Source organism: Molossus molossus, unplaced genomic scaffold (genome assembly GCF_014108415.1).
Source record: "Molossus molossus isolate mMolMol1 unplaced genomic scaffold, mMolMol1.p scaffold_m16_p_2, whole genome shotgun sequence".
NCBI lineage: Eukaryota > Metazoa > Chordata > Mammalia > Chiroptera > Molossidae > Molossus > Molossus molossus.
Genome location: NW_023425355.1, coordinates 97,133,565 through 97,205,653, shown reverse-complemented (window position 1 = coordinate 97,205,653; position 72,089 = coordinate 97,133,565). Strand labels below are relative to the sequence as shown.

Below are 72,089 nucleotides of genomic sequence, written 5' to 3'. Positions count from 1 at the left end.
CCTGGGTTTTGGGCTTGATCCCCAGTAGGGGGCGTGCAGGAGGCAGCCGACTGATGTTTCTCTCTCACATCGATGTTTCTATTTCTCTCTCAAAAATCAATAAAAACATTAAAAAAAAAAAAAGGCCCAGCCCCTTCTTCCTGTGCTCATAGTCTAGTGGGCAGCACTCAGACCAGTGCAGCCCTGATATATCAAAATGACTTCATCCTTTGTCTCTATTTCTCTTCCTTATTTTTTACTATCTCTTCCCTCCAGTTCACCATCACTGTTACCACCTCTCAGACATTCATTATTTCTGTCTGTATTTTGCTTTCTCTTGTCTTTCTGTTTACATCTCTCTGGTGGTTTCTCCCTCCTGTCTCTGATATTCTCTCTCAATCTCTCCCCTTGTTGCTCTTGCTCTCACTCTCTCTATGTTGCCTATGTTGCAGGGTCATCTTGGCTCCATCCAACTTACGGTTCTTATTTGGTCTGCATCTCCTTCCTCACTTATATTACACCACATTACCTCATTTGTTTCCAAATTTCTGCGTGTTCCAGAATTTCTGTCTTTTCTGTTTCTCTTTCAATTTCCCTTGGCTCCTTGGCCTCTTTTTGGTCTGCCTTTCTGTCTCCATCACTCTATCCCTATTTATTTTATTCTGGCTGTCTCCCAGTCCTCATCTATTGGTGTTGCTGCATTCACCTGCCTCTGTTTCTCACCTATGTCTCTCTATTCTCACCTTTCTGTTCTAATCCCTGTCTTCACCCCCCCCACACACACACATATTTACATTTTTTTGTCTCTTTCTGTCTCTCTCACATACACTTTTGGTTTTCTTGCTCCCCTTTCCCTATTTGATTCTCATTTCTCTATCACCCCTTTTCTATCTCTGTTACCATCTTGTTGAGTTGCTCTCCTCATGCGCCTCTTTCTTGTCTCCATCTCTCTGTCCCTCCATGTGTTTCATCTGTTTGCTATCTCGTCCCTAGCTCCCAGTCACTCTTTCTCTGTCTCTGTCACTGACTATGTAGAGTCCAGAGTATGATCACTTGTTTGGATTCCAGTTGTTGCACTGACTTGCTGTGTCTCAGTGTCCTCATCTATAAAACAAGGCTGATAACAGTATCTGCTTCACAGTATTACTATGAGCATGACATGAGCTAATACATGTACAGCTCATGGAACCAGGCCTCAGACATAACAAACACTCAAAAGTGTTAGTTTCTACATCATTCACCTCTTTCTCCTTATCTTCATCAACTTCTCTTTTCTGTCTTTGTCTATCGCTTCCCAGTCACTCCCTCCCTATCTACCTGGCTGTTGTCATCTTTGTCTCCTCTCTCATCTTTTATTTAGCTGCCTTTCTCTCCCCAATCTTTCTGTCTCTGGTCCCCTCTTCTCTCTCTCGCTCCCTCCCTCCCAAATTTTTTTGTCTTATTTCTCCCAGTCCCTCTTTCTCCACACTGTCCGCTCTGTCTTTCTGTATATCTCTCTGTACCACCCTTCTTTGTTTCTTTATCCCCATTTCTGACTGTCTGCTCCCACCTTTAGGCCCTATTTCTTGGTCTCTATCTCTTTGTTCTCATTTCTCTATCTATTCCTCAGTCCCCATATCTATCTTTATTTATCTATTTCCTTTAAAAATTCTTATTCTGTTTCTTTGTCCTCATCTCCCTGTGTCTTCCTCTGGCCTCTCTGGACAATTTAAATAGGAATTGGTCTGGTAGATAATGTGGAGCTATAAAAAGGTTTAGGAGGAAGAAGTGGGCCTGGCAAGAAGCGAGTGGCAGGGTGTGGAATTTCATGGCTCTGCCAATTCCTCCTGAAAGACGTGGCCTCTGAGGTCAAGGTTAGCATAAACCCCCTCAATTCAAACTCCTGAAGAAAGACAAAGAATGCTGCAGTTATTGGGAGGACCAGGAAGGGGTATTTTTCTGAGTGAAATTCCATCCGGAAGCTGGAATCCAGAGCATTTCCTGTTGTAATGCTTCTTCCAGACTTGGAAAGTCTGAACTTGCCACGTAGCATGTGCAGTCTATGCATATATTTCTACAGTGAAACACAGAGATGCATACAGAATCCTCTGCCCTTTAGAGATGCAGACATGTGCAGAGACCTAAGGATACACAGAGAATCATGAACCCTCACAGTTGCAGATACTCAAAGACATGAAAAAGCACATAGAATGAATCACCCACTAGTGATGCAGACGTACACAGGGGCATTGAAAGACCCATGGAATTACCCCCTCACAGCTCAGGGACCCAGGCAAACAGATACAGAAAAATAGCCACACACAAAAATCATCCAGCTAATTTCCCTTTGAGAAACTGTTCTTTTTCAGTCTGATATCTTTGTATAAACAGAAACATACCAGAACATCATGTATAAACACATATTTATAGAAGTGTGCACATTCATATACAATCACAAATATCCAAAGCAACAGAGAATCACACATAGCCATTGCTTTGCTGGAAGTTCAAAGGTAGCTAATCTCCCTCTGGCCCGCAAAGGACAGACATGCCATTGTCCCCCAGCACCCCCTCTCTGTGAAGGCACCACCAGGTACTCAAGCTAGAAACTTGACCATTAAGAACTAGACCAACATAATTGGAAAATCTAGGTAAATTTTTTTCCCTAGAAAAACATAAAATGACAAAATGGTATAGGAAGAAGTAGAAAACTTGAATAGAATACTAAGTATTAATGAACTTGAAATGGTAGGCAAGGACATCACTTTCCCCCAAATCTGTGCCCAGACAGGTTTATAGGTATATTTTGTCAGACTCTCAAGGAACAGTTACTTTTCTTCTTACATAAATTATTGTAGAAAGTAAAAAAGGAGGGAAAACTGTCCAGCTCATTCTGTTAGTCTAGTATAATCTTTTTTTTTTTTTTTTTTTTTATCCTCACCCGAGGATATTTTTCCATTTTTTGTTCAGGTAGAGTAGGAGGGGTAGAGAGGAACAGAGAGAGAGAGAAACATCGATGTGAAGGGACACATCGAGTGGCTGCCACCCGCACGACTGACCAGAGCCGGGGACAAACTGCAACCGAGGTACATGCCCTTAGCGGGAACCGAACCCGGGTCTCTCGGGACCGCAGGCCGACGCTCTAACCGCTGAGCCAAACCGGCCAGGGCGAGTCTAGTATAATCTTGAAATCTTGATTCTAAAACCAGATAAGGACAATGAAAGAAAAGAAAATTATAGGCTTATTTCACTTACTAATATAGATGTACAAATCTTAAATAAAATATTAGCTAATTGAATCCAAAAGTGTATTAAAAATATACCACAATCAAATGGAGTTTATTCCAATAATCCAAAGATAATTTGTTCAACCTCAGAAAATCTATCAATATAATTTACCACATTAATAAACTAAAGGAGAATAAGCCTATGATTATCTCAATTAAAAATTATGTTATATGCCTACTTATGATGAAAACTCTTAGCAAACTAGGAATAGAAGGCAAATTTCTTAACTTGGTGAAGTTTACATACTCAAACTTTATAGCATATCTTATACTAAATGGAGAAACTTAAGATACATTTCCTTATTTCGGACATGATACGGAGCAGAATTTTCACTGATACATCACCTAAGGCAACAGAAACAAAGGAAAAAATGAACACATGGGACTACATCAAACTAAAAAGCTTCTGCACAGCAAAAGAAACAATCATCAAAATGGAAAGGCAACCCACTGTATGGGAGAACATCATTGCCAATGATGTATCAGATAAGGGGTTAATTTCCAATATATATAGAGTGCTCATACAACTCCACAAAAGGAAGACAAAGAACCTAATTAAAAAATGGGCAGAGGAGCTGAATAGACACCTCTCCAAACAGGACATACAAATGGCCAAGAGACATATGAAGAAATGCTCAACATCATTAATCATCAGAGAGATGCAAATTAAAACAACAATGAGGTATCACCTCACACCTGTCAGAATGGCCGCCATCAACAAATCATCAAACAACAAGTGTTGGCGAGGGTGTGGAGAAAAGGGGACTCTAGTACACTGCTGGTGGGAATGCAGACTGGTGCAGCCACTATGGAAAACAATATGGTGTTACCTCAAAAAATTAAAAATTGAACTTCCATTTGACCCAGTGATCCCACTTCTAGGAATATACCCTAAGAAGCCTGAAACACCAATCAGGAAGAATATATGTACCCCTATGTTTGTAGCAGCACTATTTACAATAGCTAAGATCTGGAAACAGCCCAAGTGTCCATCAGTAGATGAATGTATAAAAAAGCAGTGGTACATATACACAATGGAGTACTATGCAGCGGTAAGAAAGAAAAATCTCTTATCCTTTGAGACGATATGGAGGGACCTGGAAAGTTTTATTCTAAGTGAAATAAGCCAAGCAGAAAAAGACAAATACCACATGATCTCACTTATATACTGAATATAATGAACATAACAGTCTGAGGAATACGGTAGACCCAGAGACATGGAAGTGGGGCACAGACTGACATTCCTCAGAAGAGGGGGTGGGGAGGGTGGGAGGAGATAAACCACAGAACTTATATGCATGTATGCATGACCAATGGACATGAACAACTAAGCCGGGGATGGGGTGGGGGGTGGGGAGGGGGGTGCCAATGGGGTAAAAAAGGTGAAATATCTGTAACAAAAAAATAAAAAAATAAACAAATAATTGCCAAGAAAAAAAAAAAGATACATTTCCTTGAGGAGTGAGAATGAAACTAGATATTTACTCTCACCAACTACTGTTTATCACACAACTAGAAGTCTTGGTCAATACTATAAAGGGAGAAATAGAAATGAGAGGTGTAAGGATTAGAAGAGAAGTGAGCCCTGGCCAGTTTGGCTCAGCGGTTAGAGCGTCGGCCTGCAGTCCGGAGAGATCCGGGTTCGGTTCCCGCTAAGGGCACGTACTTCGGTTGCAGTTTGCCCCCGGCCCTGGTTGGTCGTGCGGGTGGCAGCCACTCGATGTGTCCCTTCACATTGATGTTTCTCTCTCTCTCTCCCTTCCTCTCTCTCCCTCCCACTCTATCTGTACATAAAATGGAAAAATATCCTTGGGTGAGGATTAAAAAAATAAATAAATAGAAGAGAAGTGATAAAATAAACAGATTAAATAGACACTCTATTAGAATCACAGAATTCAGCAAGGTTGGCAGGTACAAAATCAACTTATAAGAATCAATAGTATTTCTTTCTTAAAAATTTTTTTTGATGTTTTTGGAGTGAGAAGAAGGGAACGAGAGATAAAAACATCGATGTAAGTGAGAAACATGCCCCCTCACCCCCACTGGGGATGGAGCCCAAAACCCAGGCATGTGCCCTGACCCGGAATGGAACTGGGACCTCTCAGTCCATGGGATGATGTTAAATCCACTAAGCCATACCAGCCAGGTCAACAGTATTTCTTTACATTAGCAATAAACAACTAGAAAAAAAAGTAATACAAATTAGGATACCTAATTAATCACTAGACCAAAACAAAAACTATTGTAAATGTCAGGATAACTAAAAACAAACAAAATACCAGACTACATAGTAAAATGCTTCTATTTATTTACTTTTTTTTTTTTTTTTTTATCCTCACCCGAGGACATTTTCCCATTTTTTTGTTCAGGTAGAGTGGGAGGGAGAGAGAGGAACAGAGAGAGAGAGAGAAACATCGATGTGAAAGGGACACATCGAGTGGCTGCCACCCGCACGACCGACCAGGGCTGGGGACAAACTGCAACCGAGGTACATGCCCTTAGCAGGAACCGAACCCGGGTCTCTCAGGACCGCAGGTCGACGCTCTAACCGCTGAGCCAAACCGGCCAGGGCTATTTGCTTTTTTTAATAGTCTTTTTTTTTTTTTTTTTATCCTCACCCGAGGACATTTTTGCATTTATCTTCAGATACAGTGGGAGAGAGAGAGGGAGAAAGAGAGAGAGAGAAACATTGACGTGAGAGAGACATATCGACTGGTTGCCACCTGCACGACCCCAACCAGGGCTGGGAACAAACTGCAACTGAGTTACAGTGCCCTTAGTGGAAACCGAACCCGGGACTCTCCCGTCCACGGGCTGATGCTCCAACCGCTGAGCCAAACTGGCCAGGGCTTATTTCCTTTTTTAATTAATTAATTTTTTATTAGAGAGAGAAGGGAGAGAGAAATAGAAACATCTATGTGTGAGAGAGAAACATCAATCGGCTGCCTCCTACACGCCCCCTACTGGGGATCAAGGCCACCACCTGGGCATGTGCCCTGACCAGGAATCAAATCAGGACTCTCAGTCCGTGGGGGACACTCAATCCACTGAGCCACACTGCTGGGGGTAAAATGCTTTTACTATATAGACATATAACTAAAAAAGAAAAAACAAACAAAATATGACTATATTAACACCAAAACATCTTTTGTATCATTAAATATAAATGATCTTACCTCACCTATTTAAAGAACAACATTTTCCATTGTATCACTGAGCAAAACCCAACTGCTGTATTCAAGAGTGTCAACTAAAACCAATTTATTCAGAAAGGTTAAAAATATAAGAAATGGCAAAGGTATACTAGTCAAATGCAAATGAATAAAGCAGAGGTTGCTATCTTAATTATCAGACAAGTTAAAACCTCTGAATGAAAGGCATTAACTGTCAAGGTCCTTAAAAACAAGGAAAGATGGAGTAACTGTCACAGATTGGAGGAGATATGATGACTAAATGCAATGTGGGATCCTGGGCTGGAGCCTTGAACAGGAGAAAAAAAAAGGTAAAATCGGAATCAAGTCTGCTGTTTAGTTAATAGCAATGTACCAAAGCTAACCTCTTAGTTTGACAAATAAATTTATATATTTACATGAGGGGCAACTAGGTGAAGGGTATATCTTTGCAACTGTTGTGTAAATCTATAATAATTCCAAAACAAATAGCTTATTATAAAAAAGCACTAATTGAGGCAAAAAGGCCATGATTCACAATGAGAATATAAGGTTATGACCATTTTTGTACCATATAACAGCAGCTTTCACTAAGCTGAAATGTTAAAAGATACAAGAAGCGATTCAGCAAGAAAGAAAAAAGAGAGAACTCATGGACATGAACATGGACAACAGAGTGATTGAAGGGGGGTGGCGGGTAGGTGGGGGTGGAAGAGGGCATAGAGAGAATAAATGGTGATGGAAAAATAAAATAAAATAAAATAATTTAAAAAATGGTACAAGGAGCCCTGGCTGGTTTTGCTCAATGGTTAGAGCACCAGCCCATGGACCAAAGAGTTGTGGGTTTGATTCTGGTCAAGGGCACGTACCTCGGTTGCCCTTTGATTCCCCAGCCCTGGCAAAGTTCGTGCGGGAGGCATCTAATCGATGTGTCTCTCTCACATCAATGTTTTTGTCTCTCTCTCCCTCCTTCCTACTCTATCTAAAAAATCAATGGAAAAATATCCTGGGGTGAGGATTAAAAAAAAATAGGTACAAGGAGAAATAGAGAATAGATTGAAATACACTACAAACAGAAGAAATGTAACTCACTTTTCTCATTCCAGGACAGGTCAAATCAACAACAAATCACTAAGAACATAGAAAACCTAAACAACAAAATCAATATTAGGCCAGAAGAAAATCTCAGTGAATTCCAAAAAGTGGAACTAATACAATGTTCTCTGATCATGATTGAATAAAACTATAAATCAGTGTAAAGTGAATCTTCCATCTGAATACGTTAAAAAGTCTCTATCAAACAACTCCTGGGTTAAAGGGGAAACTCAATCCAAAATTGCTGAATTTCTAGACAGCAATAATAATGACAACAGTACATATCAGAATCTATGGGTACAGGTAAAGCAGTGGTCAGAGAAAAGTTCACAGCCTTAAAATACTTACATTTAAAATGAGGGAAAAGCCCTGGTCAGTTTGGCTCATTGGTTAGAGTGTCAGCCCATGGACCAAAGAATCATGGGTTCGATTCCAGTCAAGGGCATGTACCTGGGTTGCAGGTTTGGTCCCTGGGCCTGGTCAGGGTTGTGCGGGAGGCAACCAGTTGATGTGTCTCTCACGTTTATGTTTCTCTCTCTCTTTCTCTTCCTCTCCTTCCCTCCCTTCCACTTTGTCTAAAAATCAATGGAAAAAAATATCCTCAGGTGAGGATTAACAAAAGAAAATGAGGGAAAAATTAAATAAATAAGCATCTGACTCAAAAAGTTAGAGAAAGAAAAACAAAATAAGGGGAATAGAAGGAAAGAATTAAAAAAGAGAAAGTTTCAAATAAAGGAATTAGAAAACAGATAACAGTAGAACTAATAAATAGATGAGACAATTCTGTGAAAAACAGACTGACAATCCTCAGAAGAGGGGGTAGGGGGAGAGATAAACCACAGAACTTACATGCATCTATGCATGAACAATGGACATGGACAACAAAGCTGGGGACAGGGCGGGGAGGGCGGGGAAGGGGGGTATCAGTGGGGGGAAAAGGAGAAACATCTGTAACAAAAATAAATAAATTAATTAAATAAAAAAAAAAGAAAAGAAGAAGAAGAAAAAAAGAATCATATAAGTCATTAAATAACATAATCAAGAAGAGGAGAAAGCACAAATATACAAATTTGGAAATGAAAAGTTGGACATAGCCATAGTAAAAGGACATTTTAAGCATCATAAAAGATTCCCTTGGCCTGGCTGGTGTGGCTCAGTGGTTGGTTGAGCGTAGACCCATGCACCAGGAGATCACTGGTTTGATTCCTGGTCAGGGCACATGCCCAGGTTGTGGGCCAAATCCCCAGTGGGGGGCATGCAGGACACGGCCAATTGATGTTCTCTCTCACTGATGCTTCTATCTCTCTCTTCCTTTCCCTTCTTCTCTCTGAAAAATAAAAGAGGAAAGTTCATATGGACCCATTTTCAAGGAAGAAATAGAGATAGTTATAAAGAGCTACTGTCCCCCAACTAAAAAGCAGATAATCTGAATGCTATTTTTATTTTCCTAAGCCTGGATAAAGAAGGAACACTATCAAGTTATTTTTATGAAATGAGTATAATAATGACACCAAGATCTGACAAAGATTCCACAAGAAAAAGAAAGTGATATAGACCAATCTTCACTTACGAATGTTAATACAAAATCCTACATAAAATACTAGCAAACAAAATCCATGACTGTGTGGAGTTTATTCCAAGAATGCAAGAATCATTCAATATTGAAACTAAGATGAAGTAATATTGAATGTAATAAAAAAATAAAAATTAAATTAAAAAATAAATTCCTGCCCTGGCCGGTTTGGCTCAGCGGTTAGAGTGTCAGCCTGCGGTCCAGAGAGACCCGGGTTTGGTTCCCGCTAAGGGCTCTTCAGTTGCAGTTTGTCCTGGTTGGTCGTGTGGGTGGCAGCCACTCGATGTGTCCCTTTCACTCGATGTTTCTCTCTCTCTCTCTTCCTCTCTCTCCCTCCCACTCTATCTGAACAAAAAATGGAAAAATGTCCTTGGGTGAGGATAAAAAAAAAATTCCCTCCACCCTGGCTGGTTTGGTTCAGTGGTTAGAACGTTGGCCCTCAGACCAAAGAGTTGCAGGTTCAATTCTGGTCAAGGGTACATACCTCGGTTGCGGTTTGGTTCCCGGCCCTGGTTGGGGTTGTGCAGGAGGCAAACAGTCAATGTGTCTCTCTCACATCAGTGTTTCTCTCTCTCTCTTCCCTCCTCCCACTCTATCTGAAGATAAATGGGAAAAATATCCTCGGGTGAGGATTGAAAACTGAATAAAGAAAAGAAAAGATAATCCCCCCAAAAGAATCGTTCAATATTAGAAAATCTATTAATAAAATCTAACATGTTATTTATTAAATCTGAAATATCTTATTTTCAGAGATGCGAAAGAATCACTTGACAAAATTCAACACTGAATCTTTATAAAAAAAGATGCAATAAAAGAGGAATATATAGTTTCTCCCTTGATATAATTATGTATGTGTTTGCATGTTTTTTATAAGTCTTCAAATCTAGCTATCCAGCACTTCATGTAACCAAGAAACACTAGCAGCGTTCATATGCTAAAATCAGACACCAGGTAAGGGTATATACTCTCTCCACTACAATTTAACATTTGTATTGGAGATAGGAAGCATTGTAAGTAGAAAGGACAAAGAAATTAGAAGTATATAATTGGAATGGAGAAAGTGAAGCTATAATTATTTATAGATAAGATTGTATAGCCAGAAAACCCAAACAAATTAATTGAAAAATTACTACAAACAAGATAATTCAGTAAGGTAGCAACATATAAAATTAATATATAGAAATTATGGAAGAGAAGGCTCCATTTATTAGAGCAACAAAAAGATAAAATACTGTCTTAGTCTACGGGGGCTGCTGTAACAGAATACCATAGACTGGGCGGCTTGTGAACAACAGGCATTTATTTCTGACAGTTCTAGAGGCTGGGAAGTCTAAGATCAAGGCTTGGGCAGATTCACTGTCTGTTGAGAGCCTGCTTCCTGGTTCATAGACCACCTTCTTTTAGCTGTGTCCTCACATGGTGGAAAGGGCAAGAGAACTCTCCGGGGCCTCTTCTATTAGGGTACGAATCCCATTCATGAGAGCTTTACCCTCATGAGCTAACCATCTCACAAAAGCCCCACCTCCAATTACCATCACATTTGGGATTAGATTTCAACATAGGAATTTTGGGGCCACACAAACATTCAGTCTATAGCATATACCTAGAAATAAACTTAACAAGAAATGTCCAAAATCCCTATGACAAAACATTTATAAAACTCTGGAGGAACAAATGGAAAGAATCCCACATTCTTAAATAGGAAGACTCAAAATTATGAAGGTGTCAAAATAGTTTATAAATTTAATATAAGCTCATTAAATATCTCATTTTTTTTCTTTTTCTGAAACTAGACAAGCTGAATTCAAGTTCAAATGGAAACATAACAAGCACAGCCAGGGTATCTTTGAAAAGGAAGAACAATGATACGGGACTATTGCCACAACGTGCTGTGTAAAATACCAAAATAAATATTTATGTAACAAAACTTACAGTCTGTGGGTCACTTGGGAGGTTCTACAACCCGGATCAGGCTCTGTTGATCTCAAGTGGACTGGATCATGAATTGGTGGCTTGGCTGGAGGTTGGGCTGCTATAGGATGCCTTGGCCGGGAGGACCAGGCTCATTTCTACATGTCTCACATCCCTCCGGCAGGCTAGCCTGGGTATGTTCTCATAGCACTGGCAGGGGTCCAAGAGAGGAAGCAGAACATCCAAGAACTTTTTCAAGTCTCTGTTTATATCAAGTTTGATACTATCTTGTTGGTTAAAGCAAGTTATATGGTCAAACTCAGTAAGTACAGGAGGGAATTACCAAAGGGTGTGGATATAGAAACACATAAAAAATTGGGATCATTGCCCTGGCCGGTTTGGCTCAGCGGTTAGAGCGTCGGCCTGCGGTCCGGAGAGACCCGGGTTCGGTTCCCGCTAAGGGCACGTACCTTGGTTGCAGTTTGTCCCCAGCCCTGGTTGGGTCGTGTGGGTGGCAACCACTCGATGTGTCACTTTCACGTCGATGTTTCTCTCTCTCTCTCTCCCTCTCACTCTATCTGAACAAAATATCGAAAAATGTCCTCGGGTGAGGATAAAAAAAAAAAAAAATTGGGATCATTAATGCAATCTATCACAAAACTATCCCTCAAAATCTAGAATTCATAAAAGAAAACATAGATGAATTTGTTTACATAAAAATAAAATTTGCTTGGAAAAAAAATCATTAGCAAATGCAAAATAAAGACAAACTGGGAAAAAATACAAGTGATATCATTCACAAAGGTCTAATATCTCTAATTATATAACAAGGCTTTAGAACTCAAGGAAAGAACAACAACCCAACAGAAAAATAGAGAAAGTCTTTAAAAATACACTTTGTTGGTGAGGCTATGTTGAAATAAATAACCTCATACATGGGTGGTAAGTGCAAAATGGGACAACGATGGAGGGAAATTTTGGCAATATGTGCCAAAGTTACAAATGTAATTGTTGGAATTTGTTCTACAGAAATATCTGCCTTGGATGAAATGTCTAATCATTATGGCACCCACAGATTCATCAATAGGGGATTGCAGCCATTAAATAAAATATTGTACATCTACATACTGTGACATTTTGAGGAAGTACCCTATCTGCTTCTATACAGTGGCTTTCTGTGTATTGGAAGGTCTCTAATGATCTGAAATGGAAAGACCTCCGGGAAGTATTATCATGATTATTATTTTTTTTTTCCTTTGTTGATTTTAGAGAGAGAGGAAGGGAAAGGGAGAGAGAGAGAGAGAAACATTGATTAGAGAGAACATTGATTGGCTGCCTCTTGCATGCCCCCCACTGGGGATGGGGCTCACAACCTGGGCATGTGCCCTGACTGGGAATCACCGATGACCTTTTGGTACATGGGTCAATGCTCAACCACTGAGCCACACTGTCCTGGACAGGAAGTATTATTAAGTGAAAAAAGCAGTATGTATAATATGTCACATTTATGTAAGAGAGAAACCCTGGAGGGATATGAAAAAAAACCTAACAAAACTAGTAACTGCGGTTGGGATGTGTGTGATGACAACTGGGCAGAATCGTCAAGAGTGGGTGACACTTCTCAAAGTATAATTTTTATATAGTTTTGATATTTAAAATGTATGTACATCTATTGAAAAACATTCATAATAGTAACAAAAACTATAAAGCAAGAAGGAATTAAATTAGTAAAAAAACAATTCCAAACAGAAACTTTAAACTCTTAATAAAGAACACAGATAGAAGGTGAACTGAACAAATGAAGAGCTGTTCCATGCTCTTGGATGGGATGAGTTAATATTCTGATGATGTCAAATCCCTCAGGTTAATCTATACATTCAGTGCATTCCTAACTAATAATCCAGTTGGATTTTTGAAGAGTTTGAAAAACTCTTTCTCAAATTTATATGGAGATGTCACTAAGATAACCCTAAAAAAAGAGTAAAGAGAAGGGACTTGCCCTATCAGATGTTAAGAAACATTACAAAGTAAAAACAAGGTGATGTTAGTGCAAGAACACAAACAGATATATGTGTGTTTCATAATATATGATAGAGGTGGCATAGCAAATCAATAGAAAAGGAAGGGCTGTTTAGTATTCGATCGTGGGGAATGTGGCTCCGTGTGTGGAAAAAATAAAACTGCATCCCTACCTATCTCCACATATGAGAGTGGATTCTAGATGGAGTAAAATTTAACGGTGAAAGGTAAACTCTAAAATTAAGAAAAAAATGTAGGCAAACATCTTTGTAACCCAGGAGGAGGGAACTATTTTTGAAATAACGACCCCAAACCAAAAACCATAAAGCAAATAATTTTATAAATTTGATTACAATAAAATCAACAGCCCTGGCCAGTTTAGCTCAGTGGTTAGAACGTCAGCCTGCGGACCAGAGAGACTCCAGTTCAGTTCCTGCTAAGGGCACGTACCTTGGTTGCAGTTTGTCCCTGGCCTGGGATGGGGTCATGTGGGAGGTGACCAGTCAATGTTCTCTCTCACAGATGTGTCTCTCTCACATCAATGTTTCTCTCTCTTCCTCCCTCTCTTCCTCCCACTCTATCTGAAGATACATGCAAAAATGTCCTCTGGTGAGGATTACAAAAAAAAAAAAAAAAAAAAAATCAACAATTTCTTTTCTTTTCTTCTCTCTCTCTCTCTCTTTCTTTCTTTGCTTTTCCTTAACAATTTATTTTCAAAAATGGCTATCATGGGCAAAGTTAAAAGAGGGAGAGAATATTCACAATGTCTGAAACTGACAGGGCAGTAATAGCTAGAATACATAAGGAATTCTAGCAAATCAACAGGAAAGAGGGACCCCAATAAAAAAAAAAAAAGGGCCAACTATACAAGCAGGTAATTTACACAAGAGACATTTAACACACATATGAAGAGATGTTCAAAAATTCATCAGTAATTAGAGAAATGCAAACTAAAACAAACTATTACTTGGTTAGCATGAGCATTTAGAAGCAATAGTTTAGATGTATACACAGCAATGTAGATTGGCTGAAAACACATGGCTGAATGAAAAAAGTAAGAAACATAATGAGATACCATTTACATAAAACAAAATTGCACACACACAAAGCATCTTTCATTGTGGTACAACCTATTACGTGCTTCCTGAGGTGATACAGTATGAAGTAAACAATACCACCTAGGTACTGTTATTGCTGAAAATATTTAACCTGAATCTAATCATGTGGAAAGAGCAGATAAATCCAGAATGTGGGACATTCTATAAGAAACTTGTCAAAAATATCAGTGTAATATAAAACACAAAAAATACAGGGTACTGTTATAAATTAAAAGAGGTTAAAGCAGTACAACAACCATTCATAATGCATAAACCATGATTAGATCCTGGGATTAAAAAATAAGAGCGGGTCTAAAAACATTTTGGGCATAATTGGAAAATTTGAGTGTAGGGCATTATTAATGGTATTTCTGAATTGTTAAATTTTCTTAGGTGTAATAATGGTACTGTGGTTATATAGGAGAATGTCCTTATTTATTATTTTTGTTAATCCTCACCTGAGGATATTTTTCCATTGATTTTGAGATAGAATCTTGGAAGGGAGGGAGAGAAGGAGAGAAACATTGATGTGAGAGAGACACATCGATTGGTTGCCTCCTGAATGCACCTGGACTGGGGTGGGGGATTGATGTCCTGCCCAAACCGGCAAGGACAAATGTTTTTATTTTAATAGATGTGTGCTGAAGAATTTAGGGTGAAGTGTTATACTGCCTGCAACTTTCAATTGGTTTATACATACACATATAAATAGAAGTAGAGTAAATTTGGCAAAGTATTAAGGGTAAATGGGCCTTCATTGTACTTTTCTTTCAACTGTTCTGAATTTTGAAAAATTGAAAAGTAAAAATTTTGGGGGAAAAACTTGCACATAAAACAACAGTGCAGCCCCAGCCGGTTTGGCTCAGTGGTTGGAGCATCAGCCTGCGGACCAGAGAGTCCCAGGTTTGGTTCCTGCTAGGGGCACATACCAAAAAACAAAACAAAAACAAAGACAACAGTGTATATTTTACAACAATACAAATAAACAAAAGACACATAATGTACTTTAGAATGGTTGTATACATGAGTAAAATAAGAGTGGGAAGTAGAGACGAGAGTGAATTTATTTATTTATTTTTTGAGATTTTAGGAAAATGTGTTTTTTTCATTAATTTTTGTTACAGATGTGTCTCCTTTTTTTGACAAGGTAATTAAAAAAATAGCAAAAACCTCCCTAAAGTAATAGATATTCATTGAATATGTGAAAACAGAAAAGTACAATAAGAAAAGAAAAACACCTAAATTCATTGATATTCTCATTTTCTCTGTCAGTAGTTGTCAAAATGTAGCACCTGGACTAGCAGTAGCAGCTTCATCACCATCTCCATCACCATCACCATCACCATCACCATCACCATCACCATCACCATCACCATCACCATCATCACCACTTGGGAACTTGTTAGAAATGCAAATTCCTGGGCCCTATACAAGATTTACTGAAACACAACTCTGGAGGTGGGACCCAGCAGTTGGTATTTTCACAAGCCCAGTGATTCTGCTGCTGGCCAAAGTTTGAGAACCAGTGATCTAGATCTAAATACCATTAATTTTGTTGTAGATCTTTGTAGTTTTCCTAAAACTATTATGAAATCTTTTAGGCATGCAAATAAGTATAGAGAATAAGACACACCCATGTATCTACTACCCAGATAAACTGTTAAACAAACAGTTGAAATCTCCTGTGTATCTCTCACTCATTTTGTTCCTTTGTTTTCTTCCCCAGAGGTAATCATCGTTCTGCACTTGGTATTTACTTCCCTTGTTTTAAAAATGTTGTTTACATATTTATGTAATCTATTAACAACATAGTGTATTGTTTCCTAGATTTAAAAAATATATATGAATAAATTGTCTCAGACTTCATGTATCCTTTTACAACTTGTATTTTATCTCAGCATTGTGTTTATGAAATTTATCTGGATTGACACATGTAACTTTGGTTCATTTTTCACTGCTGTATAGTAAGTAGTCTACTGTAGGTTGTACTACTATTTTTTCATTCTCTTGTTGGTGAACTTTTATATTGTTAATATATTTTCTCTATTACAAACAATTCTGCAGTGAATATTCTTGCACATGCCTCCTTGTTCATATGTATAAGAATTTCTCTAGGACTTAAAGTCTAGGGGTTGGACACACACACACACACACACACACACACACACACACACACATCTATGACAGTAGAATTGCTGGGTCCTAGGGCCATCTTCAACTGTTCGGGATACTTTCTGATTGTTTTCCAAAGTAGTAAAACCAATTTTCACTTCTATCAAATATTTCGTTATAATGTTTTTCCTTATAGTTTGTGCATTTGCGACTGTTTATAAAGTCCATACCTGGGCCCTGGCCAGGTCACTCAGTTGGTTAGAGCATCATTGGATACGCCAAGAATGGAGGTTTGACAATGTTTCTACCCTGCCTCCCCAATCAATAATTTTAAAAAAGTCTTTACCTGTCCTAGGTTACAAAAATATTCTCCACCCTCTTATGTGAAAATAAGTAGGCATCCAGTTTTATTTTTCCCCTTATGGTGAGCCAAATTTCCCAATGCTACTTACAAAATGTCCATTTCCATTGATTTATCCCTCAGGTGTAAAATTTCACCCATTTAACAAACATTTTCTGAAGCCTGCCTTGTACCAGTCTTGTGCTGGGGTTTATTTAGGGATCGAAGATACATGGCCCTTAATCCTACTGATTTCTCTCTCCTGTGGAGATACAGCCATGTAAATGATTATGGTATTAAGTGATAAGTTTGACAAAGTGCTCTGGGTTTCTGACTCAGCTGGGAAAGTTCTTAGAAGTGACAAGGGTTAGGTATTAAAGAACTGGCAAGGATTTGCTAATGCCGAGTAAAGGTGAGGGTGACCAGGGCTGGTTTGGGGTCCAGAGTGTGTCTAGGGTGAGCGATTAGAATCCTTCCATGATGTAGGGGCAATGAGTCCTGTGTATGTAAGGGGTAGGACTGGGCAGAGGGTGTCATTTTCTGCCTGGATTCGGTGGAGGTGGAGGAACATACCATAGGAGTACAGGGGCTCGGAAGTGGAGGGGCTGGAATTAAATGGTCAGGAAGAAGACATTTTCAGACTAATATTTATGGTTTTCAGGGGGAGACCTCATTCTCCAGTCAGGTCAGGAGCTCCTTGAGATAGTTCCTGAAAAATCTCTAACTTGCCCCCACTTCAGAGACATCAACCCATTCCCTTCTTCAGGCACTACTCTGGGCCTCGGGGAAGCGACGGAGGGGAAGAGGGCAACCGGCTGGGAGAGGCTTCCAGGTGTTTGACTCTTGGGCCTGGCCATGGATCTCAGCTTCTGCAGAAGGAGCTGGGAGTGGCTGCTTACGTTGTGTGGGGTCCAACAAGCCGGAAAGGTTGCTGGAAACAGCTAACCCAGCCACTTCAGGTGGGGAACACTCGACAGACATGTGACTCAGGCGGCCATTTTCTCACACCCTGCCCGTCGCCATCTTCCATTGGAGACAAAGGCACTGACTCCCACGTTCGTCGGACGCGGTAATGGTTATGGCCTGGTCACTGCGTTTCGGGAACACGCGTATTTAGGCCTGGGCAGAGGACCGCGGAGAAGATCTTGACTTACAAGTAGGTTATCTGATCACATCCGTCAACCCGTCGCTAACCCCTCCCGCTTTCCCCTCCCGCATCCCCACCCCCCTCCTCCCCCCTCCCCCCTCCTCCCCCCTCCTCTATTTCCCTACCTTACCCAGCAGCCGGGGGGCGGGGCCATCGCAGCCGCGGGGAAGCGACGGGCGGGCGCGAGCTGTCAATCCGAAGTCCCGCCCTTCGGAGCGCGAGGCGGGCGGAGCTGGAGCCCAGAGGCTGGGACACGGAAGTCGGAACTAAGCGGCGCGAGCGCAGTCACTGGGCCAAGTGTGCTGTCTCGCTACCCTCTCATCTCAGATCCCCGCCGGAAGTGGAGGTAAGAGACGACTCTCTTTTTCAGTGGTGAGCACTCACCCCGCCGGCCGCGCGGTAAGGGTCATCTACATGAGGTGAAACAAGAGGCGCCTTCCACCGAGGAATAGAGAGGTAAAGAGCCGACTCCATTTCAGGATAAAGGGCCCAGACGAAGGGCAAGGATCGCTCCGCACGTGGACATGCGCTCATATGCACTCTTGCGGGGTAGAGGGGCACGGCCTGACCCCATTTAGACAGCTGTAGACCCTGTACACACTGTGCAGAGTCCTAGACCTCGCTTGTGTGGAGAAGCGTTGCATGCCCTCCTCCCTTCATGATAGTGAGGCTCCATTCCGCACTCTTCGTGTGTAAGCAGGCGTCGACCCCCCCTGCCCGAAGGTGTGGCGACGATGGCCCTACTGGTGTAGAGACCTGTCCTCAGCCCCACGATGCTGACCAGCGGAGACCTCTACGGGCGCTAATGCACTGATTCGCCTTGACGCACCTCTTCTCTTAGGACAGAGGCTTTGATGTATACCCCCACTTTCCTGCCGACCACCAGTATTGTGGAACTTAGAAACTTAATATACAGGGGGAGGGAACATCCTTCCCTTCGCAGGACCTAGAGACCTCCTAGCCTCGCTCCAGTGTAACTAATTGACGGAAGCCCCGCCCCCGCTCCTGCAGAGATGGTAGATCACCCCTCCTTAAGTGATTGCAGGGACAATCCTCAGCCTATGGAGAACCTTGCAGATTTCCCCCTCCTCCTAGGCTACAGTGAGTACCTATTGTAGAAAATCAGTCCGCTCTTTTTTTTTTTTTTATATCCTCACCGGAGGATATTTTTCCTTTTTTTTTTTTTTTTGTTCAGATAGAGTGGGAGAGAGAGGGAGAAACATCGACGTGAAAGGGACACATCATGAAAGGGACACATTGAGTGGCTGCCACCCGCAAGACCCAACCAGGGCTGGGGGAAAAACTGCAACCGAGGTACATGCCCTTAGCAGGAACGGAACCCTGGTCTCTGGGGACTGCAGGTCAATGCTCTAACTGCTGAGCAAAACCGGCCAGGGCGAAAATCAGTCCACTCTTTAAGGAGGTTCTGGTTTACTGAATTTGTAGGGGTTTAACCCCAAAATGCCCCACAGCAGACTGCAGTACACCTTAATCTAGGAAGAGACTCAGATCTGCCTTTTGTGGGGCTCCCAGGGTAGCAGGGTTTAGATTTGTTTCCTCTTTTGAGGTGAACAGAGATCACCCCCAACCAAGGATTTAGAATCATCAAATGTAGCAAAGAAGAAACTCCAAGGGAACAGATAGCTCCCACTCTCTGCAGTGTTGAGAGGCAATGACATCACTGATCACCTGCAATTCATGCATATGGTAGTTTCTCCACTTACCCAAGGTAGAGGAGCTTAGATCTCTTTCCAACCAGGGTAAAAACACAGGACCTCCCCCACCCCCTAGTGTAAAACCCAGGACCCCCCTCCAAGTGTAAGGGCTAATCCATTGAATTTATAGCTGGGTTGCCACCCTCCCTCTGCAGAGAACCAGAGGTCCTATTTCCTTCAATGTTAGTACACTGATAATAGATCTTTCTTTCCCATCCCACTTCCCATGGAAGGGTCTAGAAAAGCCACAGCAGGTAAGGCGCAGACCGCACTCATGCAAAGCTGCCTAAACCCCCCTCTTTGTTAGTGTGGCACTAATGTTACCTTGTAGTAAAGACAGACATATCAGTCCCACCCCATAGACAACCCCAGGGTAGAGACCCAGGACTACCCTTTGTACAACTTGGAGATAGGGACAGACCCACCCTTCTCCCCCATGCAGCAGAGATGCACACAGCCACTGCACCAGTTTCCCCAGTTCCTCTGCACCCCAGAGTAGAGGGACAGAAGGCATTCTGTCTCCCCAAATCACCAAGGAACAAACCTCGACCACAAATGTAGGCACAGATTTTCTCTCCTCACCCAATGTTTTGCACTGACCTCAGGCAACATAGATATACAGATAAAAAACCCTGTTCTGAGGTCCCTTTTCCTGGGATTGTCTTTACTCCCTTTTGGGTGGATGTGACACAGAACTCCCTACTTGGGAAAAGAAGTACTATTAACACCTAATGTAGAAATAGATTGTCTTTGCATACTTCCTTACTCTCAGTGTAGAGAGTTTTAGTGCTATTCCCTTACCTGCAGGGTGGAGAATTGAGAACCAAGGACCCCATCTACTGCATTGTGGCATTGACTCCACCTAGGAAGAGAGGTTTAGACCCAGCCTCCCTTTGGATGGTGTGACACTGCCTTCCCTTTGTAGACTCAGCCATACCAGGCCCTAGCATCAGTATAGTCCCTTCTCCTAGTTCTTCCCATTGTTAGGGCTTCCTTATGTTCTTTAACATTTTGTTTTGCCTTTTGGGGGCTCAGAGGAGGCTTGTGGCATTGTGTTTCCCCAGTCCTCTCTTCAAATTGGTTCTTCTTCTATTCTGACAGGAAGAAAGCCTGCAGATTTGAACCTATCTCCTTTTAAGCTGTTCATCATGATGAAACTTAGACACAGTGAGTTTCTTTTACCCTTCTCCCAATTCTAAATGGTAATGAATATTCATAGTATTTCACGGCAACTTTAAAAATTTGCCCAGATCATTCTGTCTTTTTTTTTTTAAATCCTCACCCAATGATATTTTTTCACTTATCTTCAGATAGAGTGGGAGGGAGGGAGGGAAGGAAGGAGGGAGGAAGAGAGAAAAGAGAGAGAAAGAAACAAGCATCAGTGTGAGAGAGACACATCAACTGGTTGCCTCCCCACATGACCCCAACCAGGACTGGGGATGAACCACAACCGAAGTACATGCCCTTGGCTGGAATGGAACCCGAGACTCTCTGGACTACGGACTGATGCTCTACTGCTGAGCCAAACTGGCCAGAGCTGTCTGTCTTTTATATATGGTATCATTGTTGCCTTCCCAACTTCCTTGTGAGGTAATGCTCCCCTTATCTCCCATTCTCATTTTACAGATGAGAAACTGAGGCTCAGCAAGGATAAGTGACTTGACCTGAGGTGAATAGCAGTAAATACCATATCATACTACCTGGAACTTAACGTCCCCTAACCTTTTTCTTTTTAAGTTGTACCTTTAAGTTGGTACCATAAATTGTACCCGTGGCCAAGAGAATGGACTCTGGAGCCAGAATGACTTTGAATCTTATCTCTTTCACTTATTAGTTGTGTGGTCCTGGACAAGTTACTGAACTTCAGTCTCTTTATTTACAAAATGGGGTAATAATAGTACCTACCTAGCCCTGGCTGATGTGGCTAATTTGGTTAAAGTGTTGTCCTGTACACTGGTTTGATTCCCAGTCAGGGCACATACTCAGGTTGTGGGTTTGATTCCCAGTTGGGGTGTGTACGGGAAGCAAGTGATCAGTGTTTCTCTCTCACATTGAAGTTTCTCTCCCCCTTCCTCTCTCTCTCAAATCAATGAAAACATATCCTCGGATGAGGATTTAAAAAAATAGTATCTACCTAATAGTGTTGTGAGGATTTAATGAGTTACAGTAGGTAAGATACTTAGAACAGTGGGTAGACTAAATGAGAATTGTACAACCCCAGTAGCCCCGTATTCTGTGTGAGTGGTGGCCCTGCCTATGTAGGCTATGATGAAAAAAAATTTAGTACATTTACTTTATATAATAGTAAAAAATGTCATCATGAACCAGACTTTGGTGTGTTAATACCAAAAGCAAATAATCATTTTTTCAAGTAACACAAGAAAAATGAACAAAATCAACTATATTTAAGAACATCAAATACCAGATTATTGATAGTGATAAAGAAGACCGTAATTAACTGGTTAACTAGAGTATATGCATACCAAAGACCCCTGGCAGTTTAAGATAATGAGGAAGTATTACATGGGAATATTATGTGGGAAGACTGCTGTATGGAAAACCATTAGATGGAAAGATCTCCAGGACTTGTTAATTGAAAAAAGCAAGTTGCTGACAAGAGTACATAGTATGTTACCTTTTGTGGAAGAAAATAGGGGGGAATAAGAATATATATTTGTATTTGCATAAAGAAACTGATTGATGCCTGATAAACTAATGAAGTGGTTTCTTATTGCAGTGATGGGGCTACAGTTAGGGACAAGTGTGGGAAGAAGACTTCTCAAAGTACACCTTTTTATTTTGGAACTCTGACCTGTTAAGGAGTAATCATACATGTTTATGTTAATGGAGAAAATGGTGAATGTTAAATTGAATAGAAAAACTTTACATGTGCACAAAAAACTCAGGTTTTCACTGGTGAATTGCAACTAAAGTATGTAACGAGTAACTGGATGATTATAGTGGTAGACGGGGGCAGTGCTGGGGGGTGCAGCTAGAGATACCTTGGACCCAAATGGTAATGATAGTGATTAAATCTGGGAACGTGATTGAGGAGCCCTACAAAGAGTGTTCAGCCCTGACCAGTTTGGCTCAGTGGTTGAGCATCGGCCTTCGGACCAGAGAGTCCTGGGTTCAGTTCCATCTAGGGGCACATACCACAAAAAAAAAAAAAAAAAAAAAAAAAGAGTGTTCAAATACAGTGTCAGCTGTTGTGCATATTTTTTTTTTTTTGGTGTTTATGTTTTGTTTCTGTTGTACATTTTTGAATTGTTAATAAAAAGGAGGGTGTGTATTATCACTTAAAAGATTTACACCCATCAGTGATTGGTGGCACAGGTATATAATTCATTGTAATGACAGACTGTGAATGTAAGCTGCATAGGGAGGAATGGGGGTGGCTGATGAGTAAGGAACAGAATGGAGGCTTCAGTGTTTTGGAAGTCTCTAGGAGGTTGAACAGATGAGCTCGAGGATAGCTGAGAAGGGTGTCTGAGACTGCCTTCTGAAGTCCAAGCAGTTCGAGAGAATGAGCATAGATGTCACCATAGCAGTGGTTGGGTAGGTGACTGCATGGAGTGGGGGTTCTTAGAGGTGAAGATGTTGAGGAAGTGGGAAACTGGAGTGTTGGAAAGGGTCCAGAGATCACCAAAGTTACCCAGGTTGATGGTGGCAGGAGTTGAGTTCAAAGTAAAGCTGTGAACCATGTGCTTCCATAAGTGAGGAAAAGTGATTCATAGGTGACAGGCATAGCAGCTGTCTCAAAAAGAGCAGGATTTTTCTCCCTCTTTCTTTTTCTTTTAAAAATTTTTGTTTTCTTTTATTGATTTTAGAGAGAGAGGAAGTGAGAGGGAGAGGGATAGAAACATCGATGCGAGAGAACATCGATTGGCCGCCTCCTGCATTCTCCCCACTGGGGATCGAGCCTACAACCTGAGCACGTGCCCTGACCGGGAATCGAACCAGCGATCTCTTGGTGCATGGGTCGACACTCAACCACTGAGCCACACCAGCTGGACTATTTTTCTTTTTTAACAAGAGGGAGAAATAGTCTTAGTTTGGCAATGGTGAGTCCAGAGAATACCTACTCTACCTATTGGCCCCAAGGTATTCATGTGCCAGAGAAAACAACAGCCACCTTTCCAGAGGCCTGCAGGTAAAACAGTGTCCTCAGAGCTGGAGGCAAGCCATTAAAGCAAGAGGTTAGGGAATTGTTCCCACGGAGAGGTGGAAGAATTAGGGGAGTGCTGAATTCCCCAGTGAGAGTTTCAGAGGGCATAGTGGGATATTTGAAGCAGAGGCAGAGGGAGGATGTTGGTGGAGTCAGTGCCAGGCTGGGTGTACAGGGATGTAGCGGGAGGAGAGTATGGAAGATGATGGGTGAGTGGAGAGCTCTGCCTGTGATTGATGTCAGAGTTGATAAGTGGAGATATTGGGGCTCAGAGAGATTTGAGAAAATTCTTCAAGGTCATATAGCTAGGCAGTTACTGTGCCAGAATAGGAATTTATGTGTGGCTGGCTACAAAATGGTAGCTGTTTTCTCTTTGAGGCTGTTAAAAAAAACACAGATTAACAGTGACTCCTGGGTGCTGCAGTGCCATGAGTGATGGCTGCACCCGTCCCTCTTCTCTTCTCCTTCTTTCCTGCCTCTTTCTGAAGCAGATGTTTTTCCGCTCTCTACGTGATGTATTTTCTTTCACTGTGTGCCTGTGTTCAGTGCATGCTCTCAGTTTCCAGGGAAGTTAGGCAGATGGAAATTGTTGAGTAAAATAGCCAGACCTGGTTCTCAAACCTCACATTCTTTTCATTGCAACATGAGTACTTTAGAAGAAAAGGAGACTTGGGGGTCTGGGTTTTTTTTTTTTTGTTTTTGTTAGGGAAATCCGACCAATTCACATTCATTATGATAAGTAACATGTTTGGTCTAATTTTTACCATCTTATTATATATTTTTGTTTGTTTCTTATTCCCTTATTTATTTACTTTGAAAAAATTGATCAACTTTAAAAAAAAAATCCTCCACCAGTATTTAAAGTTATGTTGGCAATTGCATTTATATTAATAGCAAACATATTTAAACTTAAATTTCTCTATCAGTTTACCAAAGTTAAATAATGACTATTTTTATTTTACTCTTTCAAAGTGAGACTTTAGCATGTTTTCATGCTTTTACTTTTCCAAACTCTATTGCTTGGTTCCTCAATTTTGTTGAAATCATTTGGTATTTTAATTCTGAGCTATTTTCTTACGATATGCTTCCTGGAGTTTAAAAATCCTTTCTTGATATGTATCATAGGTCTTAGCTGCATTACTAGCATTTTTTAAAGATTTAATGATAAATTTTAATAGATTTCCTGCCCACCATTATTTGTTTCCTTTAGCTTGAGATCTTTATTCTGATTTAATTTTTATGTGTGCTGGTGTATTTCCTCAAGCAGTTTTACCAGAAAGGGAATAGAGGTAGTGCCGTGGCCGGGTAGCTCAGTTGGCTAGAGTGCCATCCCCATAACACACCAAGGTTGTGGATTCAATCCCCGGTCAGGGCACATACAAGAATCAACCAATGCATGTAGAAATAAGTGGGATAACAAATCAGTGTTTCTTTCTCTTTCTCTTTCTCTCTGTCTCTCTCTCTCTTCCCTCCCCCCTCTCTCTAAAATCAATAATAAAAAATTGTAAGAAAAAGAAAAAAAAGGGAATAGAGGTGGTAATCTTCACACATCTGTCTTTCTTTTAAACTTCACCTAAGAGTGATCTATTGGTCAGGTATAGGAATTTAAGTTGGAATACAGTCTCTTGTCTCAGGACTTGTCATGGTTATTCTTTTGTCATAAGTGTTCAGAGTTGTAGATTTGAGAAGGCTGTCTACTGCCCTTGCCTTTGTTGGAAACTTTTTCTGTTTGGAAGTTTATACGATTTTCTCTTTGTCCTTGGAGTTCAGAAATTTCACCAGGATCTGCCTAGGATGTGTTTTTTGTGTTAATCTTGGTGCTACATGAGCCCTTCTAATCTGAAACCTCAAGCCTATTTTCAACTAAAGGAACTTTTATCTATTATTTACAATTATGCTTCTCCATTTGTACCTTTTTCTCTTTGAGGAACTCATGTTATTTTTTAATCGATTTGACAGAGAGGGAGAGAGAGAAACATTGGTTCGTTGTTTCACTTATTCATGCATTCATTGGTTGCTTCTTGTATGTGTCTCGACTAGGGATCGAACCTGCATCCTTGGCGTATTTGGATGACACTTCATCCAGCTGAGCGACCCAGCCAGGGCAGGAATTTCTGTTTTTTTTTTTTTATGTAGTAGCTCTCCTGGGTCTATTTTCCATTTTCTAATTTTACTCATAGCACACCCCTTGATTTATTAGCTTATTAATTTTATTGTTAGTGATGTCTGTTCTGCTTTTACTACATCTATTGAATTTTTTTTCCTTTATTAATTTTAGAGAGAGAGGAAGGGAGAGGGAGAGAGAGATAGAAACATTGATGAGAGAACATCGATTGGCCGCCTCCTGCAAGTCCCCTATTGGGGATCGGGCCCACAGCCTGGGCATGTGCCCTGATTGGGAATCGAACTGGTGACCTCTGAGTGCATGGGTCGATGCTCAACCACTAAGCCACACCAGCTGGGCACAGTGCTTGTTTTTAAGTAACCATTATTTTACTTAATAATGACCCCAAAAGTGTTACCTTTAAGTGAAAAGGTATGTATGTATAGGAAAAAAGATAGTATATACAGTGTTCAATACCATTTGTGGTTTCAGGTATCCACTGAGGGTCTTGGAGCCTATCTTGCAGATAAGGGGGGACTACTGTAGTGTTTAAATTCTCATCTCCTACATCAGCTCTGCTTCAGTGTGAACTACCTGATGAGATTGGGGAGCCTGTACTGGTAATCTCAAGCTGGTCCTGTATTTGTTTATACCCTGAACTTCCAGAATCTCTCCCTCTAGGAATTCCTTTAGCCTCCTTGCAGGTGGTGGGAAGTAAGGAAAGCCATTCTTCCCTAAGAGGTCAGTTGTGACTGGGATGAGAGATGGGACTTCTCATTGAAGGTAGAGAGGCCTCTTAAATTCCTGGGCTTTGTTAAGGTGTGATTGGGGCAGGTGAGCTCTCTCTACCTTTGTCCAAGGAAGGCTGCAGTTTAGCAGAATAGGGCAAGACCCTTTGGAGGCAGTAGCCTGAGCAGGGTTGGCAGGAAGGGGCAGTTCTTCTCCTATGTGCTGAGGGCATCTGCCCTGGCTTAGCCAACTGAGACTACTCAGATGACCTTTCTGTACTGCCAATCCCCCCACCTCAGCCTGGTGCTGAAATTGTTGAGTTGCTTCCTGCCAGATGTTGGGGGGGGGGGGGTGGTTACAAGCAGATATTCAGATCACTCTCTTCACAGGGTTCCTTAACAGTTGTTTCAGTTTGCATTGAAATAATGCCCCAGGCATTATATCTGGTACTTCTAACAATATTGATGTCATCTCACTGTCTGTCTTGTCCTGGGCCTAGACAGACATGGTGTCAGAGGCGTCCTTAGGTCCCATTGTGGCCTGGCCTTGATTAAGGTATCAACAAATGTTGGGTAGGTGAGTGATGGCTTTTTTTTTTTTTTTTTTTTGGGTAGAAAATAAGAAGCCAGGTAAAGGTTCCAAAGGCTGCAAGAAGGTAAGTTAGCCCTACCCTCAGGTAAGGTATGCCCATTGTTGGGGTAAGGGTAGGAACAGGTTGCCTGCCCTAGAAGAGGCCCACAAAACCCAGTAGATGTTGAGCGACTGTAGACAAAGTACCATATTGGATTCAGTGAATCTGGCTTTCCTTCCCTCTCTGGGTGGCCATAGCAGAGAATCAGCAGCATTTATTAAGTTTACACCACAGGCCACATGCTGCTTAGTGCTTGGTTCACCTTGGTAGGGATGGTCTTCGTCTCATTTTTTAGATGAAGAAACTGAGCCTCAGTGAGAAAGTTCCTAGGTTCAGGGTAGTGCAGCCTGGACTTGAGTCTGTCTGAGTCCCAGTACCTATCACTCTTTAGAGAAAGGCCAAAACATAATCTTTGGCCTCAGCTCCCAGATCTCCTGGACCTGCTAGGACCTGCTAGTGAGACTTGGGCCAGAGCAGCGGTTCTCAAATTTTAGCATGATTAAAGTTGTCACACTTTAACCAGGGCTCCAGAGTTACCTGAAGGGCTGATTAAAACAGATTGCTGGGCCCCACCCGAGTTTCTGATTCAGTAGGTCTGTCGTGGCACTCGAGAATTTGTATTTCTAACAAATCCCCAGGTGATGCTGCTGCTGTTGGTCCAAGGATCACACTTTGAGAACTACTTAGCTTTTCCCTTGGCCTTTACTTCAGAAATCTTCCCAGTTGCACCCCACCCCTTTCCTGGGGTTTTTCAGTCAGTTCCTGCCTGGCGAGGGGAGGGAGGGTCTCTTTTTAACAAGATGGGCATACCTCTGGGGCAGAGCCCTTCTTTTTGCTTGCTCTTCTCCTCCTTTTCCCCTGACTATACTACTGAGAAACTTTAACACCCTCGGGAGGGATGATTCCCATGGGTTCATTAGCTCTGTTTGATTTTTTTCCTCTTGTGTGGTGACCGTCCTGCAAAGCAGAATGGGAAGAAAGCAGCCTTCAAGGTGGCCTCCACTCCCCAGTTTGTTCACTCCAATGATCGTGCCAACAGGGAAGCTGGATTAAAGAAGAGGGTAAGTACTTGACTGTTGGGGAGAGAGAGGGCTTGCTTTGACTACCAGGTCCACAGGAGTGGTAAATGGAAGGGCAAAGGCCAGAATGATTAGGGTTGTAGAAGCGGTTGTGGAAGGAGGAAGGGAGGGTGTTCCTTTCATACTTGATTTAGTGTCTCCATTTGCTCACCTCCCAGTCCCAGCTCTGAAATGGTCTCTACCAGCCTCACCAGTGCACTCTCTGACATCAGACTTATGGATAATTTTCACCGCATCCAGTCCAAATTCTCTACATTTTAGGCATGCTTTCCTTGAAATACTCTCACTCTCCTTCCTCTTTTCCAGTCTCTGTCCCTGCTCTCGATATGGTGGGACATCCCACGAGTTTGTCCTGTTTTCCCTCTGCTCTTAAGGGGTTCCTCTGCCAGGAACACATTCTCTCTCAGCTTCCCATGCTCCCCTTTTTATTGTCCTCTGCCCCTCTATCCCTTCCTGCATCTCTCTGTCTTTTTTATTCTCTAAAACCCCTTATCTCCTGCTGTGACACCTGTATCCCTGCTCCTTTTACCTCTGCAGTGTCACACTGTTTCCTCCCTCTGTCACCCGCTCTCTGTTCTTCTCCGTTGCCATCCTTCCCGTAGACTGCAGACCTAGTCAGCCTGGTGTGTGTTCACTTGTTAGGTTGAGGAGATGAGGGAGAAGCAGCAGGCTGCCCGGGAGCAGGAGAAACACAGACGCAGGACCATCGAGAGCTACTGTCAGGATGTCCTGCGACGCCAGGAGGAGTTTGAGTCCAAGGTAAGAGATCAGTCTTCGCCCCTGGGCAGGACTGGTACGGGATTGCTCAGAGCGTCTGTGAAAGGGAAAGAGAAAGGGTGTGAGGTGGTTGGAAGGGAAGTAAGGAATCAGTGCAAAGACGATGGGAGAGCAGTGAGGACGGGAAGGGAGGGGGGCTGAGAGGGAGGTAAAATGGTGGAAATAAGTGGGACATTTTGAACCTTATGTGTGAGTGGACAACCCTGGCTAGGTCCTTTCTCTCAAGCTGGAACCCAAAGATGAGGCATTGGGAATGGGGGTAGGGAGGTGTATGACTAAGGGAAGGGCGGGGGAGAGGGACTGAGGATATTAGGGGAGGGTTGAGAGAGGAGTATATGTGAGGGAGATGTCCTCTTCCTTCTAGGGCTTCGTACTGCCTTTCTGGCATGTGTTCTGGTCTCACAGAATATGCACTTTCCAACTCATAGTCTCTTTTCTAACATAAAGTACATTTTTTGCCTTCCCCATCCCATGGCCCCTATAGCTTGTTTTTCTCACACCTTCCTCTCACATTCCTTCCTTCCACACCCATGTGCACACTAAGACCTCTGGCTGGTGCTTGAATGCACACTTACACGCAGGCACACATAGGTACCATGTGGGCCTGTCTATTCTTCCATTTTCCAACTTTGTTGGCTGGTCAAAGCTACTCTTCGGTGGGCTGGGGCTCATGTGACTCCTCGAGCCTCAGATGGTCTCCAAAGCCCTGGCTCTCGCTCTCTATTTTCTCCCCTTCACCATTCTCTTCTTTTTCCCTTTAGGAGGAAGTTTTGCAGGAATTAAATATGTTTCCTCAGCTTGATGATGAAGCCACAAGGAAGGCTTATTACAAGGAATTCCGTAAGGTATGAGGACCCATTTCTTAAGGCCCTTTTGGGAGGGCACCTGTCCACACTCATCCTCTCTCCATTTTTGTTTTTCTTGAGTGAGATGGAGACCTTTTCATTCACGGGCCTGTGCGATTGTTACCCAGTCCTTTCCCTACCTCCATCCCTCATCCTCTGCCCTGCAGGTGGTGGAATACTCTGATGTGATCCTGGAAGTTCTGGATGCCAGGGACCCGTTGGGCTGCCGCTGCTTCCAGATGGAGGAGGCTGTCCTGCAGGCAGAAGGCAACAAGAAACTGGTCCTGGTCTTGAATAAGATTGGTTGGTATTGAGAAGGATTGGGTAGGCAGGGCAGGGGGCAGGCCTTCTTGAAAGACTAGCTCTGACCAGACCATGAGACCCAGCAACTTAGTGGTATTCCTAACAGTTATGCAAGGTAGGGATTCTTGTTCCAGTTTTTAAAATATGTTGTTATTGCTATTTTAGAGAGAAGGAAGGGAGAGAGAGAGAGAAACATCAATCGGCTGCCTCCTGCACACCCTCTACTGGAGGTTAGGCCAGCAACACGGGCATGTGCCCTGACCAGGAATTGAACCAGGACGTCTCAGTCCCTGAGATGACACTCAATCCACTGAGCCATGCCGGCCAGGCTTGTTCCGGTTTTTAAAGCCAGGAATCTGAGAGGTGAAATCATTTGTCTAAAGACACACACAGAGTGCAGCAGAAGTTGGGAATGGAGTCCAAGCCTGTCTGCCTTCGATTCTCCCCTCCTTGCCATTTTGAGCCTTATCTGTGACTGGCCAACCCTCGAGAGTTTCTGTCTTCTCCAAGCTGGAACCCAAAGACTAGGGCATAAAGACATATGGGCTCAGGAGTCGCTCAGGTCTGGATCTCATCCTAGTTGTGCTATTTTGTCTGGGATCTTGGATAAGTCATATCACCTGAGAGCTTTCATTTTTCTCCAACTGTGAAATGAGCTATGATTGTCCTAACCTGACAGGTTGTCATGAGAATTAATAATAAAGTACTTGGTATATGTGTGGTCAGTGCCTCACAAATGGTAGCCACGTTATTCTTGACATTTGGTCCAAACTAGAGTGATCCAGAGAGGGGATGGAAAACACAATCTTTGGAAGGCCTCTGGCACCCTGGGAGCTCTGGCTTGGAAGGAAGGCACCTGGGACCAAACAGCTAGTTTTCTCATTCTCCCTGAGGGAATAGAGGTCTCCCCAGGGAGGGCCAACTGGTCCCTTAGAATACAGTGTCCTTTCTAACTCTAACCTGGGGACTAGAGAGGGACTGGCAGGGCCAGGGAGATACCTGTTGGCAGGAGGTAGGCCTAGTCTTGGGTATGGGTAGGTGCATCTTCGGAGTGAGCTGCTGAGGTCATGTTCTCCATACCAGTTCTGTGTGTTCCTATTTCCCCTAGACCTGGTCCCCAAGGAGATTGTAGAGAAGTGGCTGGATTACCTTCGGAATGAGCTGCCAACTGTGGCTTTCAAGGCCAGCACCCAGCATCAGGTCAAAAACCTGGTAAGCAGGGGCCAGGGCATCTACTCTTTCAGGGTAGCCCGGGGCCAGGGATGGAGATGGACTGAGGCCTCCAGCTCTTTGGTAATTGAGCTGCACCTTCAACTTTGAGCTTTTTGCTTTACTGGATGACTTAATATTAGTTTCATTTCATTTCTTCCTATATTATTGCTCTTAGGAAGCATTTTTCCCAAATGTAAGGGTAATACATATTGGAAAATAAAGTTAGTTAACAATTTGTTAAACTTTTTAAAAAAAATCCTCACCTAAGGATATTTTTCCATTTATTTTCAGACAGAGTGGAGGGAAGGAGGGAGGGAGGGAGAGAGGGAGGGGGAGAGAGAGTGAGAGGAAGAGAAACATCCATGTAAGAGAGACACATCGACTGGCTGCCTCCCATAGGACCACAGCCAGGGCCGGAGACTGAACCACAACTGAGGTGCCAAACCTGTGACTCTCTGGTTTGAGGACCGACACTCTAAACGCCGAGCCAAACCCACCAGGGCTGTTTGTTAAATTTTAAAATACATGCCTTTGCTTGTTTTTCTCTTTAAAACATCACACTACTTTCTAATTATATCATTAACACAGAAATACATTTTCATTGTAAAATATTAAAATACACAGAAACATTGGTTGCTTCTAGGGAGAGAAACTGGATGCTAGGGACATTTTTAAAATTTTTCACTAGTTGTAAAACTTATTATTTATTAAAAAGTAAAGTAGAAAAAATAAAAACAATTACAGATAAAGCTTAACTACCCTTTGACCAATACCCCTAATTCCAGTCTCCTTTATCCATATACAACCAGAGGTAACCATCATTGTCAGTATGGAAGGATCTAGGTGTTTTTATATACTTTATATATACTATATGTAAAGAGAAAATTGCGTTTGCAGGTTTCATATGTATCATCCTTCGGTTTGCTTTTTTTTCCCCCTGGGAGTTCTTTTTATAGAGATCTACCTTTTGATGCTAAATGAAATTACTTTCTAATTTATAACCAGTACTTCAGTGCATACCCTTGCACATGTTTGTGTAGGTTAGGTATTGAGAAGTAGAGTAGCTGGGTCATAGGCTTTATGCATTTTATATTTTCTTAGACACTGACAAACTGTATCCCTTCCCCAAGTGGCTATACCATTTATCTTCCTACCAGTGGGGTAGATGAATGTGTGAGAGGGTCTATTTCCCTCTACCCTTGTCAACATTTGATATCATTAAACATTTTAACCTTTGCTAATCTGAAAGACACATGAGATCTCATTAATTTTTTATTTACCTTTTTTTTTTAATCCTCAACCGAGGACATTTTACCATTTTTTGTTCAGATAGAGTGGAAGGGAGAGAGAGGAGAGAGAGAAATATCGACATGAAAGGACCACATTGAGTGGCTGCCACCCGCACGACCCAACCAGGGCTGGGGACAAACTGCAACCGAGATACATGCCCTTAGTGGGAACCGAACCTGGGTCTCTCCGGACCGCAGGCCAACGCTCTAACCGCTGAGCCAAACGGGCGAGGGCTTTCTTTTTTTTAACCTTTTGATGGCAAAAATGTGGTAAGAATCCTTTGCTATCAGCTGTCTTTCATTTGTATTCCACTTTAAGGATATATCTCATTAACATGTTTTTGTTGATGGATATTTGAGTTAATTTCTATTTTGCAATGGTATGGTGGGTAAGTAAGGAAAGGGGAAGAGATGGAAAGGCATTCTGGGCAGAGGAGGTGGGATGGCATCAGGAGTAGAGATGGAGGCTGGAATGGCCTTGTTCTGTGTGAGAAATCAAGAGAAGGTCGATTGTGTGTGGGCCAGGTGTCACTCTTCCCTTTGCAGGCAGGGATGGCAGGTGTCCCAGTTATGCATACGAAGGCACCAAGGCCCTGAGAAGGGAAGCAGGATTTTCTGGGGACACACCTCTAAGAAGAAGAGTTGGAACTCCAGTCTGGCCTGTCTCGAGGCTAGGATGCCATTCTGTCCCTGCTGAGGGAGGCAAGAGATGTGTGTAGGCAGAGACAGGGACAAAGAAGACTGGAGATGCAAAGACAGTGGAAAAACAGAACTTGCGGGTCTCTGAGGAGAGCAGAGAAATGGCAGGTGTGAGAAGTCTTCCACTTTGGGCTGAGGATCTCCATGGTTTTAGGCCCTGAAAGTTGAAAATCTGGGCTCAGAGCATACCTCCCACCTGATGCCTCTTCTGTACTATCCCTTGTTTTCTAGAATCGTTGTAGTGTGCCAGTGGGGCAGGCTTCTGAGTCACTGCTGAAGAGCAAAGCCTGCTTTGGAGCTGAAAACCTCATGAGGGTTCTGGGGAACTACTGCCGCCTTGGTGAAGTGCGCACCCATATCCGTGTGGGAGTTGTGGGTAAGGCGCCTGGAGGGAGGTCACAGGGCCTAGGCTCTTCCTTGGGCAGGGGCTTCATTGAGGGAAAGGATCCTGGGAACTTCACGTCACCCTGTTGGGGGGAAGAGAGAAGCAGTTCAGGAAGGGTTTTTTGATTCATAATTTGGGTTGGTGGATATGAGAATGTATATAGTACTCAGAATCACCACCATGTGCTGTGTTTTAGAAGCACGGACCAAATGCATAGGGCTGGGCTTGGAGTTGGCCCCATTTTATCCTACCAGAGCTATGGGAAGGAGTGGTGAATATCTCCCTTTTGCAGATAAGAATGCTAAGGCCCAGAGACAGGAAAGGGACCTGAGGGTCTCAGGTCTGTGTGAGACAAGGCAGAGCTGAGGCTCAAACCTGGCCCTGTCTGGCTCCCAGGGCGCTGAGGGAAGGTTGGTGAGTTTGGTATAGGGGAAAGAGAGAGGCAGGGGTAGACCAGCAGGGAAAGGAAGTGAAGTCAATAGAGAAAGACACTGAGAGGGAGCTGGACACTGAGGAAAAGGTACAGATATACATACCTGTGTAGACATAGAAAAGGAACTGGGAAGCCAAGTGGTGGGGTTGGTAGGCAGTGGAAAGGGGAGACAGATTGAAATGATGGAGGCATGGAGAGAGACAGAGAAATCAAAAAGAAATACCAAATGGACTTGGAGATAGGTGTGCGCAGAGTCCTGCAGAGAGAAACATGAGAGGGCTAGAGACACCCATGTATATAGGGAGGCACACCCATATGTGTACCCAAAGAAAGAAAGAAAGAGAGACAGACTTAGGGATAGAGAGAGAGATTAGAGAGAGACACGTAGAAACCAGCAGGAACAAAGATGGAGACATGGAGGAATACACACACACACACACACACACAGGCTTATGCACAATACAGATCCATAAATACAAGTGCAGATCTGCACGTGTGGAGACACCAGAGGAGGCACCTCCAGGGACAGACCCAGGGGCAAAACCCATGCAAAACAAGCCCTTCCTACACACTCACCCTACCTCTGCTTCTTTCAAGCAAATAGAGCCAAAGAGAGAGATACACTAGGCCCTCAGACACAGCCATGCACCCTGACTCACAGAGAGACAGATACACATACACACGTCTATAGTGAGATATATATGCATAGAGAGAGGGGGAGGACTGGAAGGAGGGAGGGGGTTTGGGAGACAGAAAAAGAAACAGTGAAACACATACAGATGGCCCCATGGGGAGCAGGAACGTGAGCTGAGTTGACATAGAGGGAATTACAATGAGAGGCAGAAGTGGTGGGGAGAAAAAGAGAAAGGACAATGACTAGCTAGAATGAGAGACGGACAAACCAGCAAAGAAAAATGCTTAGATAAAGAGATGTACAGAGAAAGGGAGATATAATAGAGAAGAAGACTGAGTAGGAGATAAAGTGAAAAATGGAAAAAGCAGTAATATTTAGAATGAGATCAACCAAGACACACATACACACAGATATGTATAGAGATTTACACACACACACATGCACATGCACAGGCACATCTGCGAAAGAGCAGTAGATACATAACTTCTAGGACACAGAAGGGGAGGTGATAATGAGAGACTCGGAGGGAGAAAAACAAAGACATCCACAGGCCCAAAGGTGCTCATAGATGCTCAAACAGAAAAACACCACAGGTAGACAGCTGGCTCAGAGAGAGGACATCTGGAGATGAGCCCCCCCCCCCCCAATTAATCATACACCAGACAGTTTTCTGTTTCATGGACACTTCCCAGTATGCAACTTCTGTTCGAACAGAGGCCTTGTATTGAGCACCTTTTATAGGCTGGTTATAGGTGGGAGGTGAGGTGAGTGTCACTTCTAGAAAGAGGGACACATCTACCCAGTGTGCTTACAAATGGAAGGGAGTGGTAAAAAGGCCATGTAGGAACTTGGTCAGGGCCTGGGGTGGGAAGGCAAGAGGCCAGACTGATTTGACTTCCCTGTGGCCTGGTCATTGCCCCTGCCTTGGCCTCCCACACAAAGGATGGCCCAAATGTTCCAAAGGGCCCTTCCTTCCTTCCCTGAGCCATCTGCTGCTCTTTTGTAGGCCTTCCGAATGTTGGGAAGAGCAGCCTGATCAATAGTCTGAAGCGCAGCCGTGCTTGCAGTGTGGGAGCTGTTCCTGGTGTCACCAAGTAAGCACCTGCCTGCTCCCCCACTTCCATTGACTACCATTCCCCCTACTCTCACACCTCAGCCCCTGCCTCTTTCCTTTTCTTGGAGCAGCCTCTGATTCTTTCCTGGGCATGGGAGTCTCATTAACAGGCCACATTTACCTGGTACACCCTAGGTATGTTCTAGGGACCCAGCTGGGTACCCCCCTCCAACTATCCCCCGCCCCGTTAGCTCCTTGATGCCTTCTAACAGCCATGCAAGATTAGGCTCTGAATAAGTAGCTTTGCTTCCTAGGTGAAGCACCTGAGGCTCAGAGAGCTGAAAGCTGACTCACGGTCCTGCAGCTCAGTCCCCAGTGGTGGAGGCTAGACTAGAACCAGTCCCAGGTCTGCAGGACCCCAGAGGCCCTGGCCTCAAGTTGCTCCACCCTCATCTGTATACCATCTGTTCCTAACCCCTTTTCTCAACTATTTGCCTGGAGCCTAGAGGATGCTAGACACATCTGGAATCATCAGTGTCCTGCATCTTCTCTTATCTCCTCTCTCTCCTGACCAGGTTCATGCAGGAGGTCTACCTGGACAAGTTCATCAGGCTGCTGGATGCCCCAGGCATTGTCCCAGGACCCAACTCGGAGGTGGGCACTATTCTACGCAACTGCATCCATGTGCAGAAGTTGGCCGATCCCGTGACCCCGGTGGAGACCATCCTGCAACGCTGCAACCTGGAGGAGGTGCGCAGGGATCTTGCTCATGTCCTACCCCACTCCAAGGGCCCTTCATTCTCCTTTCTGATTTCTCTTCTTCCTCTCTTCACCAGATTTCCAACTATTACGGTGTCTCTGGGTTCCAGACCACTGAGCACTTTCTGACTGCAGTGGCCCAGCGCTTGGGAAAGAAGAAGAAGGGAGGTATATACAGTCAGGAGGAGGCAGCCAAAGCGGTCTTGGCTGACTGGGTGAGGTAAGGAGCGGGTAGGGGTAGGGGTGAGGCTCCCTGAAGGGGACTGAGCTGTAGGACCATGGGTCGGTGATTATCTAACAACTCAGCGTCTTGTTCAGAAGCCACCGGCTGGGTTTGCTTGTCCCCTCACTGTTTCTGACTTGGGAACTCATTCTGTCTTTGATTGGTGATTTGTTCTCTTAATGACATCACCAATTTCCTCCGACCTCCCAATGCAGCGGGAAGATCAGCTTCTACACACTTCCACCCGCCACACACACCCTGCCCACCCATCTTAGTGCTGAGATCGTTAAGGAGATGACTGAAGTCTTCGACATTGAGGATACCGAGCAGGCCAACGAAGACACCATGGAATGTAAGTGAGGGCAAGTGGCCTGGCCTGCCCGGCACTTGGTCTTGCCACATGGATCTGGCACAAAATTCTGTGTTTGACCTCCCCCTTCCCCGATCCTGCTCTGGCTTTGAGAAAACTGTTCAACCAGCTCTAAGCTTAATGCTTTCACCCACAAGGTGGAGAATTTTAATCTGGGCTATGGGGGTGGTTGAGCTCTTGGTAGATAGGAAGAAAGCCAGTGAAAGACTATGTAAAGTGAGGTGTTCAGGAAATGCAAGCTTCCTTTCCCCATCTCTGGGGACCTGGAGTGGACTGAGACACTTCTCTCAAAAACCCTTCACTCATGTTGCCTTGGGCTCCGCCTCAGTCCCTGCATGTCTGTTCCTAGGTTTTCATTCTCGCCTCCATTGGTGGGTGAGGCATCCGAGTCACAGGAGGGAGATATTTGCTGAATGGTGCACACATAGTAAGTGGCAGGCAGAGGTGGCATTCAAACCGTCTTTCCTGCCCTGTTGTCGAAGGCTCTCCCAGCTCAGAGTAGCCAAGTGGTTAAAAGAAGGGACTGCCTGGATTCAAATCCAGGTTTTGTTTCTTGTTAGCTGTATGATGCTGCACAAGTTACTTAACTTCTTCATGTCTCAGTGGCATCATTTCTAAAACAGGGACCATGGCATCCACCTGTTATTTAATATGTAAAAACACTTACAACAGTGCCTGGCGTTTATATAGTACTATCTTGGTAAATATTAGCTGTTATTGAGCCATGTGACTTTCTAAAACTCTGGGAGGAAGTTAGTTCTTTTTAAAATACTACCATCTGCAGCTTGGGCTTATGGCTCCTTCTCTACCCTACCCTAGAAAGGTACCGAGTGCTCTCCAGGTCTGTCTGGACAGTTAGGGGTGGTAGAGAAAGCCCTGGCTGGCCTGCCTGCTAGTTTATCTTGAAGACTAGTAGTTTTCCCTCTCTGGGCCTGTTGGTGTCCTTGGACTACAGATAAGGATAAGAGGATTTGCCTGTTTTAGAGTTTATTTCCCAGGTGGCTTCAGGCAAATCAGCCCCCTTTCTAAACTTTGCTTTCCTTTTCTGTCATGTGGGCATTTGGGAGGAATTCCCACTTTCATTCTTATGGTGATGCTGGGCCCTGGCTGCATGTGAGGGCAAGAGGGGCTCGGTCACTGAGAATGCACTGGGCAAAAGATGGAGGTCTGGGAAGTTGAGAAGAGGGGGAGGTTACCAGTGAGAGTTTCCTAAAGGAGTTTGCCCTAGTGTTGGATCTTGAAGATTGAGTAGGGATTAGAGGCCCAGGGAAGGGGAGGGGGGATGGGGGATGGAAGGGAAGTTTAGAAGCAGGTGTGAGAGTGGTGTGGACCCAGGCAATGGGCACATTTGTGGTTTGCAGGGGAGGCCAGCTTCAGGCAGAGGGAGGGGGAGAGAGGCTGGTCCTGGGGAGGGAATCCCAGTGGTGGCCATTTACAGAGCAGCGTGTCAGGCAGTACATTTCCGGCGATCCTCCGCTATGACTCACAACAGCTCTGTGTCATAGGGTTTGTGGCATTCTCATTTTCCAGATGAGGAAGCTCAGGCTCTACGATAGCTCCCAGTAGGCAAGTGCCCTGCTGCAAAACCCAAGCCTTTAATCCTTTGTCCTGTGGCCTCCCAGAAGGAATGAGCGAGCCTTCCCTCCCAACTCCCCTGGGGAGTATCCACATATCCTTACCACTGAGGCCTGGCCAGGGGGCTACAGCAGGGAGGAGCTAGCCCTGACAGTGGTATTGGTTGTGTTAAAAGGTTTGGCCAATGGAGAATCTGATGAGCTGTTGGGTGACATGGATCCGCTTGAAATGGAGATAAAGTGGCTCCATTCTCCGATGATGAAAATAGTAGATGCCTTGGAAAATAAAACCACCGTGTATAAGGTAACTATCCCCTTTCTTCATGGCAACCCTCTCCTCCATCCAGGGCTCTGGGAAGTGGTCAGTCCCTTTTTCTTGGTTCCCATGAGGTCTACCTGTAATAGTGGGTAGATGCGGGTTGTTGTTCCCTGTGGGTTCCCTGGGTGCATGGCAGGTTGCATCCTTTGCTAAGCAATGGCAGGTCCAAGGAGGAGGTGTGCTTTCTCAAGCAGCTTTCCCAGCCTGTTTTCAGCCTAGAGGACAGGTATGCCCATCTAGCCACCCAGTTGTTCAAGTTGCAAACCTAGGTATCCCTGATTCTTCCTTCCCTCCAGCTGGTATCGGGGATCTCACACACAGTCGGTCACCAAGTCCCAAGGCTTCTCCCTCTTAAATCACTTGAGAAGCTCTCGGCTTCTTTCTGTCCCTACCATTCCTATAACCCTAGTTTAAGCTTCCAGTCCTCTCTCACCTGGGCATATGTTGCATAGTTTCTAATGGTCCAGTCTGACCATGTCACCTCCTTGTTCATAACTCCCCAGCACCTACAGGATGAAGTCGGTGCACTGTGCTCTGACCCCTGGAGGCTTTTTCAGCCTCTTCTCCTGCCAATCCCCTCATCTGTGCCCTTCGGGAGGTCACACTTTACGGACTTTCAGACATAGACATCTTCACTATGATGAGGGACACAGGCTGGGGCGGAGATTGGGAGAACATGGACCTAAGGGACCTAGCCTCTACTACTTGTGGGTCAGGGAAGCCTCTTGAAGGCTGAGGAATTATCTGGGTAAGGGGGGCGGCAGCAGCTTCTGGGCGGGGGCTCAGCCTGTGCTCATGCCAAGGCCCAAAGGGGTTAGACTGGGGTGTTTGGGGAAATTACTAGTGTTGGGCGGCTGGAGTGGGGTGGAGCCGGGGAAAGATGCATCTGCAGTCAGGTTACAGAAGACCTTGAGTTGGACTTTAAAACCATGGGTAAAAGGAAAGCCCTGAAAGTTGGTTATTATTTTTATGGGTCAAGGGGTTTTATTTTTCATTTTGTTTATTTAAAATATTTTTCTTATTGTTGTTTCTCGACTAGGTAATACGTGTACATGGTATAAAATGTAAAAGGTACCAAAATGGGTCCAGTGAAAAGTAAATCTCCTGCTTCTGTCTCCCAGCCACTCTGTCCTCTCCTTGGGGGCAGTCGCCATTAGCAGGCTGGAGTGTCCTTTCAGAGCTGTTTCATCTTTAGACACACACACCTGTACGTACAAGCAGATGCAGAGATCTGTTTGAACTCAGATAGCAGCATGCTGTTCATATTGTTCTGCACTTTGCTTTTTTCACTTACAAATTCATCGTGTAGATTGTCCCACACGATTAAAGAGCTGTCCTTTATTCTTGATGGCTGCGTAATCTGGAAGGGTTTCTTAAGCAACATGGTCAGGTTTGCATATTAGAACTATTACTCTGGTAGCTGGGGTAACCAGGCTAGAAAAGAAAGGGGCCAGAGTGGAGGCAGGAAGTCCAGGAAGGAAACTGTCACCTGTACTCTCTTAAGAGATGATGAGGCCTGCACCGGGGCAGTGGCGGGATTCCACACTATTCCCATCCTCACTTAGATTCAAAGGTTCCCCTGGTGGTTACAGGAAAATCAGTGTAAAATTGTGTGTTTGAGGCCATCCCCTGCTATTATTTCTCACTGAGCCCATAAGCCCCAGAACATAACCATTTTTCCACAGGGACCTATAGTAGTTCCCCACTCTTCACAAGCTCCAGACTCAGGTTCAGGGCCCTAAGCAGGGCCGCTCTGTTGCATAACTCTGGGCGATACCATTTAGGTGTGCTGTTCTGTGAAGGGTATCCCCTGTCCCCACAGCTGCAGAGTTGTACAGTGTGATAGCTTTGCCTTGTCCCCATTGTAGTGCAGCGGGTAGTCATACCTACATAAGCCTGAATACTTGGGTTCTAATTTATTCCATTGTTTACTAGCTGTGTGACCTTAGGTGCCTTGTTTGTCATAGCATTGTTGTAAGGGTTAAATGAGTTAATATGTGTGTACGTGTGTACATGTAAATCTATAAAACACACACACACATGTGTGTGTATACTTAGAATGGTACCTGGCACATAGTGAGCTTTCTGTCATTAGATTTTACTACCCACACGTACCTTCAGTTCCAGCCAAACAGACACCCTTTTGGGTGCCTAATAGGTATGCTCTGTGCTTTTCCAGTGTCCAGTCAGGAATGACTTCTCTCAGTAGAAGTGTGTTGACCACCACCATTCCCTCAATCTCTGTCACGCTGTGTCTCTCTAGCAGGCACTTACCATACTCTGACTTGTAGTATGATGGGTTGTACCCTTTTTAGCCTGGTTGCTTCTCGAAGATGGGACTGTGTCTGACTCACTTCTCCCGCACGTCCCCAACATAGCAGGGCACAAAATAGGTGTTAGAAAATATTCGTTAAATTGAATAAGACATTGAAGGGTCACTTGAGTAAAGAATCGTTGTAACACAATTGTCACTGATCAAGGAACTCTACCTTTTCATTTTCTTCTTGTGAAGGCCATGCAGAGTACTCACTGTCCACCCCTGTTTGACAGATGGTCAGACTGCAGCTCAGAGCTTAAGTAAGCACCTGCTAGTCATTGGTGCAGCCAGACTTGGAGCTTTGTTCTGCATGGCGCCAGGCTCCCTGTTTGTACCCTGCCTCCTCTGCAGAAGTCTTTGGAGGTACTCTGGGGGCCTAGACCTCACTGTTGCCCTTTGTCTCACCAGACTGGAGAGCTCACTGGGTATTGCACCAATTCGAACCGTCATCAGAAGGGGTGGGCTAAACGCAATGTGGACTCTTACCCTCGGAATGTCTGCCCAGTGGATCGCCGCCCAATGATACAAAGGATCATGGAGACGGATCCCCTGCAGCAGGGCCAGGCTCTGGCATTCGCTCTGAAGAATAAGAAGAAGATGCAGAAGCGCACAGGTGGGGACATGTGACCATCCCTCTATGTCTAAAAAGGGCCTACCTGGGGCCTTGACTAGGGGCTTTTGAGTGAGCACCTCCATGTATCCAGCCCTAGGCAAGGGTTAGGGGGCTCACCTATAGGCATGGTGGTTTTCAAACTCTAGCTTGTGTTAGAACTTCCAGAGGGATTGTTAAAACAGATATCTGGGACCCATCCCCAGAGTTTCTAATTGAGTAGGTTGGCCGTGGGGAGTGAGAATTTGTGATTCTAACTGCTTGCCAGGTGCTGCTTTTGTTACTTGTCTGGGGACCACACTTGGAAAACACTGGTTTAGTTAGTGTATCAAATAACCATCATTTATTTATCAGCTGCTTTCTATGTGTTAGAAAGCTTATAGGCTATATATAATGTTTACTTTATCAATAGGCAGTATACTCAAAATCTAAAAGGCATAAAAGAATATACAGTAAAATGTCTCCCTCCTTCCAATTTGTTAGTCATCCGGGCCTTCTCCCAGAGGTGACCAGTTAATTTCTTGTATCTCATTCCTGAGATAGGTACACAAGCAAATGTCTATATATTCTTATTCTCTTTCTTTGTACAAATGCTGGTCTACTGAACGTATAGTTTGCCACATCATTTTCCATTCAGTATATATCAGAGATATTTCCATGTCAATTCCTGAAAGAACTTCCTCCTTCATTTTAGTGGTGTTCTGTTGTGTGGCTGGCCCATTTATGTCTTTGTGCTACACTAATTAATCTTCACTGACCCACTGTAAAAGTCTTACCCACATCTGGTAAGTGAGGAAACAGCCCCAGAGACATTAAATGACGCACTCAGGGTAAGACAACTAGTATTTAATGGAGCCAGTGTGAAAACTGAGGATCAGTTGATCTCATAAGCTCTGTTCTTTGAACTAGACTGTGTTTTTAACCATTCACTCTTGGCCTGGTTCCACACTGAGGCCTGGGAATCCGGAGATGAATTGTGAGGAGGAAATAAGAAAACAGACATTGGCAACACAGAGTGATCACTATAAAGACACTGAAAGCACAGTGAGGGAACCTAACTCAGTCTGGAGATGGTAGTGGGGTAGGGGTGATCAGAGAAGGCTTTCCTGAGGAACAATAGGGTGTGGCTGGAAGATGAGAGGTGACAGTTCAGGCTCAGAGTACCTAGTATCCCTTTGCTGTCCTTTGCTGCGAGAGTTTTGAAGGTAATGACAGAATGTTAATAAGTATAACACAGTAAAAGGAAATGATATTTTGATAACTAGGAAGGGATAAAAATACTTGGTGCCCAGTGAGTCCGATATTCTAATACAGAAGATGTGTTGGGGTGACCATTTCACACGTAGACAAATGGGTCTGCCTGTGAGGTTGAGCAGCGGTTGCTAGCAGTCCACCAGTTGTTTTGTTTAGTGTGCGGGGGGTGGGGGTGAGTGAGCCAGTTTGGGAGTTTGGTGCAGACCGAGGTAGATGTAGGCCAGCTCCTACAGGCCTCTTGTTGGCAAGCCAGCCACCAGGTGACTGCCTGTATTTCTTCATCTGCAGATAAACTCGCCAGTAAGCTGTCTGATTCCATGATGTCTGCCCTCGACCTCTCTGGCAGTACTGACGACAGTGCTGGTGACTGACCGGCTGATCTCATCTCCTCCACGCTCCAAGTACCAGTTCCAGTGGGATGGGGGAATACAGATGAAATAAAATGGTTTGCTTCTCCCTGAAGCACGTGCATATTAAAAGAATCCCTCCACCATACCCCACTCCCACTGTTCCTTCCATTCTCCAGGGAAAAAACAAGGCCCAGGTGGCTGGAACTGGCCAACCCAATATCCTTTATTTAATCCCCACTGTGTTTTACAAGAGAAATAAATTATCAGCAGATCTGATGCTAACAGTTTCTCCCCCACCCCATAGGTTGGGTAGGTTGGGGGTAAGGGGGACTGACCCCTCACCAAACCCTCTTGGACAGCTAAACATGCAACTAGAGGCTAGGCTGCTGGTAGACCTGGGGGTCCCTGGGAGGGTGATGATTTCTTTACTAGTCCACAACAGATCTCGGCAGCAAGACACTCCTGCGGTGAGCTGCAGGCCACACATCTTCCACTCAAGTCCATAGGTCCTCGCCTGTGTTGCGTTGGGAGTAGGGTGAACAGTAATGAGCCTTCTGTGTCTGGAAGGCTCTGGGGATAGGATAGAGGAAGAAGAAGAAGACACATAAGCTTGGCTGGTGCTGAAGTATAAGCACTACCTTGTTCACATGAAGGGAAAACAAGGCACCTGTTGGTAGGGTGGTTAGGTGTGTTAGGGGCAAACCTCACTTTAGGGCATTTCTGGGCAGACAGAATCCCTTGGACTGAGCTACTCTGAGTGGCCCTGCCCTTGTGTAACCACATCTCATCCAGAACCAGCATTTGAATTCCATGATTCAAAAGCGTTCTGGTACCCTTTATTCACAGGCTGCAGCTTCAAGAGAGGTATCAGTCGGGGGGTACACCATCCAAGTCCTTTTCCGGTATCTAGACGTCATTACACCCCATTAAAATATAATTAGCCACCTCCTCTGGCGGAGCTGACCCCATCAGACAAGCACAGAGAAGCCCAAGCAGTGTCAGGGCCCCTCATAAAGGGATTGGGGTGGATGATGGCAACAGAAACACAATCTTACTTTACCTGGTGTTCGGATTGAGCACAGTAATTCAGTTCCCAGCTATCTACCTGAGATGACACATTTGAAGGGGGTGCGCATTCGATTGCTTCACTCTGCCCTGCCCCACCTTAAACTTCCACACCATCTATGGCCCCAGAGCCACATCTTAGCCTTGCCGCTCATGCTGTCACCCCCAAATTGACCTTTTCAAGTCCTAGAGGTGGAACCACAGGAAAGACTGGCAAGTCCTTGGCTGCAGGCTGATGACCAGGGAAGCACAGACCACTCCTGCATTCCGGAGCAGCCAGGGGAGAGAATTGGGTACTGCTTGAGCACAAACCCCAAACCCTGGAAACCTGTTAACCTCCATTAACCTTCAGTATGGCTCTGCCACTATGGGATTAGTCTCCTCATATGGGGAAAATAAACAGGCTTGACAGTTGTCAGGACACACCTAAGACATTAAGTGACGGTGACAGGATTGGAACCCAGGTATGGTAACCTTAAGCAGGCCAGTTCCTCTGCATTGAACTGCCTCAACATCAATTCACCTGCTGTGTGCCAGCCTCTAATATCAGCCCTTTAAATATATTCTCCATCTTTCTGGTTTAAAAAAATAGGGTCTTGCTAAAATTTCACTCTGACTCTTCTTGGACGAGATCCAACTTATTTTACACTATCTTGTTATCAAACTGTCCCTGTGGGTATAGTGTTATAATGAAAAATTGGGATACCAGGACAGCTAAGGCCATTTTACAACCATGTGGCATTTCATAATTTAACATTTAGAGTATGTTCTAGTACTCCTAAGAGATGCTGATTACTGAGTACTAGAAACAGGAGGTATCTTGATTAAGAAATAGCATGGGAACATAAATTGACCCAAATCAAACAGAACTCATGTAGCCATTGTTGAGGTAAGAATATGGGACTCCAGAATTTCCACAGCATATCACAAGTTTTTAAAAAAGCTGTTTCTTGAGTCTTTTCCTTCTTACCTTTTGAAAAATATACACATAATTTACATACAATAAAGTACCCTTTGAATTGCCAGTTATAAAAGTAGTCACGGAGATATAGAGTACAGCCTAGGGAATATAGTCAATAATGTGATAACTATGGGGCCAGGTGGGTATTAGGCTCATCAGGGTGACCACTTCATAAGGTATATAAAATGTCTGATCACTGTTATACACCTGAAACTAATATAATACTGTATGTCAGCTGTAATTGAAAATAAATTTTAAATGTAAAACTACTCTTTATAGTAGAAGTTCTGTGAGTTTGAACAATGTACACAGTAGTGAACTAGCATTAAGATACGTAATAGTTACATCACCCCTAAAACTCTCAGGCCCCTTTGTAGTCAACCCCACTTACCCTCAGATCCTGGAACCACTGATCTGGTTTCTGTCACTATAGTTTTGCTTTAGCTGAATGTCATGTAAAAAGAATCATACAGCATGTAGGCTTATTTTATCTATAGGTTTTTACATTTTTATTTAAAAATTTACATAGAATAAAATTCCCTCTGGTGTACAGTTCTATAAGCTTTGACATGCATATAATTGTGTAACCAACCCAAGGTACAGAGCAGTTCCATTACCCTCTGACCACTGCCAAATTCATTCCTGCTACTTTATAGTAAAAACCTCCCTCGAACTCCTGGCAACCCTGATTTGTTCTTTGTCCTTACAGTTTTGTCTTTTGGAGAATGTCATGTAAGTGGAATTATATAGTCTGTGACCTTCTGATACTGGCTTTTTTCACTAAGCATAATATGTTTGAGATTCATCTACCTTTTGGGGTTTATCAATAGTTCCTTATTTTTGAGACATACTTCATTGTATGGATGGATGTATCACTGTTTGTTTATCCATTCCTCAGTTGAAGTCACATTGGACTGTTTTCCAGTTTTGAACAATTAGAAATAAAGCTGCTACAAACATTTGCATGCATATCATTTGTGTTTTCATTTCTCTAGAGTAAATACATACAGTTGGATTGCTGGGGTGTATGGTAAGTATATGTTTAACATTCTCAAAAACCGCTAAACTGTTTCTCAAAGTAGCTCTACCATTTGGCATTCCCATCAATATGTGAAAATTTCAGCTGCTCCACATCTTTTCTAGCACTTGGCATTGTCAGTTTTTTGATATTAGGTATTCTAGTAGGATGTAGTGGTATCTCACTGAGGTTTTGATTGGCATTTCCCTTCTGACTAATGATTTGAGCATATTTTCATGTGCTTATTTGTCATCTCTATATCTTCTTTGGCAAAGTGTTCAAATCTCTTGCATATTTTGTATTGGATTGTTTTTTTAAAACATTTTTTCCCCAGTCTGTGGCTTATTTTTTCATTCTCTAAAAAGGGTCCTTTTTTCCACTGTGAAAAAGCTTTTAAAAAATTGTGTTAGCCCTGGCCAGTTTGGCTCAGCAGTTAGAGCGTTGGCCCAGGGGCTGGAGAGTCCTGGGTTCGATTCCTGCTAAGGGCACGTACTTAGGTTGCAGTTTGTCTCCGGCCCTGGTTGGGGTAGTGTGGGTGGCAACCACTTGATGTGTCTCTCTCACTTCAATGTTTCTTGCTCTCTCTCTCCCTCCCACTCTATCTGAAGATAAGGGCAAAAAAAAAAAAAATGTCCTCGGGTGAGGATAAAAAAAAATTGTATTAAATTTATTGGGGTGACGTGGATTAATAGGATCATCTGGGTTACAAGTATACATTTCTATGGTACAAGACCTGTACATTGCATTGTGTGCCCACCACCCAAAATCACACCATCTTCTGTCACCATATATTAGGCCCTCACTCCTCTCTCCCCTTCTCTCTGGCAACTACCACATTGCTGTCTGTCCACGAGTTGCAGTTTTGTATCTCACATATGAGTGAAATCATATGGTTCTTAGCTTTTTCTTCCGGACTTACTTCACTTAGCATGATATTCTCAAGGTCCATCTATGCTATCACAAATGGCAGTATTTTGTCTTATGGCTAAGTAGTATCCCATTGTATATATTGGGTGTCCCTCGAAAATGTATACACACTTTGAACTATAAAGCCAATGTTTATTAAAATACATTTCATTTTCAAAATCTAATAGAATCTATAGACACCTGTATACATTATTTTTGGGATACCTTGTATGTACCATATCTTCATCCAATCCTCAAGGACACTTGAGTTATTCCCATGTCTTGGCCACTGCGAATAATGCTGCAATAAACGTAGAGGTGCATATATCTTTGTGAATCCATGTTTTCAAGTTTTTTGGGTAGATACCCATGAGAGGGTATGCTGAGTCATGTGGTAACTGTTCTTAAACGTGAACTGCCAGTAAACGTTAACTAATTCTCCCCCCACCCATCCCCTGGCAATCATCATTGTACTTTCTGTCTCTAAATTTGACTACTCTGGGTACCTCATATAAGTGGAATCATACAGTATTTGTTTTGTTGTGACTGGCTTATTTCATTTAGCATGATGTCTCCAAGGTTCGTCCATGTTGCAGCATGGATCAGAATTTCCTTCCTTTTAAAAGCTGAATAATATTTCATTGTAGTATATGCCATATTTTGTTTATCCATTTATTTGTTGATGAACATGTGGGTTGCTTCCACCTTTTGGCTATTGTGAATTATGCTGCTTTGAGCATGGCTGTACAGATATCTGCTTTTAATTCTTTTGGGTATATACCCAGAGGTGGGATTGCTGGATCATATGGTAATTCTATTTTTATTTATTTTTTTAGTAACCACCATATTGTTTTCTGTAGCAGCCACAACGATTTACATCCCCACCAATAGTGCATTAGGGTTCCAGTTTCTCCACATCCTTACCAACACTTTTTTTCTCTCTCTTTTTTAAATAGTTTCTCTCTCTTTTCTTAAAAAAATAGTAATCATCCTAATGGTTGTGAAGTGGTATCTCATTGGGGTTTTGATTTGCACTTCCCTAATGATAAGTGATGTTGAGCATCTTTTCATGTGCTTATTGTTCATCTATATATCTTCTTTGAATAATGTCTTTTTGCCCAATTTTAAGTTGAGTTGTTTGATTTTTGTTGTTTAGTTGTAGAAGTTCTTCATATATTTTTCATATTGACCCCTTATCAGATATGATTTACAAATATTTTCTCCCATTTGTGGATTATTTTTTCATTCTGTTGATTTTATCCTTTAGTGCACAATTTTTTATTTTGATGTGGCTCAATTTTTCCTTTTGTTGCCTGTGCTTTTACTGTCATATCCAAGAAATCATTACTGAATCCAGTGTCAGGAAGCTTTCCTCCTATGTTTTCTAAGAGTTTTAGCTCTGACATTTAGGTCTGTGATCTATTTTGAGTTAACTTTGTATATGGTGTAAGGTAAGGGTTCAACTTCATTCTTTTGCATGTGGACATCCAATTTTTGCAACACTATTCATTGATCTAACAGTGTCTCTGAAGAGAAAAAAATTTAAATTTGATAAAGTTTAATTTATCATCTTATTCTTTTATGAATCATGCTTTTGGTGTAATATCTAATGAATCTTACCTATCATAAGATTATAAATATTTTCTCTGTTTCCTTTTATGGGTTTTTATAGTTTTAGGTTTGACGTTTAGGTCTATGACACATTTTGGGTTATTTTTTGTATATCGTACAAGATATGGATCAATTTTCATTTTTTTAAGCATATAGTTACCCAGTTGTTCTAGTATGAGTTGAGAAGGCTGTCTGTTCTCTATTGCATTGCCTTTGTGCTTTTGTCAAAAAATCAATTGTCTATGTATGTGTCAGTTTATTTCTGGAACCCCTCATCTGTCCCATTGATGTATTTGTCTATCTTTATGCCAATACTACAATGTTTTTTAAATTTTTATTTTTTTCAATTACAGTTTACATTCAATATTATTTTGTATTAGTTTCAGGTATACAATATAGTGGTTAGATAATCATATACTTTACAAAGTCCCTCAATATTTCCAATATCAACCTGGCACCATCCATAGTTATTACAGCATTACTGACTATATTCCCTATGCTGTACTTTATATCCCCGTGACTGTATACCACAATGTTTTGATTATTATAGCTTTATAATAATTTTTGAAACCAGATAGCCTCAGCCCTTCAACTTTGTTCTTTTTCAGAGTTGTGCTACCTCTTTGGGGGTCTTTTGCATTTCCACATGAATTGTAGAATCAGCTTGTTTATTTCTACACAAGAGCCTGTTGGGATTTTGACTGGGATTGCATTGAATTTACAGATCAGCGTCGGGGGGAGAATTGACATCTTAACAATGAGTCTTTGACTCATGAACAAGATATATTTCTCCCTTTATTTAGGCCTTCTTTAATTTTCTCAGCAATATATATTTTTAAATCCTCACCTGAGGATTTTTTTCCATTTATCTTTAGATAGAGTGGGAGGGAAGGAGGGAGAGAGAAGGATAGAGGGAGAGAGAGAGAGAGAAACACCGATGTGAGAGAGGCACATCAATTGGTTGCCTCCCACATGACCCCAACCAGGTTTGGGGACTGAATGTCAACTGAGTTATGTACCCTTAACCAGAATTGAAGCCATGACTCTTTGGTCCATGGGCTGATGCTCTAACCACTGAACCAAAGCCCTCAGCAATATTTTGTATAAGTCTTTCACATTTTTCATATTTATCTCTAAATATTTTGCATTTTAATGGTATTTAAAAAATTTCTTTTTCTAGCCCTGGCCGGTGTGACTCAGTTGGTTGAGTATTGTCCCATGCACCAAAAGGTTGGCAGTTCAATTCCTGGTTAGGGCACGTGCCCAGGTTGTGGGTTCTATCCATGCAACCGATTGATGTTTCTTTCTCACATAGATGTTTTTCTCTCCCTCTCCCTTCCTCTCTGTCTAAAATCAATAAAAAACATAAAACATTCAATTTATTTTTATTTTGTTAAAGAGAGAGGAAGGGAGAGGGAGAGAGATATAGAAACATCGATGAGAGAGAACACTGGCCGCCTCCTGCATGCCCTCCACTGGGGATTGGACCCACAACCTGGGCATGTGCCCTGACCGGGAATCGAACTAGCGATCTTTTGGTGCATGGTTCGATGCTCAACCACTGAGCCACACTGGCCAGGCTAAAATTCAATTTCTAATCATTCACTGCTAGTATATAAAAATACAATTGATTTCTGTATATGGATATTATATCCTGAAACCTTAATTAGCTTATTTCCATTAGCTTTTTTTTTGGTAGTTTTAATTGGACTTCTACATAGATAATCATGTCATTTCACTCTCTCCTGGCTTGTAAAATGTTTACTGAGACATCTGATGGTAATCATATGGGGTTTTCTTTGTAGTTTACTGTCTCTCCTGCCTCCCTGGATGCCTTGAGAATTCTTGTTTATCATAAAATTTGACAGTTTAAGTATCATGTGTCTTGGAGAATGTCTTTTTGCATTGAGATAATTGGGTCTTCTGTTAGCTTCTTGTAATTGAATGTCCAGCTCCTTCCCTAGGTTTGCGAAGTTCTCATTAATTACTTGTATGAATAGACTTTGTTCCTGTCTCCCTTTCTTCTGGGATACACATTATCCTTATATTGCTCTTTGTAATGGAGTCAGATAGTTCCCATAGCATTCTTTCATTTTAAAAAAAATATGTAATACTCTTCTTCCATCTGAATAGTTTCTAGGTTTCTATCTTTGAGCTTGTTAATTTTCTCTTCCATCTGGTCTGCTCTATTTTCAGTGCTCTATAATGTATTCTTTATCTTATTTATTTAGTTCTTCAGCTCCAGAATTTGTGTTTGGTTCTTTTTTTTATAGTTTCAACCTTTTTTCATAAAGTATTTCTTTTGTTTGTTAATTTCATTACTGAGCTCATTGAATTATCTTTTTTAGTTTTTTTGTATTTCATTGAATTTCTTCATTACTTAAATTTTGAATTCACTGTTATTTAAATCACTGTCTTCCATGACTTTGAGTTTGGTTTCTGGAGACTTTTTCTTTCTGGGTTACCATGTTACCTTGGTTATACATGGTAATTGATGGATTGTTTCTTTTCCTGTGCATCTCAGGTACTAAACTCTTTTCCTTTTTTAAAAAAATTATCTTTATTGTTGGTATTACAGATATCCCTTGTTTTTTGCCCCATTGACCCCCCACCCCCCACCTTCATTGCACTGTTGTCTGTATCCATTGGTTATGCATATATGCATATAACTTCTTTGGTTTATCTCTTCCTGCCTCCCCACCCCCCTTCTCTCTGTGGTTTGTCAGTCTGTTCCCTCTCTTTTCTTGTTGAGATAAAATTTTGCTCTTAAATCAGCAGGTTGATAAGTCATGGCCTTCTTTTGTTTTCCAGTAGATGGTGATATAGTGCAAGTTTTTATTTTCTCTTACCTGTGCTACTTACACCTCTGGGGTCATAGTGGTGGGGTGTTGCCCTGGGGTGGTGGATGTCCTTGGTGTGTCTGGGTTGCCTTGGTCTTGGGTCACCACCATCATGGTACATGGATATGGAAGGTGGAGGGAGTCAGGTTTGTGAGCCTGTAACACTGCCTCCTTGTTACTAATGGCTGCTAGTACCATTACACTTTTTAATGCAAATATGCTGCTGCTATAGGGTTGTGCTGCTGCTAAAGTAGGTGGGGGAAGGGAGCCAGCTTCTCAGGCACAGAAGCTGCTTTTGTTTTCTTACCTTCTGGGCCAGATTGTGAAGGCAACAGCCTGACTCCTCCAACCGCTACCATGTTAGTTTGGGCTGTGGCAGATGCTGAAATACATCTAGACATCATCTCTTTCCTTCCTCCCATCCTGCTTCCTCTACTCATTCAGATACCCTCACCTTCAGATGTACCAATGCATGAATCTCTCATTCATGTTTATGTGTTCAACAGAGAAATCTTTGTTGGATTATCTTTGTCCACCTTGTAAATTTAAAGGGAGATACAAAGACAGGTCTTCTCAATCCACCATGATGCTGATGTCATCTACATTTTATTTTTAAAATTATCAGATATAAAAATCCTCAATGAAATATTAGCAAATCAAATCCAACAATGTATAAAATCATTTATACACTATGACTAAGTGGAAATTATCTTGGGCTTGTAAGGCTGTTTCAACATTTGAAAATCAATAACTGAGACCCATTATTTCAATTAACTGAAAACAAAATGTCATGTGATCATATCAATAGATGCAGAAAAAGCATTTGACAAAATCCAACACTGATTCATGATAAAAACTCAGTAAACCAGGAACATAGCAAAATTTTCTCAACTTGATAAAGATTATCTATAAAAATACCTACAGCTAACATTCTAGTAATGGTGAGAATCTTGAAGCTTTCCCACTAAGATCAGCTACAAGGCAAGGATGTTCACTTTTACCACTCCTTTTAAACATAATACTGAAAGCCCTTTCTAATGCAATAAGACAAGACAAGAAAAAAAATGTATACAGATTGGGAAGGAAGAAATAAAACTTTGTTCACAGATGACATACTTGCAGAAAATCTGAAAGAATTAACAAAAAACTGAAACCCATAAATGATTATAGCAAGGTTGCAAGATATGATGCTAATATAAAAAGTCAACACAATATCATTTACATTATTACCCCCCAAATTAAATATTTAGGTATAAATCTAACAAATATGGACAAGATCTATATGATGAAAACAATAAAACTCTGATGAACAAAATCAAAGGAGAGCAAAATAAATGGAGAGAGAGTCCATGTGCATGGACAGGACGATTCCATATTTTCAAGATGTCAAATTTTCCCAAATTGATCTATATATTCAATGCTATCCCAGTCAAAATCCAAGCAAGTTGCTTTGTGGATATCAACAAAGTAATTCAGAAGTTGATATGAGGAGCCAAGATATTATTGATGGAGAAGAACAAAACTTGAGGGTTGATATTATCTGACTTCAAGACCTACTATACAGCTATAGTACTCAAGACAGCGAGAAATAATAGACAAGTAGATCAATGGAACAGAATAGAGAGCCCAAAATAGACCTCCATAAATATAGTCAACTGATCTTTGACACAATGGAGCAAAGATATTCTCTTCAACAAATGGTGCTAGAATAAGTGGATATCCACATACAGAAAAATGAATCTAGATACACACCTTACACCCTTCACAAAAATCAACTCAATATTGATTATAGACCTAAATGTATAAAACAAAAATAAAACTTTTAGAAGATAATATAATAGAAAACCTTGATGATCTGGGGTATGCTAATAACTTTTTATTTTTTATATATATTTTATTTATTTATTTTTGTTAATCCTCACCTGAGGATATTTTTCCATTGATTTCTTTTAGTCAGAGTGGAAAGGAGGGAGGGAGAGAGAGAGAGAGAGAAACATCGATGTGAGAGACACATTGATTGGCTGCCTCCCACACAACAATTGAACCTGCAGTCCACCTATGCGTCCTTTACTGGGAATTGAACCAGTGACACCTTGGTCCGCAGGCCAATGCTCTAACCCCTGAGAAAAACCGGCCAGCGTGCTAATAACTTTTTAGATACAACATCAAAGGAATGACCTGTAAAAGAAATAATAAGCTGGACCTCATTAAAATTAAAATCTTCTGGTCTGTGAAAGACAATGTCAAGAAAATTAGAAGACAAGCCACAGACTGAGAGAAAATATTTGCAAAAGACACATCAAATAAAGGACTGATATTCAAAATATACAATGAATTCTTAAAACTCACTAATAAGAAAACATGCCACCTGCTTAAAAAAATGGTTTAAAGACGTTGACAGATACCTCACCAAAGAAGGTAAATAAATGGTAAATAAGAATGTGAAATGATGCTCCATAGTATATGTTATCAGGGAAATGCAAATTAAAACAATGAGATACCACTTCACACTGATTAGGATGACCAAAATCTTGAACAATGAAAACACCAAATACTGGTGAGGATGTGGAGCAGAAACTCTTGTTCATTGCTAGTGAAAATGTAAAATGGGTCTGGCTGGTGTGGCTCAGTGGTTGAGCGTTGGCCCATGCGCCAAGAGGTTGCCGGTTCTATTCCTGGTCAGGACACATGCCCAGGTCAGGGCCCGATCCCCAGTGGGGGGCATGCAGGAGGCGGACAATCGATGTTCTCTCTCATTGATGTTTCTATCTCTGTCTCCCTCTTCCTTCCTCTCTCTAAAAACCAATAAAGAAAAAAAAGTATAGCCACTTTGGAAGAAAATTTGGTGGTTTCTTGCAAAACAAAACATACCCTTAATGTATGATCCAGCAATCACACTCCGTGGTATTTATCCAAAGGAGTTGAAAATCTATGTTCACGTAAAAACTTGTACATTAATATTTATAGCAGCTTTATTGATAACTACCAAAACTTGGAAGCAACCAGGATGTCCTTTAGTAGATGAATGGATAAATAACCTGTACTACCTCCAGATAATGAAAAATTACTCAATGATAAAAAATGGACCCTGGCCGGTTTGGATCAGCAGTTGGAGTGTCGGCCTGTGGACCAGAGAGTCCTGGGTTCAGTTCCCGCTAGGGGCATGTACCAAAAAAAAAAAAAAAAAAAAAAAAAAAAAGGGGGTATCAAGCCATAAAAAGTCAAGGAAAAATCTTAAATGTATATTGCTAAGTGAAAAAAGCTAATCTAAAATGGTTACATATGGTATGATTCCAACTATATAACATTCTGGGAAATGCAGAACTATGGAGACAGTAAAAAGATTAGTGGTTGCCAGAGTTTGGGGTGGGGGGAATAGGTGGAACAAAGAGGATTTTTAGGAAAATAAAAATACTCTTGGTGATATTATAATGATAAATACATGTCATTATACATTTGTCCAAACCCATAAAATGTATAATACCAATAATGAACCGTAAGGTTACCTATAGACTTTGGGTGATTATGATGAGTCAATGTAGGTTCATCAATTTTGGAAATGTATCATCCTGGTGAGTGATGTTGATAATGAGGAGGGGCTTGTGTATGTGAGGGGAAGGAGTGTATATGAAATCTTTGTATCGTCTTACTTTTGCTGTGAACCTAAAACTGATCTAAAACAATAAAGTCTTGCCCTGGCCAGTTTGGCTCAGCGGTTAGAGCATCAGCCCACAGACCGAAGAATCACGGGTTTGATTCTGGTCAAGGGCATGTACCTTGGTTGTGGATTCGATCACTGGCCCCAGTCAGGGTCGTGCGGGAGGCAACCAATTGATGTGTTTCTTTCACACTGATGTTTCTGTCTCCCCCTCCCCCAATGCATCTGAAAAAAATCAATGGAAAAATATCCTCGGGTGAGAATTAAAAATAAATAAATAAATAATAAAGTCTTAAAAATTAGTTTATCATAAATATATCTATGAATTTATTTTAGGTTCATTTGTCATATGAATTTAACGTGTATAGACAGGTTAAAAACAAGCACAAACAGGATTCAGAACAGTTCTATTACCCCCAAACTGCTTTGTGCTATCCCTTTGCTTCATGTACTTCTCTCCTGAAATACCACTGATCTGTTCTCAAATATACAACCTAACTTTCCACCTCAAGGAATTAGAAAAAGAAGAAAAACTAAGTCCAAAGTTAGCAGACCAACCATATAAAGGATAAAATGTGAGCTATATTAGACAAACAGTGGTTTGGGCCCTTTAGTTTTATTTGGATCAAGCAGTTGCCACTTGCTTCATTGCCAGAAACATAATCTTGTAAAAACTGTAAAAGTGGGGCAAGGAAAGGAAGCAGATGTCTTTCCATTTATTTGTGTCCTCCAGTTTCTTTCATCAAGGTCTTCTAGTTTTCAGTGTAAAGACCTTTCACCTCCTTGATTAAATTTACTCCTGTTTGATTTTTCTGATGCTACTGTAACTGAGATTATTTCCTTAATTTGGCTTTCTGATAGTTCATTGTTGGTGTATAGAAATATAAATGTAACTTGCATATTGATTGTTTTATGCTACAACTTTACTAAAATTGTTTCTTTTGGAAATAAAAGTGGAACAGAGACTAAATAAGACAATAGAAAAGATTAATGAAAGTAAGAGCAACTGTTTTGAAAAGATAAACAAAATTGACAAACCATTGGCTAGACTTCCAAGGAAAACAGAGACTCAAATAAATAAAATCAGAAATGATAAAGGAGACATTACAATTGATACTATAGAAATGCAAAGGATCATAACAGATTACTGTCAACAATTATGTGCTAAGAAATTGGACAACCCAGAATAAGTAGCTATGTTCCTAGAAACATGCAACCTACCATGACTGAATAAGGAAGAAACAGGAAATATGAACAGTGCAATTACTAGTAAGAGATTAATTTTTTTTTTTTTTTTTTTTTTAAATCCTCACCCGAGGATATATTTCCATTTTTTGTACAGATAGAGTGGGAGGGAGAGAGAGGAAGGGAGAGAGAGAGAAACATCGACGTGAAGGGACACATCGAGTGGCTGCCACCCGCACGACCAACCAGGGCCGGGGACAAACTGCAACCGAAGTACGTGCCCTTAGCGGGAACCGAACCCGGGTCTCTCCGGACCGCAGGCCGACGCTCTAACCGCTGAGCCAAACTGGCCAGGGCAAGAGATTAAATAAGTAATCAAAAATCCTAACAAGGAAAAGTCCAGCAGCAGATAGCTTCTCAAATGAATTCTACAAAACATTTAAGAAGAATTAATACAAACTTTTCTCAAACTCTTTCAAAATATGAAAACAGAAGGAATGCTTTCATACTCATTTTATCCAGCATTATCCTGACATCAAAGCCAGATGAGAACACTACAAGAAAAGGAAACTATGGGCCAATATTCCTGGTGACCATAGAAGCAAAAATCCTCAACAAAGTATTAGCAAACAGAATTCAGCAGCACATTAAAAGGATCATACATCATGATCAAGTGGTATTCATTTCAGGGATACAAGGATAGTTCAACATATGAAGTCAATAACTGTGATACACCACATTAACACAATAAAGGAAAAATCATATGATCTCAAAAGATGCAGAAAAAGCATTTGACAAAATTCAACAATCTTTGATGAGAAAAACCCTCAATAAGTTGGGTATAGAAGGAATGTACCTCAACATAATAAAGTCCATATAGGATAAGCCCACAGCTAACATCATAAACAATGTTAAAGTGCTGAAAGCTTTCTTCGAAGACCTGAAATAAGACAAGGATGCTCATTCTTACCACTTTAATTCAACATAGTAATGGAATCCCTAGCCAGATAAATAATTTAAGGAAAAGAAATAAAAGGTATCCTTTTGGAGTGGGAAGAAGTGAAATTGTCTCTATTTGAAGATGACATGATATTATATATATATTATATATATTATATAATATGTATATTATATAATATATATAAATATGTATATTATATAATATATATATGGAAAACCCTAAAGACTCCACCAAAAAATTATTAACACTAAGAAACAATTTTAGTAAAGTTGTAGCATAAAACAATCAATATGCAAGTTACATTTATATTTCTATACACCAACAATGAACTATCAGAAAGCCAAATTAAGGAAATAATCTCAGTTACAGTAGCATCAGAAAAATCAAACAGGAGTAAATTTAATCAAGGAGGTGAAAGGTCTTTACACTGAAAACTAGAAGACCTTGATGAAAGAAACTGGAGGACACAAATAAATGGAAAGACATCTGCTTCCTTTCCTTGCCCCACTTTTACAGTTTTTACAAGATTATGTTTCTGGCAATGAAGCAAGTGGCAACTGCTTGATCCAAATAAAACTAAAGGGCCCAAACCACTGTTTGTCTAATATAGCTCACATTTTATCCTTTATATGGTTGGTCATGTTGTATAAACCACACACAAGGACTTGAGACAGATGCTTAGGAGCCACCAAGAGGCTGTCTTGGTGTTTCCAAAGCCCATCTGAATGAGTGGATTGAATAACCAGCTCTTTCTTATCCAATTATTTCTGAATATAAAATGGCTATTTTTTTTATATGAATTTTTATTTATTTTTTTGTTACAGATATTTTACCTTTTTACCCCATTGGCACCCCCACCCTACGCCCCCTCCACCCTGTCCCCGGCTTAGTTGTCCATGTCCATTGGTCATGCATACATGCACATAAGTTCTGTGGTTTATCTCTTCCCACCCCCCCACCCCCCATCCCCTCTTCTGAGGGATGTCAGTCTGTGCCCTACTTCCATGTGTCTGGGTCTACTGTATTCCTCAGACTGTTATGTTCATTATATTCCATATATAAGTGAGATCATGTGGTATTTGTCTTTTTCTGCTTGGCTTCTTTCACTTAGGATAATACTTTCCAGGGTCCCTCCATGTCGTCTCAAAGGATAAGAGATCTTTCTTTCTTACCGCTGCATAGTACTCCATTGTGTATATGTACCACAGCTTTTTTATCCATTCGTCTACTGGTGGACACTTGGGCTGTTTCCAGATCTTAGCTATTGTAAATAGTGCTGCTATGAACATGGGGGTACATATATTCTTCCTGATTGGTGTTTCAGGCTTCTTAGGGTATATTCCCAGCAGTGGGATCACTGGGTCAAATGGAAGTTCAATTTTTAATTTTTTGAGGTAGCACCATATTGTTTTCCATAGCGGCTGCACCAGTCTGCATTCCCACCAGCAGTGTATTAGATAGAGTCCCCTTTTCTCCACACCCTCGCCAACACTTGTTGTTTGATGATTTGTTGATGGCGGCCATTCTGACAGGTGTGAGGTGATACCTCATTATTGTTTTAATTTGCATCTCTCTGATGATTAGTGATGTTGAGCATTTCTTCATATGACTCTTGGCCATTTGTATGTCCTGTTTGGAGAGGTGTCTATTCAGCTCCTCTGCCCATTTTTTAATTGGGTTCTTTGTCTTCCTTTTGTGGAGTTGTATGAGCACTCTATATATATTGGAAATTAACCCCTTATCTGATACATCATTGGCAATGATGTTCTCCCATACAGTGGGTTGTCTTTCCATTTTGATGATTGTTTCTTTTGCTGTGCAGAAGCTTTTTAGTTTGATGTAGTCCCATGTGTTCATTTTTTCCTTTGTTTCTGTTGCCTTAGGTGATGTATCAGTGAAAATTCTGCTCCGTATGATGTCCGAAATTTTGTTGCCTACATTTTCTTCTAGAATTTTTATGGATTCACGGGTCACATTTAAGTCCTTTATCCATTTTGAGTTTATTTTTGTGTATGGTGTAAGTTGATGGTCTAGTTTCATTTTTTTGCATGTAGCTGTCCAATTTTCCCAACACCATTTATTAAAGAGGCTGTCTTTACTCCACTGTATGCTCTTGCCACCTTTGTCAAATATTAATTGAGCGTATTGCCTTGGGTCCATTTCTGGGTTTTCAGTTCTGTTCCACTGGTCTATATGCCTGTTCTTGTGCCAGTACCAGGCTGTTTTGGTTACAGTCGCTTTGTAGTATAACCTGATATCTGGTATTGTGATCCCACCTACTTTGTTCTTCTTTTTTCAAGATTGCTGTGGCTATTCGGGGTCTTTTTTGGTTCCATATGAACTTTTGAAGTATTTGTTCTAGTTCTATGATATATGTCGTTGGTATTTTGATGGGGATTGCATTGAATCTATAGATTGCTTTGGGTAGTATGGACTAAAATGGCTATTTTTAAAAGAAGATGTTTTCATTTATTTTTAGAGAGAGAGGAAAAAGAGATAGAAACAGCAGCTGCCTCTTGCATGCCCCCAACTGCAGTTCAAGTTCACAACCCGGGCATGTGACCTGACCGGGAATTGAACCAATTACCTCTCGGTGCACAGGACAAGACTCAATCCACTGAGCCACACTGGCCCAGCTAAAATGGTTATTTGGTCCATGAAGATCTCTTTCATTATTTGTCAGGGATCATCCTAAAGAAGTTCTCCCCATCAAGGAAAAAAGGAATGATCTCACCAGGGATGTAGGGCCTTGATGTGGGATCTAGGGGCATAGTCTAAGGCTTGGAAACCACTTGGGGGGCTGGGAAACAGGCTGCAAATTTAGCATATTTATCAACAAATTTAGTTTCCTGGTTCTTATCTGAATTTTTTTGGTGATTCGTTCCTCAGTTTTTACTATTATGATATGTTAGAGTAATAACAATGCCTATACAAGTTCTGCTATTTGGGGTCCATTTTTTGACTGGGGTACCAGATGCTGCTATGAATCTACTCTGTTTCTGTACATACCACAATCATGTACTACCCCAAAGGCATAGTGGCTATCAGTAAAAATGTTAACCTTCATTTCCTCTGTTCTTATACAAGCAAGTCCCAGTAGGAGCAATTAACTTGGTTATCTGGGCTGGCATAACATTTAGCAGGACTTGCTATTCTAGAGCTTTTTATTGACTAGGGACAGCATATCCATCCTGGAAGGTCCCATCTTCCTTCCAAAGGTAGGAGCCATCAACATAAAGAGTAAGGTTGACTTGGGGAAGAGCTTGTTTGACAAATGTAGCCTAAGACAGGAGAATTATCCAGCATTAATGATGCAGTTATGGGAAGTTCCATCAATGGGTAAAGGTGGCAGGGTTAAGGTTTTGACAATGATATATGATGATGCAAGAGGGAGAGAGTAATATTCATAAGTAAGTCAAGACACAGAAAGGTGCTGTTGTCATTAAGCAATAGGGTCTGCACAGTATGAGGAACATGTAAGTGAAGCAGATGACCTAATATTAAACCAGAAGTAGCCCGAACAAGTTTGGCATTTACAGCAACATATCACAGGCAAGGGGAATAAGCCTTAGCTACAGTTTCTAAGGCCCGATTATAATATCCCAGAGGTCTTTGGTGACCATTATGCTTCTGAGAGAACACTCTAAGGACATTATCCTCTCGTTCATGCACAAACAAGGAACAAGGGAGGGAGGATTTGGGAGGTCCAAGAAAGGAAAATGAAAGTAGAGAACCCTTAGGTAATCAAAAGCATATTTGGATGGGAGCTCCAGACTACTGGATCTGGGGATGTCTCCCTAGTCAGGGCATGGGGGGGTAAAGCAATCATAGAGAAATTAGGTATCCATATCCTACAGTATTCCACAAGACCCGGAAACCTCTCAGTTGTTGTTTTGTTTCAGGGAAAGGAAAATGTTGATGGTAAAGTCTCAGTCTGTGGAGATAGTTTTATTTGTGGCTGAAATAATATGATGCAGATTTCAGATAAACAGAGAGCATAGTTGAATTTTCTCTCTAGCCACCTTGTGGCCCTTCCCTGCTAATGTTTTAAAAAGGTATTCAGTGTCCAAATTGTCTTAACTGTCACAACATAGAAGGAAGTCATCTATATTGAATTAAAGTGGAGTCTCCTAGAAATTTTAAGTCCCTCAAATTGGCGTTTGGGGTGCACAGGAAGTAGGCAGTTGCCTTGGTAAATCTCTGGGGCATAACAGTCCAAGAATATTGTTGGTTATCCCAGGTATAGGTAAATAAATATTGGGATTCCCTATTAAGGGGAATACTAAAAATGGTGAATACAAATAGATGACTGAAATATTGGGTGTTGGAAGGGATGGCAGACAGGATAGCATTAAGATTAGGCACCAAGAGAAATGTGGATTTGACAATTTTGTTGCTGTATCTTGGATCTTGGCCTAACCGATTTCTTTTCCCACTTAAATTTTTTTTTTTTTTTTTAGAGAGAGAGAGGAAGGGAGAGAGAGAGATAGAAACATCGATTAGAGAGAACATCGATTGGCCGCCTCCTGCATGCCCCCCTGGGGATCAGGCCCACAACCTGGGCATGTGCCCTGAATGGGAATCAAACCAGCGACCTCTTGGTGCATGCGTCGATGCTCAACCACTGAGCTACACCAGCTGGGCTCCCATTTTTTTTTTTTATCCTCCCTGGGGACATTTTTGCATTCATCTTCAGATAGAGCAGGAGTGAGAGAGGGAGGAAGAGATAGAGAGAAACATCGACATGAGAGGGACATATTGACTGGTTGCCTCCCGCACAACCCCGACCAGGGCTGGGGATGAATTGCAACCGAGGTACGTGCCCTTGACCAGAATCGAACCCAAGATTCATTAGACTGAGGGACGATGCTCTACCATTGAGCCAAACTAGCCAGGGCCCATTTGTGTTTCAGATGGCCAAAATGGGATTATTGCATGGACTAGTAATGAGGACTAGAAGTTTTTGTTTTATAGAACTTGAATTATTTAGCAGAGCCCCTCAAATCCTTCTGACTTTAAATAATATTGAGGAATCCTGGAGAAGATCATGGAAGGATCAATTTTTACCTTAAAGGTTCTGTATACATCCAATATCAGTGGAGTTTTTTTGCCCATAAAGAACAGGGAATTCTGTCTAACAGTTGATTTAAATCTTCAGTAAAATAGATATTAGGTTGAAGTGAGTAAAGGAACTCCGAGAAGTCGGACAAAGTTGTTAGTGGACATAGATATGGAGGAGTCAGAGGCCTGTAGAAGGAATCCTTCAGGGGTATAGTGAATTTTAATGTTCCAATTTGTGAGAAGATCCCTTCCTAACATGTTTACAAGAGTGGTAAAACTGAGAAGGAACTTGTGTTGCGTTTTAAGAAGTCCCATAGACAAAACAAAAACAAAAACCAACCAGGACCCAGATCAAGAAACAGAAAAATACTGTGACCCCAGAAGTCTCCCTCACGTCTCTCTTGGATTATTACTCCCCCCTAAATATGACCAGCCTCCTGATGCATAATAGCACACATTAATATTGCTGCTTTTGAACTTTATATAAATGGAATCATACAGTGTGTCTTCTTTTTTGACTATCTTCTTTCATTCAGCATTACAGTTTTGAAGTTATTCATATGGATAAATATAGTTGCAACTTGTTCATTCTAATTATTGTATAGTAACCTGTCATAAGTGCTATGGACTGAATGTTTGTGGTCCCTGCCCCACTTCATATATTGAAGCTATAAGATAATATTTGGAGGTGGGGCCTTTGGAGGTAATTAGGGTTCCATTAGGTAATGAGGGTGGGGCCTTCATTATAGGATTAATGCCTTATAAAAGAGAAAGAGATAAGAGATAAGCTCTCTCCTCATGCATGCACAAGGGAAGACCATGTAAAGAGATAAGGAGAAGGCAGCCATCTGCAAACCAGGGACCCTTAACAGACACCAAATCTACCAGCACCTTGATCTTGGATTTCTTTGCCTCCAGAATTGTGAAAAATAAATGTTAATTGTTTAAGCCAAAAAAAAGAGGCCCCATAGAAATTTGAAGGAGGTGTGATAGAGGCAAATCATGAAGTAAATTACCAAAATCCACCATTGGTAAAATTTGGTGATTCCAAGGAAGTATAGCAGGAAACAAGGAGGTGTTAAGAATAGATGAAAAAGAGGTGGGGTACCCTTTAAGTTGTAGGGTTATTTTTTCTTGCGAGTTTAATGGCAGTTTAGGGCATTGGACATTTACTTCCCCAGGGAAGAGTCTGGTAGGGAGAGGGCTTGGGCTTTTTTCACCTCTGAAGGACCAGGCACTACCAGACCCAGTGTTCTTTTTCTTAGAATTTTGGCAAGTATCCCAATCAATGGGAGAACATGATTTCAGAGTTTATCATAGATTAAAATGTTCAGGTCTTTCTACCTGTTTTTTAAATTAAATTTATTGGGGTGATGTTCATTAATAAGATTATATATGTTCCAAGTATATATTTCTGTGATAAGCCCACCACCCAAAGTCAAATCATCTTCTGTCACCATATATTTGACCAATTTCTAGCTGTTTTAAATGCAATGCTATAAGTGTGTTGTGTATTTTTTGAAATACTAAATTCATAATGCTGGGCTAATGTCTATAGCTCACACATGTTTGCATTTTGCCAGTTAATACTATTCCTCTGTATTATGTCACAGAATTCCAGTCTGAGACCATTTACAAAGCTTGTGGCCAGATCTGAAGCTATTTGGGAAGTCAGTTCCAGCCCTGAATGCTCTTTCCATGTTATCTTTTTTTTAAAATCCTCATCTGAGGGCACTTTTTTGCATTTATCTTCAGACAGAGCGGGAGGAAGAGAGGGAGGGAGGGAGAGAGAGAGAAAGAGAGAGAGAGAGAGGTGTGAGAGAGACACATCGACTGGTTGCCCCCCACACGACCCCAACTGGGGCCGGAGATGAACTGAAACTGAGGTACGCACCCATAGCGGGAACCGAATCCGGGACTCTCTGGTCCGTGGGCTGATGCTCTAACTGCTGAGCCAAACCGGCCAGGGCTCCATGTTATCTTTTTAAAACTGAATTAATTGAGGTGACATTGGTTAATAAAATAATATAGGTTTCATATGTACAATTTTATAATACATCATCTGTATATTGTATTGTGTGTTCACCACCCCAAGTCTCCTTCCATCACCATTTATCACCCTTTTATCCTCTTCTACCCCCTCCAATCCTCTCAGTTTGTCTTAAATAGAAGGCAATAGTTAGCCACAGTTTCATCTCTTTGTTGATTATGATTCAGAATACATGACCAATCAGTTTTGGTGGGATACATCTGAGGATGACTCCTAGTATTTTCTTTGGTTACTTTCCTCAGTTTCCAATAGGAATCAGGGGGTAGTCTGAGGACTCTTGAAGGCCTTTAGGAATGGTGATTCATATGACCTTTCAAACCAAAGGGAGTCAAATCCAGGGTCAACCAATGGGTGGATAAGTTGATATAAATCAGAGAATCCTGGAGGATATGCTTCCCAAACAACCCTAAATTAAATAAGTCCTTTATTTTTTCTTTCTGGGGGCCAGGAAATCCTTGATGATGGCATGTAATATGAACTGATCAAGGTTTAAATATTATCTCTTCTGTTGGCCTCACTTGAGAATGGGTACTGGCTGAACCCTGGGCTTCATCTATAAGAGATGCAGGTCCAGTAAATCTTACAGTTATAGGGAGTTGAGGGTCTGGAGTTGCTATTGGTGGAGAGAATTCTGGGAGAGGAAGATATAAAAGAGAGCTTGGAGGAGACTATGAGGATGCTGTGGAGGATACTAGGGGTTTAGTGGGTCATAAAAATTTTTCTGGAAAAAATGGAGATGGCAGTGGAGTGAATGGAAGTTACACAGACCTCTCCCAGGACCAAAGTGGAATTACAACTAAAATAAAGATGAAACATTGGGAAAATCCAACTGAAGAGCAGCTGGAAGAGAGCCAGTACAACCAGGGACAGAGAGGACGCCAAATAGAGCCTGGTAGGAACTGTGGAGGTGTGTGGGAGCAGGTTGGGAGCCCTCAGACAGCAACGAGGGCTGTATTAGTGGTGTGAGCTTCCTGATGATAAAGCAAGGGTTTTAAAAAGCACCAAATCAGCTACAGTCACTCACCTTGGGCCCTGGAAGAGGGAGGGTTGACTGGACTGGAACTGTGTGGAGAGAGTCTGGTGCTCCTGGCTCAGGCTAGACTTCAATGGGAGGGCATCGGAAGTCTTGTACTGACTTACTCCCATACAGGACAGTAGCCATATTACTCAAAGAGCCCCTTCCCAGAGCTCCTGGAAGAAGCAACTGCCCCTCCCACAGGAATTCAACACCACCAGGCCAGGCCAAAGAAATGTAGATTGAGGCTCATTAATATCCAAAGTCTGATAGTGAGCAAGTGTCCCACCACTGGAAATCTGGTTACAGTTTAGAGATTTTTCACGCAGCTGAAGGGCTACAAATTGAAGCTCATCAAATAAGTGAGACTAATAGCCTCCAGGCAAAATGTTAGAGGATAAGTAAACCTTTCCTTGACTTGTAAATCTACCCAGGAATGTAAGACTTGACAGTGGTGTTTAACGTGGGTCCTCTCACACTCATCCAAACCCAGTAGAGGGAGCCACAACCAGCGGAACACCAACACCCACAGGGAAAATATGGCAGGCTCTAAAACCCACTGAGATAGCCAAATGGTGAAACAAAGAAAACAAATCCCAAATGAAAGAACAAGATAATTCTGCAGGAGAAGAAAAAATGACATAGAATTAAGCAAGATATCAGAGGGAGTGTTCAGAGTAATAATCATGAAGAAGCTCAACAGCATGAGTAAACAGTTCAACAGCATGAGTAAAGATATAGAAACATTGAAAATCAACCTATTGGAAATGAAAAATGACATAGCAGAAATAAAGAACACATTGGAAGGAATAACTAGCAGAGTGGAGGAAGTCAAGGACTGGAATTAGAAGACAGGGTAGAAAAAAATCACGCAATCAGAAAACCAAAAAGAAAAAAAACAATGAAAAAACAGGACAACAGCCTAAGAGAACGGTGGGACAATATGAAACATAACAATATCCACATCATAGGTGTGCCAGAAGAAGAAAATGAGCAAGGGTTAGAGAATATATTTGAAGAAATAGTGACAGAAAACTTCCCAAGCTTCGTGAAGGAAAAAGGCATACAAGTCCAAGAAGCACAGAGATCCCCAAGTAAGAAGAACCCAAAGAGGCCCACACCAAGCCACATAATAATTAAGATGCCAAAAATTAAAGACAAAGAGAGAATCCTAAAAGCAGCAAGAGATAAGCAATAGGTTATCTACAAAGGAACCCCCATAAGGTTATGAGCTGACTTCTCAACAGAAACACTACAGGCCAGAGGGAATGGCATGAAGTAATCAAGGTAATGTAAAATAAGGATCTGGCCCTGGCTGGTTTGGCTCAGCAGTTAGAGTGTTGGCCCACAGACTAGAGAGTCCTGGGTTTGGTTTCCGCTAAGGGCATATACCTCAGTTGCAGTTTGTCCCTGGCCCTGGTTGGGGTCGTGTGGGTGGCCACCACTCAATGTGTCTCTCTCACATCGATGTTTCTCTCTCTCTCTTCCTCCCTCCCTCCCTCCTACTCTATCTAAAGATAAATGCAAAAAGTCAGGTGAGGATAAAAAAAAAAAAAAAAAGAAAGAAAAATAAGGATCTGAATCTAAGACTACTCTATCCAGCAAGGCTCTCATTCAAAATAAAAGGTGAAATAAAAAGCTTCCTAGACAAAAAAGGGCTAAGGGAATATATTAGCACCAAACCAGCACTCTAAGAAATGTTAAAAGGACTGCTGTAATAAGCAGAAGAAATAGGAAGAGAAACATAACTAGAATAAACAAAAATGGCAATAAATAAGTACATATCAATAATAACCTTAAATATACATGGATGAAATACTCTGATCAAAAAACACAGAGTAGCTGATTGAATAAGAAAGCATGATTCATATATATGTTGTTTACAAGAGACCCACCTCACAACAAAAGACTCACATAGGTTGAAAATGAAGGGATGGAAAAATTTTTTTTTCAAGCAAACGAAAGGGGAAAAAAAAGCTGGGGCAGCAATACTCATATCTGATAAAACAGACTTCAAAATGAAGGCCATAACTAGAGACAAAGAAGGCCACTACATAATATTAAAAGAATCTATACAACAAGAGGATATAACCTTGGTAAACATGCACCTAACATAGGAGCACCAAAATACATTTAAAAACCTCTGGAGGACTTTAAAGGAGAAATCAACAGCAATACAATCATAGAAAGGGCCTTCAACACCCCGCTGACATCACTGGATAGATCCTCTAGACAAAAAATTAACTAGGAAACAGAGACTCTAAATGAAGCACTAGATCAAATGGATTTAATAGATATCTGCAGAGAATTACTCCCCCAAACTGTAGAATTCACATTCTTCTCAAGTGCACATGGGACATTCTCAAAGATAGATCACATGTTAGGAAACGAACTAAGTCTCTACAAGTTCAAGAAGACTGAAATCATATCAAGTATCTTCTCAGATCACAATGATATGAAAATATAAATTAATTAAAACAAAAACACAGAAAATCATTCAAACACATGGAGGCTAAATAGGATGTTATTAACAATGAATGGGTACCAAGGAGATCAAGAAGAAATTAAAAACTTCCTGAAGACCAATGGAAACGAACACACAACAACACAAAATTCATGGGACCCAGTGAAAGCAGTCCTGAGAGAGAAGTTCACAGCACTACAGGCCCACCTCAAAAAACAAGAAAAATTTCTAATTGACTTTCTAATCACACAACTTAAAGATCTAGAAAGTAAACAAAAAGAAAAATACAGAGCAGGTAGATGCAAAAAAAAAAAAAATAGTAGAGGTCAGAGCAGAAATAAATAACATAGAAGATAAAAAAATAATTCAAAAGATCAATGAAACAAAGAGCCGGTTCTTTGGAAAGATAAATAAGATTGATGGACCCTTAGCCAGACTTACCAAGAGACAAAAAGAGAGGACTCAAACAAAATTAGAAACAAAAGAGAAGTAACAACTGACACCACAGAATTACAAAAGGTCATTAAAAAATACTGTGAACAATTATATGTCAACAAATTGGACAATCTGGGTGAAATGGACAAATTTCTAGAAATACACAGTCTCCCAAAACTGAATCAGGAAGAGATAGAAAAATTGAACAGACTGATAACAACTAAGGAAATTGAAGATGTAATCAAGAAACTCCCAGCAAACAGAAGCCTATGCCTGGACAGCTTTATGGGGGGGTGGGGGGGTGGGTTACTGAACATTCAAAGAAGAACTAACACCCATTCTCCTCAAACTATTCCTAAAAAATTCAAGAAGAAGGAAGACTTCCAAACTCATTTTATGAGGCCAGCATAATTCTAATTCCAAAACCAGAAAAAGACACTACAAAGAAAGAAAACTACAGGCCAATATCCCTGATGAGCACAGATGTCAAAATCTTTAACAAAATATCAGCAAATTGGATCTATCCAAACATTAAAAAAAATATTCACCATGACCAGGTGGGATTCATCCCAGGGATTCAAGGCTGGTACAATATTCACAAATCAATAAATGTGATACACCACATAAACAAAAGGAAAGATCAAAACCATATAGTCATGTCAATAGAAGCTGAAAAAGCATTCGACAAAATCCAGCACCCACTTCTGGTAAAAATGCTCAGCAATGAGGGAATAGAGGGATCGTATTTTAACACAATAAAGGCCATATATGAAAAACCTACAGCCAACATCAAACTCAGTGGGCAAAACCAAAAAGCATTTCCTTTAAGAACAGGAATAAAACAGGAATGCCCACTCTTATTTAACATAGTACTGGAAGTCTTAGCCGCAGCAATTAGATAAGAAGGAAAAATAAAAGGGATCCAAATTGGAAAGGAGGACATGAAACTGTCATTATTTGCAGATGACATGATAGTATACATAGAAAACACTTAAGACTCCATCAAAAATTTACTAGAGCTAAGAAATGAATTGGGCAAAGTAGCAGGATACAAAATTAGCATCTAGAAATCGATGGCATTCTTATACATCCATAATGAACTCACAGAAAAAGAAACTGAAAAAACCATCCCATTTACCATTGCAGCAAAAAAACTACGATACCTAGGGATAAACTTAACCAAAGAAGTAAAGGATCTGTTCACAAAAAACTACAGGACAGTGAAAAACGAAATAGAGGAAGATATATATATATATTTTTATTTATTTATTTATTTTTTTTATCCTCACCGGAGGACATTTTTCCATTTTTTGTACAGATAGAGTGGGAGGGAGAGAGAGGTAGAGAGAGAGAGAGGGAAACATCGATGTGAAAGAGACACATCGAGTGGCTGCCACCCGCACGACCAACCAGGGCCGGGGACAAACTGCAACCGAGGTACATGCCCTTAGCTGGAACCGAACCCGGGTCTCTCTGGACCGCAGGTGGACGCTCCAACCGCTGACCCAAACCAGCCAGGGCTAGAGGAAGATATAAAAAAGTGGAAGCATATACCTTGTTCATGGATTGGAAGAATTAACATCATTAAAATGTCCATACTACCCAAAGCAATCTACAGATTCAATGCAATCCCCATTAAAATACCAATGACATATTTCATGGAACTAGAACAAACACTCCAAAAGTTTACATGGAACCAAAAAAGACCCCAAATAGCCACAGCAATCTTGAAAAAGAAGAACAAAGTAGGAGGAATCTCAATACTGGATATCAGGTTATACTAGAAAGCCATTGTAATCAAAACAGCCTGGTACTGGCACAAGAACAGGCATATAGTTCAATGGAACAGAACAGAGATCCCAGAAACTGACCCAAGACATTATGCTCAATTAGTATTTGAAAAAGGTGGCAAGAGTATACAGTGGAGTAAAGACAGCCTCTTTAATAAATGGTGCTGGGAAAATTGGACAGCTACACGCAAAAAAATGAAGCTGGACCACCAACTTACATCATACAGAAGAATAAACTCACCATAGATAAAACATAGACTCAAATGTGACTCGTGAATCCATAAAAATCCTAGAAGAAAATGTAGGCATCTCCAAACAGGACATGCAAATGGCCAGGAGATGTATGAAAAAAAAGCTCAACATCACTAATCATCAGAGCGATGCAAATTAAAACAACTATGAGGTATCACCTCACACCTGTCAGAATGGCCGCCATCAACAAATCATCAAACAGCAAGTGCTGTCGAGGGTGTGGAGAAAAGGGGACTCTAATACACTGGTGGTGGGAATGCAGATGGTACAGCCACTGTTTGAAACAATATGGTGTTTTCTCCAAAAATTAAAAATGAAACTGCCATTCGACTCAGTGATCCCACTTCTAGGAATATAGCCTAAGAAGCCTGAAACACCAATCTGGAAGAATATATCTACCCTTATGTTCATAGCAGCACTATTTACAATTGCTAAAATCTGGAAACAGCTCAAGTGTCCATCAATAGATGAGTGGATAAAAAAGCAGTGGTGCATATACACAATGGAATACTATACAGCTATAAGAAAGATCTCGCCCTGGTCGGTTTGCTCAGCAGTTAGAGCGTCGGCCTGAGGTCCAGAGAGACCTGGGTTTAGTTCCCGCTAAGGGCACGTACCTCGGTTGCGGTTTGTCTCTGGTCCTGGTTGGGTCGTGCGGGTGGCAACAACTCAATGTGTCCCTTTCACGTCGATGTTTTTCTCTCTCTTCCCCTCTCTCCCTTCCACTCTATCCAAACAAAATATCGAAAAATGTCCTCGGGTGAGGATAAAAAGAAAGAAAGAAAGAAAGAAAGAAAGAAAGAAAGAAAGAAAGAAAGAAAGAAAGAAAGAAAGAAAGAAAGAAAGAAAGAAAGAAAGAAAGATCTCTTATCATTTGAGATGGCATGGAAGGACCGGGAGAGTATTATGCTATGCGAAACAAGCCAATCAGAGAAAGATAAATATCACATGATCTCACTCATTTATGGAATATAATGAACAATACAAACTGATGAACAAAATAGACCCAGAGACATAGAAGTAGGGTTCAGACTGAGAAACTTCAGAATAGGGTGATGGGGGGGGGATAAACCACAGAACTTATATGCATGTATGCATAACCAATGGACATAGACAACAATGCTGGGGTGGGGTATGGGATCAGGAAGAATGTGTCAATGAGGGAAAAAGGAAAAACATCTGTAACAAAAATAAGTTAATAAAATTAGAAAAAAAGAATAAATATATCATTTCGACCAGAAAATTTTTTTTGTCTGAAGACATTGTTTAAGAACC

The 72,089-nt window shown here is 41.7% G+C and overlaps 1 protein-coding gene across 3 annotated transcripts; it reads left to right on the top strand.

Moving 5' to 3' along the window:
- Positions 1-17,613: 17,613 nt before the first annotated feature.
- On the top strand, positions 17,614-46,527 carry GNL3L (G protein nucleolar 3 like). Of its 3 annotated transcripts, XM_036271083.1 has the most exons (17): positions 17,614-17,718; positions 18,080-18,165; positions 20,526-20,591; positions 27,040-27,080; positions 28,025-28,117; positions 28,778-28,894; positions 29,674-29,757; positions 29,925-30,060; positions 31,169-31,272; positions 33,492-33,636; positions 35,719-35,806; positions 36,342-36,516; positions 36,603-36,745; positions 36,964-37,100; positions 38,869-38,996; positions 41,737-41,941; positions 43,481-46,527. In XM_036271083.1, the coding sequence occupies exons 3-17, from the start codon at positions 20,573-20,575 to the stop codon at positions 43,561-43,563; spliced, it is 1,698 nt and encodes a 565-aa protein (XP_036126976.1). In that variant the 5' UTR covers positions 17,614-17,718; positions 18,080-18,165; positions 20,526-20,572; the 3' UTR covers positions 43,564-46,527. The 3 variants fall into 3 exon arrangements, with proteins under 3 accessions (XP_036126976.1, XP_036126974.1, XP_036126975.1); XM_036271081.1 differs by lacking the exons at positions 17,614-17,718; positions 18,080-18,165 and adding an exon at positions 17,964-18,055; XM_036271082.1 differs by lacking the exon at positions 17,614-17,718 and having other exon boundaries at positions 18,065-18,165.
- Positions 46,528-72,089: the final 25,562 nt, after the last annotated feature.

Coding starts and splice junctions, on each gene's coding strand:
- GNL3L (XM_036271083.1), top strand. Junction 28,895..29,673: donor AGGAGGAGTTTGAGTCCAAG/GTAAGAGATCAG, acceptor TTTTCCCTTTAG/GAGGAAGTTTTGCAGGAATT. Junction 31,273..33,491: donor AGCATCAGGTCAAAAACCTG/GTAAGCAGGGGC, acceptor CTTGTTTTCTAG/AATCGTTGTAGTGTGCCAGT.